The sequence below is a fragment of the Triticum urartu genome, chromosome 2, assembly GCF_003073215.2.
Source record: "Triticum urartu cultivar G1812 chromosome 2, Tu2.1, whole genome shotgun sequence".
NCBI lineage: Eukaryota > Viridiplantae > Streptophyta > Magnoliopsida > Poales > Poaceae > Triticum > Triticum urartu.
In genome coordinates, this window is record NC_053023.1 from 28,650,979 (window position 1) to 28,722,630 (window position 71,652).

Consider the following 71,652-nt stretch of genomic DNA (forward strand, 5'->3'; position numbering starts at 1 on the left):
CGGTGTTTCTGAATTGCCAATCGTGCGAGGACGGGGACATGAAAGTGTCGGGTGTAAAGTAGTTTCGTTTCATCAACTCAACAATATTTGCATTTATCATGGATTTATTTCAGGATTTTTGACTATGTGTATTTAATGGAAGGAGACGTTCCCGTCGACTGCGAGGCGTCTACAGTGACTTTGTAAAATCTCAAGATGATATGCTGGCTCTGTCTATCGGAAGTGCTCATAGTGATAGAATACGTGCGTGTGCGTTCATAAAGATGAATGTATGCACGTATATACAAACACTTACGTTTGTACTATGTTAAAAAAACAGTATACTCTGAGCACTGTACTGCATTACAAAGGTTGTCGGGACTTGGGTGGTGTGTCACTGATTGGATTTCCAGCACCACCTATGGTTGTGTCAAAATGTCAAGATTTGCTACTACATGAAATGGAATATATAGTAATTTACTCATTAAAAATTCACCACGTGGTAGGCGTGCATCGAGCTACTAGCAGTAGTTTATTCTTTCAATCAATCGCCACTTAGCAATATAATATAATAGGGCAAGTCCAACATCTACTCCTACTTATACCCTTCACACGCAGGTCGATCGTGAACCTTCCGCTAGCAGTAATAAATTCGCAAAGAAAATGGCCTCTACGGAAACCACTAGCAGCAGCAAGAAGCTGCGCGTGCTCCTCATCCCCTTCTTCGCCTCCAGCCACATCGGACCCTTCACCGAGCTCGCCGTTAGCCTTGCGACGGCCAGACCACATGCCGTAGAGGCCACCGTCGCGGTCACGCCGGCGAACGCGTCGATCGTCCGGTCGTTGCTCCAGCGGCATGAGAACGGCGGCACACCTGCGCAGGTGGCGACTTACCCGTTCCCGGCCGTGGACGGCCTCCCGAGGGGCGTCGAGAACCTGGGTGCGGCAGCCCAGGCGGACGCATGGCGCATCGACGTGGCTGCGGTCAGCGACACGCTGATGCGCCCCGTGCAGGAAACCCTCATCAGGGCGCAGTCACCGGACGCGCTCGTCACCGACGTGCACTTCATGTGGAACGCCGACGTCTGCGACGAGCTCGGCGTGCCATGCGTCACGTACAACGTCGTCGGCGCCTTCTCGACGCTGGCCATGCGGCATCTCACGCTGGCGCTCGTTTCCAATTCCAACACCAACATCGAGCCGGAGCCCGAGGCGGTGAGCGTCCCTCGGTTTCCGGCCCCTGAGATACGAGTGCCCACGGTGGAGCTGCCGGAATACTTGAGGAGCCAAGAGCGGGTGGATTACTCCACCTACAACCGGCTCTACGAGGTGCAAGGTGACTGCTTCGGGGTGGCCGTCAACACGTCACTAGACCTGGAGGAGCACTACTGTGAGATGTACGCGGGCAACGGCTACGCGAAGCGTGCCTACATGCTAGGCCCCCTGTCACTGCGGCTGCCGTCATCACCGGAGGCCGGCGACTCACGGTACACCGACTGGCTTGACTCGAAGCCAAGCCGGTCGGTGGTGTACGTGTGCTTCGGCAGCCTCGCCCACGTCTCCGACGCTCAGCTGGACGAGCTTGCTCTCGGGCTTGAGGCCTCAGGGATGGCGTTCCTGTGGGTGGTGAGGGCGGACAAGTGGTCTCCCCCGGAGCGGTGGCACGAGCGTGTTGGAGGCAGGGGCATGGTGGCCACCGCCTGGGCTCCGCAAAGGGCCATCCTGGCGCACCGGGCGGTGGGGGCCTTCGTGACGCACTGCGGTTGGAACTCCGTCCTGGAGACGGTGGCGGCGGGCGTGCCGGTGCTCACATGGCCCATAGTGTTCGAGCAGTTCATCACCGAGAGGCTGCTGACGGAGGTCCTAGGGATCGGGGAGCGGCTGTGGCCGGACGGCGCCGGCGTTCGGAGCACGAGGTATGAAGAAAACGAGGTCATCCCCGCCCATGATGTGGCACGGGCATTGAAGACCTTCATGCAGCCTGGAGGGCCGGGGGATGCGGCGAGGAGCAGAGTCATGGGCCTGGCCGCCAAGGTTCACGCCGCAGTGGCGGAAGGAGGATCCTCCGACCGTGATCTGCACCGCTTGATAGATGACCTCATGGAAGCTGCCGGGGCCGGAAAGACGACGATGTGAAGTTTAAAATCCTTTCTTTTGCTGCTTTATTGTTGAAATGGTCGGTCAGTCTCACCAACTATATTATCTCACCTGTATGCCCGAGTTCGTCTATTTTTGCAAGCTGTTTGCTTCTCTTCTTTTCTTTTCTTTTCTTTTCTTTTCTTTTCTTTACAATCACCTTTTCCTTTAAAAAATCTAGACGAAGCCTTAATAAATGATTTGTCTGGCACCTGTGTTTGAATGGGTAAAAAGATAGTGGTATTCCCGGACCACCAGGGTTCAAATCCTACACTTGACCCTGGTGCTCGCATTTTTTTGGATTTATAGGTAAGCTGCCATCCAACGCATTCCCTTCCAAGGACAACTTTGCCAGTTGGAAGCAATTTGCTAAAGATGTGAGGAATAACCAGTTGTGTGCTTGTAGCAAGTTCCTCCCTAATACTAACTGGCGCAAGTTTAACAAGGATCCAATAGATGGAATGGAGCCATGAAGCTAGTTGTTTGAAAGATCAAGCGCTTGAACATTTGACATATTGGCCAGTGAAGCAGGGATCAGACCCTCCAGTCTGTTGCTTCCCATTATCAGGGACTGGAGGTTTGGTAGAGTAACCAATGTGAGATGGTATCTGTCCAAAAAGGCTATTGCTACCAACACTAAAGTTTTTGAATGATGACATGTTGTAAAGAGGAAACGGAACATTACCTGATAAACTGTTGAGACTTAGTCAAGGTCAAGCAGGTTTGTAATGCGACTCAAACTTTCTAGAATTAATCCTGATATCCTATTTGGCCGAGCAATATAGAAGTGAGGGAAGAAATACTTCCTATTGATGGAGGTATGCTTCCAGACAGGAAGTTCTAAAACGGCCGAGCAAAAAAGAGAGGAAGTTCTGCAAAGAAATTTGAGAATCTGTTTTCTTATTGAGATAGCGCTTCCATGAGAAGTTCAGAGAAACATCAGGTTGAAGCAAATAATGATTTTGTTACGGAAAAACTAACGCCCACACGTGTGGGCATTTGCACATCGCCCACACGCCTCCATCACCACTCATTTTGCCACGTATGAATAGATGACATCAGCGGAAATCTTTTTGGTTTTCGGCTTAAAAATGTTTTATCTCTTAGTTTAAAAAGTGAATTAAAAATCCGTTTTCATCATTAAATCCGTCACGACGAGATCTTCAAAACTAGACCCCATGTTGATATGTTTCGATGAAATTTTTTTTGCCCAGAAGTTGCCATGATGTTTACACTGTAGTTGCCATAGTGTTTAAACTAAAGTTGCCAGGTGGCAATTTTAGTTTGTAGATCATGGCAATTTTAGTTTTTTGATGATGGCAATTCCAGTACTTTGATCATGAAAATATTTTTTTGTATGAATCATGACAATTTTAAGTGCATATATCATGGCAATTTTAGTGTATGATGCATGGCAAGTCTAGTTTCTTAATTCCTCATTTATAATATGTCAAAAATTACTTTTAAATGTAAAAGAAAATAACTGAAACATATCATGGCAACTTCAGTCTAAACACCATGGCAATTCATTTGCAATAGATATGGCAACTTTTAACCCAAAAAAAATTCATCATAATATATTGATATGCGATCTAGTTTCCAAGATCTCGTCGCGAGGGATTTAATGATGAAAACGGATCTTCAATCGGATTTTTCGTTTAAGAGATAAATGAAGGAAATATGCTCTAGAGGCAATAATAAAGTTATTATTTATTTCCTTATATCATGATAAATGTTTATTATTCATGCTAGAATTGTATTAACAGGAAACATAATACATGTGTGAATACATAGACAAACAGAGTGTCACTAGTATGCCTCTACTTGACTAGCTCGTTAATCGAAGATGGTTATGTTTCCTAGCCACAGACATGAGTTGTCATTTGATTAACGGGATCACATCATTAGGAGAATGATGTGATTGACTTGACCCATTCCATTAGCTTAGCACTTGATCGTTTAGTTTGTTGCTATTGCTTTCTTCATCACTTATACATGTTCCTATGACTATGAGATTATGCAACTCCCGTTTACCGGAGGAACACTTTGTGTGCTACCAAGCGTCACAACGTAACTGGGTGATTATAAATGTGCTCTACGGGTGTCTCCGAAGGTACTTGTTGGGTTGGCGTATTTCGAGATTATGATTTGTCACTCCGATTGTCGGACAGGTATCTCTGGGCCCACTCGGTAATGCACATCACTATAAGCCTTGCAAGCATTGCAACTAATGAGTTAGTTGCGGGATGATGTATTACGGAATGAGTAAAGAGACTTGCCGGTAACGAGATTGAACTAGGTATTGAGATACCGACGATCGAATCTCGGGCAAGTAACATACCGATGACAAAGGGAACAACGTATGTTGTTATGCGGTCTGACCGATAAAGATCTTCGTAGAATATGTAGGAGCCAATATGAGCATCCAGGTTCCGCTATTGGTTATTGACCGGAGACGTGTCTCGGTTATGTCTACATAGTTCTCGAACCCGTAGGGTCCACACGCTTAAAGTTCGATGACGGTTATATTATGAGTTTATGTGTTTTGATGTACCGAAGGAGTTCGGAGTCCCGGATGAGATCGGGGACATGACGAGGAGTCTCGAAATGGTCGAGACGTAAAGATCGATATATTGGACGACTATATTCGGACATCGGAAAGGTTCCGAGTGATTCGGGTATTTTCGGGAGTACCAGGGAGTTACAGGAATTCGTATTGGGCATTAATGGGCCATACGGGAAAGGAGAGAAAGGCCTCAAAGGGTGGCCGCACCCCTTCCCATGGGCTGGTCCGAATTGGACTAGGGAGGGGGGCGCACCCTGTTGGGGAACGTAGTAATTTCAAAAATTTCCTACGCACACGCAAGATCATGGTGATGCATAGCAACGAGAAGGGAGAGTGTTGTCTACGTACCCTCGTAGATCGGAAGCGGAAGCATTAGCACAACGCGGTTGATGTAGTCGTACGTCTTCACGGCCCGACCGATCAAGCACCGAAACTACGGCACCTCCGAGTTCTAGCACACGTTCAGCTCGATGACGATCCCCGGACTCCGATCCAGCAAAGTGTCGGGGAAGAGTTCCGTCAGCACGACAGCGTGGTGACGATCCGATCTTGATGTTCTACCGTCGCAGGGCTTCGCCTAAGCACCGCTACAATATTATCGAGGATTATGGTGGAGGGGGGCACCGCACACGGCTAAGAGAACGATCACGAAGATCAACTTGTGTGTCTATGGGGTGCCCCTTGGCCACGTATATAAAGGAGTGGAGGAGGGGGGAGAGGGCCAGCCCCTATGGCACGCCCTGGAGGAGTCCTACTCCCACCAGGAGTAGTATTCCCCCCTTCCAAGTAGTAGGAGTAGGAGTCAAGGCAGGGGAAGGGAGAAGAGAAGGAAGGAGGGGGCGCAGCCCCTCCCCCTAGTCCAATTCGGACTAGGCCTTGGGGGGCGCCCAACCTCTCCTCTCTCTTTCCCCTAAAGCCCAATAAGGCCCATATACTCCCCGACGAATTCCCGTAACTCTCCGGTACTCCGAAAAATACCCGAATCACTCGGAACCTTTCCGATGTCCGAATATAGTCGTCCAATATATCGATCTTTACGTCTCGACCATTTCAAGACTCCTCGTCATGTCCCCGATCTCATCCGGGACTCCGAACTCCTTCGGTACATCAAAACTCATAAACTCATAATATAACTGTCATCGAAACCTTAAGCGTGCGGACCCTACGGGTTCGAGAACAATGTAGAAATGACCGAGACACGTCTCCGGTCAATAACCAATAGCGGAACCTGTTGGTTTCGTAGTAATTTCAAAAAATTTCCTACGCTCACGCAAGATCATGGTGATGCATAGCAACGAGAGGGGAGAGTATGATCTACATACCCTTGTAGATCGACAACGGAAGCGTTTGGTTGATGTAGTCGTACGTCTCCACGGCCCGACCGATCAAGCACCGAAACTACGGCACCTCCTAGTTCTAGCACACGTTCAGCTCGATGACGATCCCCGGACTCCGATCCAGCAAAGTGTCGGGGAAGAGTTCCGTCAGCACAACGTCGTGGTAACGATATTGATGTACTACTGTCGCAGGGCTTCGCCTAAGCACCGCTATAATATTATCGAGGACTATGGTGGAAGGGGGCACCGCACACGGCTAAGAGTATGATCACGTGGATCAACTTGTGTGTCTCTTGGGTTCCCCTGCCTCCGTATATAAAGGATCAAGGGGGGGGGTGTGGCCGGCCTAGGAGAGGCGCGCCAGGAGGAGTCCTACTCCCTCTGGGAGTAGGATTCCCCCCCCCCCAATCCTAGTTGGAATAGGATTCGCGGAGGGGGGAAAAGAGAGAGGGGGGCCAGCCCCCTCTCCTTGTCCTATTCGGACCAAGGGAGGGGAGGGGCGCGCGGCCCATCTTGGGCTGCCCCTTCTCTTTTTCCACTAAGGCCCACTAAGGCCCATATCTCGGGGGTTCCGGTAACCTCCCGGTACTCCGGTAAAATCCCGATTTCACCGGAACACTTCCGATATCCAAACATAGGCTTCCAATATATCAATCTTATGTCTCGACCATTTTGAGACTCCTCGTCATGTCCGTGATCCACATCCGGGACTCCGAACAACTTCGGTACATCAAAAACGCATAAACTCATAATATAACTCCGTCATTCGGAAAACCTTAAGCGTGCGGACCCTGCGGGCTAGAACAATGTAGACATGACGAGACACGATCTACGGTCAATAACCAATAGCGGGACCTGGATGCCCATCATATTGCTCCTACATATTCTACGAAGATCTTTATCGGTCAGACCGCATAACAACATACGTTGTTCCCTTTGTCATCGGTATGTTACTTGCCTGAGATTCGATCGTCGGTATCCTATACCTAGTTCAATCTCGTTACCGGCAAGTCTCCTTACTCGTTCTGTAATACATCATCCCCCAACTAACTCATTAGTTGCAATGCTTGCAAGGCTTAAGTGATGTGCATTACCGAGAGGGCCCAGAGATACCTCTCCGACAATTGGAGTGACAAATCCTAATCTCGAAATACGCCAACCCAACATGTACCTTTGGAGACACCTGTAGAGCTCCTTTATAATCACCCAGTTACGTTGTGACGTTTGGTAGCACACAAAGTGTTCCTCTGGCAAACGGGAGTTGCATAATCTCATAGTCATAGGAACATGTATAAGTCATGAAGAAAGCAATAGCAACATACTAAACGATCGGGTGCTAAGCTAATGGAATGGGTCATGTCAATCAGATCATTCAACTAATGATGTGATCCCGTTAATCAAATAACAACTCTTTGTCCATGGTTAGGAAACATAACCATCTTTGATTAACGAGCTAGTCAAGTAGAGGCATACTAGTGACACTCTGTTTGTCTATGTATTCACACATGTATTATGTTTCCGGTTAATACAATTTTAGCATGAATAATAAACTTTTATCATGATATAAGGAAATAAATAATAACTTTATTATTGCCTCTAGGGCATATTTCCTTCAGTCTCCCACTTGCATTAGAGTCAATAATCTAGATTACACAGTAATGATTCTAACACCCATGGAGCCTTGGTGCTGATCATGTTTTGCTCGTGGAAGAGGTTTAGTCAACGGGTCTGCAACATTCAGATCTGTATGTATCTTGAAAATCTCTATGTCTCCTACCTGGACTAGATCCCGGATGGAATTGAAGCGTCTCTTGATGTGCTTGGTTCTCTTGTGAAATCTGGATTCCTTCGCCAAGGCAATTGCACCAGTATTGTCACAAAAGATTTTCATTGGACCCGATGCACTAGGTATGACACCTAGATCGGATATGAACTCCTTCATCCAGACTCCTTCGTTTGCTGCTTCCGAAGCAGCTATGTATTCCGCTTCACACGTAGATCCCGCCACGACGCTTTGTTTAGAACTGCACCAACTGACAGCTCCATCGTTTAATGTAAACACGTATCCGGTTTGCGATTTAGAATCGTCCGGATCAGTGTCAAAGCTTGCATCAACATAACCATTTACGATGAGCTCTTTGTCACCTCCATAAACGAGAAACATATCCTTAGTCCTTTTCAGGTACTTCAGGATGTTCTTGACCGCTGTCCAGTGATCCACTCCTGGATTACTTTGGTACCTCCCTGCTAGACTTATAGCAAGGCACACATCAGGTCTGGTACACAGCATTGCATACATGATAGAGCCTATGGCTGAAGCATAGGGAACATCTTTCATCTTCTCTCTATCTTCTGCAGTGGTCGGGCATTGAGTCTTACTCAACTTCACACCTTGTAACACAGGCAAGAACCCTTTCTTTGCTTGATCCATTTTGAACTTCTTCAAAATCTTGTCAAGGTATGTGCTTTGTGAAAGTCCAATTAAACGTCTCGATCTATCTCTATAGATCTTTATGCCTAATATGTAAGCAGCTTCATCGAGGTCTTTCATTGAAAAACTCTTATTCAAGTATCCTTTTATGCTATCCAGAAATTCTATATCATTTCCAATCAGTAATATGTCATCCACATATAATATCAGAAATGCTACAGAGCTCCCACTCACTTTCTTGTAAATACAGGCTTCTCCAAAAGTCTGTATAAAACCAAATGCTTTGATCACACTATCAAAGCGTTTATTCCAACTCCGAGAGGCTTGCACCAGTCCATAAATGGATCGCTGGAGCTTGCACACTTTGTTAGCTCCTTTTGGATCGACAAAACCTTCCGGTTGCATCATATACAACTCTTCTTCCAGAAATCCATTTAGGAATGCAGTTTTGACATCCATCTGCCAAATTTCATAATCATAAAATGCGGCAATTGCTAACATGATTCGGACAGACTTAAGCATCGCTACGGGTGAGAAGGTCTCATCGTAGTCAACCCCTTGAACTTGCCGAAACCCTTTTGCGACAAGTCGAGCTTTGTAGACAGTAATATTACCGTTGGCGTCAGTCTTTTTCTTGAAGATCCATTTATTCTCAATTGCTTACCGATCATTGGGCTAGTCAACCAAAGTCCACACTTTGTTCTCATACATGGATCCCATCTCAGATTTCATGGCTTCAAGCCATTTTGCGGAATCTGGGCTCACCATCGCTTCTTCATAGTTCGTAGGTTCATCATGATCTAGTAGCATGACTTCCAGAACTGGATTACCGTACCACTCTGGCGCGGATCTCACTCTGGTTGATCTACGAGGTTCAGTAGTATCTTGTTCCGAAGTTTCATGATCATTATCATTAGCTTCCTCACTAATTGGTGTAGGTGTCACAGAAACAGTTTTCTGTGATGCACTACTTTCCAATAAGGGAGCAGGTACAGTTACCTCGTCAAGTTCTACTTTCCTCCCACCCACTTCTTTCGAGAGAAACTCCTTCTCTAGAAAGTTTCCGAACTTAGCAACAAAAGTCTTGCCTTCGGATCTGTGATAGAAGGTGTATCCAATAGTCTCCTTTGGATATCCTATGAAGACACATTTCTCCGATTTGGTTTCGAGCTTATCAGGTTGAAGGTTTTTCACATAAGCATCGCAGCCCCAAACTTTCAGAAACGACAACTTTGGTTTCTTGCCAAACCATAGTTCATAAGGCGTCGTCTCAACGGATTTTGATGGTGCCCTATTTAACGTGAATGCGGCCGTCTCCAAAGCATAACCCCAAAACGACAGCGGTAAATCAGTAAGAGACATCATAGATCGCACCATATCTAGTAAAGTACGATTACGACGTTCGGACACACCATTACGCTGTGGTGTTCCGGATGGCGTGAGTTGCAAAACTATTCTGCATTGTATCAAATGTACACCAAACTCGTAACTCAAATATTCTCCTCCACGATCAGATCGTAGAAACTTTATTTTCTTGTTACGATGATTTTCAACTTTATTCTGAAATTCTTTGAACTTTTCAAACGTTTCAGACTTATGTTTCATTAAGTAGATATACCCATATCTGCTTAAATCATCTGTGAAGGTGAGAAAATAACGATATCCGCCACGAGCCTCAATATTCATCGGACCACATACATCTGTATGTATGATTTCGAACAAATCTGTTGCTCTCTCCATAGTACCGGAGAACGGCGTTTTAGTCATCTTGCCCATGAGGCACGGTTCTCAAGTACCAATTGATTCATAATCAAGTGGTTCCAAAAGTCCATCAGTATGGAGTTTCTTCATGCGCTTTACACCGATATGACCTAAACGGCAGTGCCATAAATAAGTTGCACTATCATTATCAACTCTGCATCTTTTGGCTTCAACATTATGAATATGTGTGTTACTACTATCGAGATTCAATAAGAATAGACCACTCTTCAAGGGTGCATGACCATAAAAGATATTACTCATATAAATAGAACAACCATTATTCTCTGATTTAAATGAATAACCATCTTGCATCAAACAAGATCCAGATATAATGTTCATGCTCAACGCTGGCACCAAATAACAATTATTTAGGTCTAATATTAATCCCGAAGGTAGATGTAGAGGTAGTGTGCCAACCGCGATCACATCGACTTTGGAACCGTTTCTCACGCGCATCGTCACCTCGTCCTTAGCCAATCTTCGCTGAATCCGTAGTCCCTGTTTCGAGTTGCAAATATTAGCAACAGAACCAGTATCAAATACCCAGGTGCTACTGCGAGCATTAGTAAGGTACACATCAATAACATGTATATCACATATACCTTTGTTCACCTTGCCATCCTTCTTATCCGCCAAATACTTGGGGCAGTTCCGCTTCCAGTGACCAGTCTGCTTGCAGTAGAAGCACTCAGTTTCAGGCTTAGGTCCAGACTTGGGTTTCTTCTCTTGAGCAGCAACTTGTTTGCTGTTCTTCTTGAAGTTCCCCTTCTTCTTCCCTTTGCCCTTTTTCTTGAAACTAGTGGTCTTGTTGACCATCAACACTTGATGCTCCTTTTTGATTTCTACCTCCGCAGCTTTCAGCATTGCGAAGAGCTCGGGAATAGTCTTATTCATCCCTTGCATATTATAGTTCATCATGAAGCTCTTGTAGCTTGGTGGCAATGATTGGAGAATTCTGTCAATGACATAATCATCTGGAAGATTAACTCCCATCTGAATCAAGTGATTATTATACCCAGACATTTTGAGTATATGCTCACTGACAGAACTGTTCTCCTCCATCTTGCAGCTATAGAACTTATTGGAGACTTCATATCTCTCAATCCGGGCATTTGCTTGAAATATTAACTTCAACTCCTGGAACATCTCATATGCTCCATGACGTTCAAAACGTCGTTGAAGTCCCGGTTCTAAGCCGTAAAGCATGGCACACTGAACTATCGAGTAGTCATCAGCTTTGCTCTGCCAGACGTTCACAACATCTGGTGTTGCTCCAGCAGCAGGCCTGGCACCCAGCGGTGCTTCCAGGACGTAATTCTTCTGTGCAGCAATGAGGATAATCCTCAAGTTACGGACCCAGCCCGTGTAATTGCTACCATCATCTTTCAACTTTGCTTTATCAAGGAACGCATTAAAATTCAACGGAACAACAGCACGGGCCATTTATCTACAATCATACATAAACAAGCAAGATACTATCAGGTACTAAGTTCATGATAAATTTAGGTTCAATTAATCATATTACTTAAAGAACTCCCACTTAGATAGACATCCCTCTAATCCTCTAAGTGTTTACGTGATCCAAATCAACTAAACATGTCCGATCATCACGTGAGATGGAGTAGTTTCATTGGTGAACATCACTATGTTGATCATATCTACTATATGATTCACGCTCGACCTTTCGGTCTCCGTGTTCCGAGGCCATATCTGTATATGCTTGGCTCCTCAAGTATAACCTGAGTATTCCACGTGTGCAACTGTTTTGCACCCGTTGTATTTGAACGTAGAGCTTATCACACCCGATCATCACGTGGTGTCTCAGCACGAAGAACTTTCGCAACGGTGCATACTCAGGGAGAACACTTCTTGATAATTTAGTGAGAGATCATCTTATAATGCTACCGTCAATCAAAGCAAGATAAGATGCATAAAAGATAAACATCACATGCAATCAATATAAGTGATATGATATGGCCATCATCATCTTGTGCTTGTGATCTCCATCTTCGAAGCACCGTCATGATCACCATCGTCACCGGCGCGACACCTTGATCTCCATCGTAGCATCGTTGTCGTCTCGCCAATCTTATGCTTCCACGACTATCGCTACCGCTTAGTGATAAAGTAAAGCATTACAACGTGATTGCATTGCATACAATAAAGCGACAACCATATGGCTCCTGCCAGTTGCCGATAACTCGGTTATAAAACATGATCATCTCATACAATAAAATTTAGCATCATGTCTTGACCATATCACATCACAACATGCCCTGCAAAAACAAGTTAGACGTCCTCTACTTTGTTGTTGCATGTTTTACGTGGCTGCTACGGGCTTAAGCAAGAACCAATCTTACCTACGCATCAAAATCACAATGATAGTTTGTCAAGTTGGTGCTGTTTTAACCTTCGCAAGGACTGGGCGTAGCCACACTCAGTTCAACTAAAGTTGGAGAAACTGTCACCCGCAAGCCACCTATTTGCAAAGCACGTCGGGAGAACCGGTCTCGCGTAAGCGTACGCGTAATGTCGGTCCGGGCCGGTTCGTCCAACAATACCGCCGAACCAAAGTATGACATGCTGGTAAGCAGTATGACTTATATCGCCCACAACTCACTTGTGTTCTACTCGTGCATATAACATCAACATATAAAACCTAGGCTCGGATGCCACTGTTGGTTTCGTAGTAATTTCAAAAAATTTCCTACGCTCACGCAAGATCATGGTGATGCATAGCAACGAGAGGGGAGAGTATGATCTACGTACCCTTGTAGATCGAAAACGGAAGCGTTTGGTTGATGTAGTCGTACGTCTCCACGGCCCGACCGATCAAGCACCGAAACTACGGCACCTCCGAGTTCTAGCACACGTTCAGCTCGATGACGATCCCCGGACTCCGATCCAGCAAAGTGTCGGGGAAGAGTTCCGTCAGCACAATGGCGTGGTGATGATATTGATGTACTACTGTCGCAGGGCTTCGCCTAAGCACCGCTATAATATTATCGAGGACTATGGTGGAAGGGGGCACCGCACACGGCTAAGAGTATGATCACGTGGATCAACTTGTGTGTCTCTTGGGTTCCCCTGCCTCCGTATATAAAGGATCAGGGGGGGGGGGTGCGGCCGGCCTAGGAGAGGCGCGCCAGGAGGAGTCCTACTCCCTCTGGGAGTAGGATTCCCCCCCCCCCCAATCCTAGTTGGAAATAGGATTCGCGGAGGGGGAAAAGAGAGAGAGGTGGCCGGCCCCCTCTCCTTGTCCTATTCGGACCAAGGGAGGGGAGGGGCGCGCGCCCATCTTGGGCTGCCCCTTCTCTTTTCCACTATGGCCCACTATGGCCCATATAGCTCCCGGGGTTCCGGTAACCTCCCGGTACTCCGGTAAAATCCCGATTTCACCCGGAACACTTCCGATATCCAAACATAGGCTTCAATATATCAATCTTTATGTCTCGACCATTTCGAGACTCCTCGTCATGTCCATGATCACATCCGGGACTCCGAACAACCTTCGGTACATCAAAATGCATAAACTCATAATATAACTGTCATCGTAACCTTAAGCGTGCGGACCCTACGGGTTCGAGAACAATGTAGACATGACCGAGACACGTCTCCGGTCAATAACCAATAGCGGGACCTGGATGCCCATATTGGCTCCTACATATTCTACGAAGATCTTTATCGGTCAGACCGCATAACAACATACGTTGTTCCCTTTGTCATCGGTATGTTACTTGCCCGAGATTCGATCGTCGGTATCCATACCTAGTTCAATCTCGTTGCCGGCAAGTCTCTTTACTCGTTCCGTAATACATCATCCCGCAACTAACTCATTAGTTGCAATGCTTGCAAGGCTTAAGTGATGTGCATTACCGAGAGGGCCCAGAGATACCTCTCCGACAATCGGAGTGACAAATCCTAATCTCGAAATACGCCAACCCAACAAGTAACCTTCAGAGACACCTGTAGAGCACCTTTATAATCACCCAGTTACGTTGTGACGTTTGGTAGCACACAAAGTGTTCCTCGGTAAACGGGAGTTGCATAATCTCATAGTTACAGGAACATGTATAAGTCATGAAGAAAGCAATAGCAACATACTAAACGATCGGGTGCTAAGCTAATGGAATGGGTCATGTCAATCAGATCATTCAACTAATGATGTGATCCCGTTAATCAAATAACAACTCTTTGTCCATGGTTAGGAAACATAACCATCTTTGATTAACGAGCTAGTCAAGTAGAGGCATACTAGTGACACTCTGTTTGTCTATGTATTCACACATGTATTATGTTTCCGGTTAATACAATTCTAGCATGAATAATAAACTTTTATCATGATATAAGGAAATAAATAATAACTTTATTATTGCCTCTAGGGCATATTTCCTTCAGAACCTGGATGCTCATATTGGCTCCCACATATTCTACGAAGATCTTTATCGGTCAGACCGCATAACAACATACGTTGTTCCCTTTGTCATCGGTATGTTACTTGCCCGAGATTCGATCGTCGGTATCTCAATACCTAGTTCAATCTCGTTGCCGGCAAGTCTCTTTACTCGTTCCGTAATACAGCATCCCGCAACTAACTCATTAGATGCAATGCTTGCAAGGCTTAAGTGATGTGCATTATCGAGAGGGCCCATAGATACCTCTTCGACAATCGGAGTGACAAATCCTAATCTCGAAATACGCCAACCCAACAAGTACATTCAGAGACACCTGTAGAGCACCTTTATAATCACACATTTACGTTGTGACGTTTGGTAGCACACAAAGTGTTCCTCCGGTAAACGGGAGTTGCATAATCTCATAGTCATAGGAACATGTATAAGTCATGAAGAAAGCAATAGCAACAAACTAAACGATCAAGTGCTATGCTAACGGAATGGGTCAAGTCAATCACATCATTCTCCTAATGATGTGATCCCGTTAATCAAATGACAACTCATGTCTATCGTTAGGAAACATAACCATCTTTGATCAACGAGCTAGTCAAGTAGAGGCATACTAGTGACACTCTGTTTGTCTATGTATTCACACATGTATTATGTTTCCGGTTAATATAATTCTAGCATGAATAATAAACATTTATCATGATATAAGGAAATAAATAATAACTTTATTATTGCCTCTAGGGCATATATCCTTCACACCCTTCCTTCCTTTTCCTTTTCCCTTCCCTTTCCTTCCCTCCTACTCCTACTACTTGGAAGGGCTCCTAGTTCTACTAGGAAAGGGGGAATCCTACTCCCGGTGGGAGTAGGACTCCCCTAGGGCGCGCCATAGAGAGGGCCGGCCCTCCCCTCCTCCACTCCTTTATATACGTGGCCAGGGGGCACCCCATAGACACACAAGTTGATCAGTTGATCTCTCCCAGCCGTGTGCGGTGCCCCCTCCACCATATTCCACCTCGGTCATATCATAGAGGTGCTTAGGCGAAGCCCTGCGTCGGTAGCAACATCATCATCGTCACCACGCCGTCGTGCTGACGGAACTCTCCCGTGAAGCTCTGCTGGATCGGAGTTCGCGGGACGTCATCGAGCTGAACGTGTGCTGAACTTGAAGGTGCCGTGCGTTCGGTACTTGGATCGGTCGGATCGTGAAGACGTACGACTACATCAACCGCATTGTGCTAACGCTTCCGCTTCCGGTCTACAAGGGTACGTAGACAACACTCTCCCCTCTCATTGCTATGCATCACCATGATCTTGCGTGTGCTAAGGATTTTTTTTGAAATTACTACGTTCCCCAACAATAAAACATTTTAAAAAACTGAAATTCAAAAAGATTCTCGCATGCATGCATGCGATGACGTGACAATCTATTTGCATTAGGAACGTGTGGTGCGTCTCCCTTCCTGCCACACGTGTGGCAGTTATCGACCTCCTTTTGTTAAATCAATGACGATGACAACATTCTACATAGTTTTTTTCTTTTTGATAAAGGGAATATGTTAATATCGTGAAGATATCAATTACACCTGACCTCTACAATAACGCAACACCCTAATGGCATTACGGATGCACATAGCCAAAAAAGAAGAAGAAAAGGCTAAAAAAGAAAAGCCCCGCAAGAGAATTACAGTCCATGCAGCAATAGTACAAGCACCATCAAAATAACACCTGAAGTCCAAGTTCTCCAAAAGTGACGCCTCAAAGAAGGAAACAGTGCACAAGCGCCGTCGTCACCCGATTGTAGATCTTGAGTTTTCACCCCGAAGATAGTCCCGGCTCTCAAAACAATGCCTTCAACAAGACCATTGTCAGGTACAACCAATTAAGGCCAGACCTTGGATTTTCACCCTGAGAGGTAAGACTTTGAACTGCACCTGTGTTGCCGCCCCCACTTAAATACCGCTGCTACAAAATCCGAAACTCCAAGCAAGTTCCTCATCGACACAAAGGCTCCAATCACCATTACTAGTCCTTCGATCCCGGCTTCCATGACATTCTTCGCCTCTGACTTCACAATGGAACTAAACATATCCCATGATGGCAACAAATAGTAGAGCTTCGCACCGCTCGCTCCTTAACGAAGAACCAATGGGCACGACTGAATCCCATCCGATCCAGCAATCTCCAGGCATAACGCGCCCATGGGAGTTCGCAGGAGGAGCCTTCCGGAACCCGCCACTCTGACCAGATCAAGAAGGACAAGTGTCAGGCAGATCTTCGTCTTGTCACTTGAGGAACCCTAGGACTGCCCCCTTAAACCAGGCCGAGCCTGCAACCCCCACGCCGCCGTGGCACCCCAAATCAGATCAGGGCGGTGTGCGGATCAGGCGCCGCATCGGGAGCAGCAGGGGCGCCTCGTCGGTAGCCAACAACACACCGCCGCGCATGGAGGCCACGCAAACGCCATGGCCGGCCGCCGCCTCGGCCTTGAATCTAAGGGGAAAACGCCGCGCCGCGAGAGAGAGCTCGCCCCTCCGCCGCCGTCCGCGGCACGGGCTTAGCCCGGTCGCCTCCTCCGGCGACGGCAAGGGGGGGATGGAGGGGAGGGGCTTGAGATAACCGGCGGCTGGGTCTCCCCCCCGTGTCGCCCGTGAGAGCGACGCGGGGGTCGGGCTGACATTCTACACATGTTTGCACGTTGTTTTACTAGACGTAACTGCACCATGTACCATCATAATAACAAATTCAAATAATGTTGCATCTATGTTCACGTAGAATCATATGTTGAAACAAATGAAGAATGTCGGCACAACACTAGCAAAGATCAATACTAAGGATCGCCTACCACATCTAACTGGCGGAAAGATGGTCATGAAACAAATCTATAAAGTTAATCTATAAAGTTATTCAAGAGTGGAAATTATTTCATCCTGTTATTCTTAAGATTCTTAAGAATATATATATATATATATATATATATATATATATATATATATAGTTAAGTATTTAGATGGATAGGTTGGTGTTCCTACACTCACATTTTCACTGACATTGCTATTCGTACTTACAAAGAAAAGCAAACTATGCCCATTATTGCCCAACAAAACCACTATTGACTGCATCCACATACTTTTGCAAGATAACTAAAGAGAAAATTTTCATCTATAGTCACTGGATTCGAGTCAGTGTCTCACTTTGGTCACTGTACTTCAGAGTACCCTAAATACAATTACTAAAGTAGCTTAAGCGCCTCAATATGGTCGCTAGTATGACTTGACATACACATTTCACTTAGTTGGCATACTCCCTTCATTCTGAATTATAAGATATTCTATTTCCTTTTCTAAATCAAATGTATATAGACATATTTTAGTGTGTTTATTAGCTCGTTTTAGTCCATATATAATTTATATTAAAATATTCAGATGTCTTATAATTCGGAACAGGTTGTACTAGTCACTTGGCTGCTGAACGATCGAGCTAGTTAGCTACTTGCAGGTTTGAAGAAGACCTGACGGTCAAGCAGCCACTCTTTTCCGATGATGAAGCGCTCAACGGTGTACTTGGCGGCGTCGCGGGCATGGATGACACGGTGATAGCCACTCCACTTGACGCGACGCTTCACCTTGGAGGTAGCCAGGGGCCATAGCTCCTGTATTCCATGTATTACAGGTGAACGTCACGGCGGCCGACTTCACCTGATTGTCCTTGTTCAAGGGCGCCCAGCCCTTCCAGTCTACCCAATCCCTACCCTCCACGAGCTTGCCAAGGTAACTCTGCATAAACATGACGTGGGAGTGGTTCACCCACGGGCGATCAAGCTACGTCTCAATATTGTTGAGGTCCTCGCTGTCGCCATGCCCTCACGCTGCAATTTTGGACGAGAAACCAATGTCACGGTTTGGTCAATTGCAACCCTAGGTCGTCACCACATTATGGTTCACAAGCATCAGCTTGAGAACTAAAATGTGACAACCCTGGAGAACAGCTTGTTGTTGCCCCAAATGATGTTCGTGGTGTCGTGTACCTCATAGTCTTGTCAAATTGCATCTTGCTCTTCGCCAGCAGCGTGTCCGAAAGCCAACAAACTTGCACCAGTAGAAAAAATAAATTTGTAGGCCGCGCTTTAGAATTTAGGGGGAGGGGGGGGGGCATAGGTCCCCTAGTAGCCAAATAATCTGGTTAATCTATACTCCCTCTGTAAATAAATACAAGACATTTTAAATTACTAGTAAAACATCTAAAAGCGCGGCCTACTTTCACCCGCTGTAATCAACTGGGACAGCTCACTTTTTGTGAATAGTTACTTCTTTTATTCTTCTTGTTGGCAGTCTGGTTTTATTTTATTTTTGTTTTGTTTTGCCTTTTTTTCTTCGTTTTTTTCTATTTTCATTTCTCTTTTCTTTTTCATTTTCTTAAATTCATGAAGTTTTTTCAAATCAGTCAAGTACTTTTCAAATGAATACATGTTTTGAATTTCACAAACTTCTATCAATAAATGTTGATAAACTGTTTTGAAATGTTTGCACAATTTTAGAAAAAAATGTTGACAGGATTTTGAAAAAAGTTCAACCTGTGTTTAATAATGTTCATTGGGTATTAAAAAAAGTTCAGCTTTTCACAAATGGTCAACATGTATTCAGATAAATATTCATCGTGTCTTTGAAAAAATATTTAACATGTGTCTAGAAAATGTCCAGCCCGTATAGAGAAAATGATTAACTTGAATTTTAGAAAAGTTGACATGTATTTGAAAATTTGAAAAAAAGAGAAAACTGAAAAAAAAGTAATTCATTATAAACTGATAAAAACATAAATAAAAATAAAACTTGCAAAACCTTCCCAAAACTGGGCGGAAGGTTCCTACACCGGTCTGTGCCGGTCTAGGGAAGCTTTGAAAAATACCCACGTGCACAGCTCCTAATGGACTAGCCCACTCGGGCGAACTCTATAGGCGAGCGCTAGTACCATCTCACAGTAACTAGACATAGCATTTGCTTAATTTTTTTAAAAAAATTCACGGTGTATTTAAAAAATGTGCAGTGCAAATTTGTTAACTTAATTTTAAAAATAGTTCATATCATCTAACCAAAAAAGTCGTATATTTTCAAAAATGATCTCATGTTTAAATATTTCGTGAAATTTTATAAAATGTTCATGAAAATATAAAAACAATGTTCGAATTATTTGTAGAAAAGTTCATAGCATTTCAAAAATTGATTGTGACATTTTAAAAATACTCACATGTTTAAAAGTTGTTCACGTTTTTTTAGAAAAATGTTTATAAAATGTAAGAGGCGACTGCATCACTCCCGTCTGGCGCCTGTGGGGCCAGCCGAAACATTCGTGGATTTGAAAAAAGTTCATCAATTTTCAGAAAAATGTTCTTGAATTTGAAAAAAGATCCTGAGATTTAAAGGAAAGTTCATAAAAGTTGAAAAGAGATCATGAATTTTAAAAATGTTGACGGATTTGGAAAAAAGTTCACGGATTTGAAAACAATGTTCACGAATTTGAAGTTCACAGATTTAAGGGAAAATTCGTGAATTTTTTTTAAAAAAAGAAAGAGAAAAATAAAAAATAGAAGAAAATTGGCCAAACAAAAACCGAAAAAAAATCAAGTAGACTCGTGTTGGTTAGTGTTGCAATTAAAAAAGAAAAAAGAAGGTGACTAGACACAAAAAGAAAATAGTCTGGTTGGTTACTGCGGTTGTACTAAGGGTATAGGTGTTGGGTTTGAATCTCGTTGGGCACTTATTTTTTGAACGTTAATGGGTCGGCCCAGGGGCGGTACATGCACAGGCCGCGTATCGCGCTCGGCACGGACTACATGCTATTAAAAAAGACCAACCTACCCATTATTATGACGGGGTATGAAGAGATCTCCACCGTTGATGTGTTTAGCGCGCGCGCGGGGGGGGGGGGGGGGGGGGTACATCGAAGCATAAGTGATCACTTTATGGATTCAGTTGTTACCAATCTTTTTGGCAAAGTTGCATTTCTTGTGTAACGAAATCACCGTGTCCCTTGTTTTTTTTCTTTGCCATTCAACAAGCTTCTATTCACTATATGGATCTTTTTCGCCAACTCATGCTTATTGGAACTGCCGACAGTAAGTAATCAACCAATACACATTTTTTTCCAACTATAATTACATCATATCATTATAAATGTTTTATCCTAATCAAGTTTGCATATATGTTTGTGTAGCTTTGTGAATAAACGTACAGTATCAAACACCCCCCCCCCCCCCCCCCCGCCCCCCCCGGCGCGGCTTGCGTTAATGAAAACTTTGCTAGAAAAAAGGTCATTTCATATTAAAACCTAAATGGTTACGAGAATGGTTTTGGAAAAACAGTGAGTATAAGGGCACACACTCACACTGCACCTACCGAAGAACAGTGTCATGGAGATTCAAGATTGGCTTAAATGAATGCCTTCGCACTGGCAGTGCAATGATGGATCGTACAACATTAGTTTTATGTTACTAATTTTTTTGTCAACAGTCTTTGGTGTCATCTCCAGCGAAAAAAAGAAGTTTTATCTGTCTTGCCCATACTTGTCTACCTATTCAGTAATTTCATCCCTTTCAAGTAACACCATCATGGGTCTCTTTAGTGTTCCTCTCCTGACGTAAAAAACTTATTCAGGAATTTCATTCCTTTCAATATTTAACAATAATGGCTAGAGGCCATGTATAACTCAAGCATATGCAACCTCATTCATACAAGGAGATAAAAGTTTGAGTCTTTGAGAGCAAAAGAGGATTGTTCGTTATGTCATATGAATATCTTTGTTTACTTTATAATTGGCTACTGATGCAGGATGCAACCTTAAGACATATCCTTCGAATATTACCCGTCAAGCTGTAAATTAAACATATTATTTCATCGGAAAACACCTTTACATACACCCTTTGCAAATAAATTAGTGCAAGAATTTGACAATACATACACGTCAATATCAAAATAAAAAATAATCAACAACTCTGGAACAAAGAATGGTTGATATTTCCAATATCCTACTATGACTAACTGCAAATCGCATACACAGTTCGTTTCAGTTTGTCAAATAGATTGGGTACAATATGCACTGTACCAGTAAAAAAACACATTCTTAATATAATGAATCAGTATGCTCTAACATAATTGATATATTCATTAATCATCATGACAGCTAAAGAAAAGAGGCTCTAATATCAGAAAGTTTTGCACAAACATCTTTCATTCCGGGCCTATCCTTCGGAGATTCCACCGTACATGACAGCCCAAGGGCAACCAAGGAGACAATATATCTCTGAATCCATCCTTCTGCGCACCCTTGATGCTCCTCATGCGCCATATGAGGATCAAGAATCTCTGCAACTCTGTCTGGGAACTTAGATTCACAGAACTTACAAAGGCTAAGTCCATCCACAAACATATCATCAGTAGGTCGTTTTCCAGTAAGCAATTCCAGTAGAAGCACTCCGAAACTATACACATCACCGCCTACGGAGATCTCGCAGCCCATTCTGTACTCTGTGAAGAAGTAATACGTTAAGATAATACACATATACAAGACAAACTATAATTAAGTGGAAACGGAAAAGGTAAAGCTCACCAGGTGCCACGTATCCAATTGTCCCTCCAACATCATGCAGGCTTTTAGGAATTACTAGACCTGGTGATAGAAACTTTGCTGAGCCAAAGTCACTGAGCCGCGCAGTCATGTCATCATCCAAAAGGACATTGTTTGGCTTCAAATCACAATGGATCAAAGGAGGCGTCAGTTCATTGTGGGCATAATCAAGAGCGGAAGCCACATCTGCTGCTATGCATATCCTCTGGCCAAAGCTTAGCACTTTGTCTAGAATTCCATTGTGCTGCTCAGAATGCAACCATGCCTCCAGGCTTCCATTAACCATGAACTCGAAGATTAGTGCTTTGAACTCATGGTTTTGTGAATCCAATGTTGAGCATAGGGTCACAGGTCGCATTATATTTCTATGGCGGGTGCTTCGGAGCACTTCACACTCAATAAGGTAACTCTCATATCCACCAGGTTCGTTCAAGTTGAATACTTTGATGGCAACTAGGCTCTTGTCGGACTTGAACCTACCAACATAAACTGAACCAGTACAAGTTGAGCTGATAGTATGGACCAAAGAAAACCAGTTGGTAGCTTTAAGAATGTCCTCGTATGACACTCTCTTCAGCTTCTTCTCGTCATGGCACGGGGCTGTATGCACTTCTCTTCTATTAGGAAACATCTTGGACACAAGATCCCATCGTGAAAATGGAAACGACCCTTTCTTCCAAATAGTGAGCATAAACCATATCAAGACTAGGGAACCAATAGTAAGTGGTGGTAGTACAATTAGCAGCGAGGTCACCAGCAATGACAGATGATGCTTCACTTTAGTTGCTAAACCTGAGATGCCAGGACAAATTGGTAACGCTAGCCTGGGGGAATTTGAGCAGAGTCCCTTGTTGCCATCCAACACTACTGCAGCAGAATGCGTGAAGATACCACTTGCAGGAACAGCCCCTTCCAAGTTGTTGTAAGAGAGATCAAGTTGCTCCAGCTTATCAAGTTGCTCAAAGAATTTGGGCACGACACCAGATAAGCCATTGTGAGAAAGATTAATCTGCCGGGTTGATACTAATAGATGCCATCTTTCTGGAATTTGTCCATGAAACCTGTTTCCTTCCATGTGAAGGGACACTAGACCACTACCAATGCCATATGTACCAAGTACCGGTGGTAGTTCCCCTGTGAGATTGTTGTGTGAGAAGTCCAGACTCCAGGCGAATAGAAGGTCAGCAAAAAGTCTGACTGGTATCAAGCCATCAAGATTGTTTTGAGACAAGTTTAGTTCAAAAAGCCCCATGCACTGGGCTAAACTACCAGGTATATTTCCACTCAAGTTGTTACCATCAAGTGATCAAGGTAAAGTTCAGCAAGTTGAGTAACATCACCAATTGAGGGAGGAATCTGACCTGATAATTTGTTCTTTGACAGATTTAGGATATAGAGGTTTCGTAGCTTGCCGATGGAAGAAGGTATGCTTCCAGAAAGAAAATTGCTGTCCATCCCAAGCGAAAAGAGATTAACAAGATTGCCAATCTCTACAGGTATGGAGCCTGAAATTTGGTTTGACCCAAGCGATAAATATTCTAACCTCCTGGAAAGATTAACAATTGATATAGGTAGGCTGCCATTTAGAACATTCCCTTTCAAGGACAGCTTTGTGAGCTGGGTGCAATTTGCTAGAGATGTAAGAAATGACCAGTCATGTGCTTCTAGCAAGTTACTCCCTAAATCCAACTCATGCAAGTTTGCCAACGAACCAAGAGATGGAACAGAGCCATGTAACGAGTTGTTTGAAAGATCAAGTATTTGAAGATTTAACATGTTGGCTAGTGAAGCAGGGATCAGGCCCTTCAGTCTGTTGCTTCCCAGGATAAGCAACTGGAGGTTTGAGATGGTATCTGTCCAACAAGTGTATTGCTGCCTACGCTAAAGTACCTTAGTGATGTCATGTTGTAAATAGACGACGGGACACTCCCTGATAAACTGTTGAAACTTAGATCAAGCTCAAGCAGTTTTGTAATGTGACTCAAAGTCTCTGGAATTAATCCAGATAACCTATTTTGGCCGAGGAATATAGAACTGAGGGAAGAAACATTTCCTAATGATGGAGGTATGCTTCCGGAGAGGAAGTTCTCTGTCAGGCAAAGAAATTTGAGAGTTGCGACCGTATGGAAATGTGGGATGGGACCAGTGAAAGAATTTTTCTGGAGATCAACCACGGTAAGCTTAGATGAATTATCAAACAAAACAGAAGGGATCTCTCCAGAGAGGTTATTACGTGACAGTATAAGTGTACTGAGTGAGACGCTATTGGCCAGTGAGACAGGGATGCCACCGGTAAGGCTGTTGTTTGCAAGATTGACATAGCTAAGTGAATTGCTAGTGCCTAGTGATTCAGGGATGTTACCTTCCAGGTTGCTGCCAGCAAGATTCACTGTATGGAGGTTTGGAAGCTTACCCAATTCTCCGGGGATGGTTCCCGGCAGATAATTATCGGCAAGGTTCATCAAGGATAGAAAAGTCAAGTTACCCACACATCCAGATAACCGCCCACCGAGACGAGCAGATGTGAGGTCCAAAGAGACCACCCGTGGTGGAATTTTTTTGCCGCAGGTGACCCCTTTCCAGCTACAAAAGTTGAGCGAACCATTGCTCCATGAGTGTACGATGCCAAAGGGATCGAAGCTGATGCCAGACTTGAAGCACAGTAGGGCTTGGCGATCGATCTCGGACATGTTTGCTTGTGATGCAGCTAATGCCGATGTGTCGAAGGAGAAAAGGCTAAGCAAAATACAGAGTAGAGACAAGAGAGAGGGCATGATGCCGATGTGCAAGAACGACAGGGAGTGCTAAGGTTTGAGCTTGTATGATCTTGGGTGAAGGATGACTTTTGAAGGATTTGGGTACCAGACATGGACCAGAAGGCAGGCTTTTGACTGCACCGCAGGTCAATGTGAACGTGTGTGCAAAGCAAGGGAAAGGACAAGCAGAGGAGTTGAACAAAGACCTCTGAACGAAAACGCGTGTGGACTGCTGCAGACTGCGACTGGCAGAACTGGCTGTGGTGGGTGCAGAGGACTGCCAACAGCAGCATCGAACTCTGGCTGGAGTGGTGAGATCCCTTCGGACGACACGTTTGTCCACCCAGATCGCACAAACAAATCCAAACGGCTCGCTCGTGCATCCCTTCTTCCTCTGCAGCAACAACGACGCTGCATTGCAATTCAGTCAACGTTGCGCTATCATGCTTGATGATTGAAAAATGCTTGGTTAACTGAACGGGGTTTCAGACGGACAGCCGAATCTCATCCATTTCAGCATGGCGGATTGGGAATCTGCCGGAGGACTTACCGGATGCTACGAGATGCTGCTCACTCGTCTCCCGTGCGCCCGGGAGCCGCCGCGGCGAGGGCTAGCCCCGCTAACTGAACAGCGGATCGAATCCGACGAGCTGCGGCTGCGGGCCCGGGAAGAAGGAACCCCGGGGGAGGCGCGGCGATCCGCGCGGAATCGACGCGGCGAGGGGAGGGGGACTGGTAACTGGTTGAGGTGCATTGAAATCGGCCTCAGTGTCTCTAGCCGCAACTGAAACTAAGAGCATCTTCAGCTGGATGAGTGTGACAAACAGTGAATAAATCAAATAAAATAGCGTAAGAAAACTGTTTTTTTTTTGGCATCGAAAGATGCCCTAGCGTGTGATGTGGTTGGCAACATTCGTGGTGTTCGGACATTCCATGATGTCGTGACAAAAGCATATTTAACCGTGAAAAAAACTTTGAATAGGAGCATTGTTTGGAGCTGGGTTTTTTTTTCTTTTCAGGTCCTTAAATGTCCAAACATCACAAAATTTTGTGCAGCAAGCATCTTTGATGTTAGAAAAGTTCATATCTTTTAATATTTTTCAATTTACTGTTCATCAGGCATACATGAGCATGAGCTCATACATGAATCACCGCGACTCCTGTTTCCTCCTCATATGTTCGGATGGACGATATTTTCTTGGATAAGAGAGAAAGAAAAACACCATCCAACTAGAGCTATCAAATCGTACATCCGGACACACCGCCACATCGGATGCAGCTCACCCCGGATCACTTTCGCTCTCCCTCCCCATCAATGATATGCATGTGCCCGCATAATTTAGGGGGATACAACTGCATACACACGAACAAATAAGGGTTCAAAAGTGTCCGCGGACAAGTAGGTTCAGTTGGAGATACTCTGCAACCATATGAAAGCTAATAGGTGTATCAGTTCAAAAGACAGGTTAACAGGTGTACTGTTTAAACTTCATTTTTATCAAGAACCAAAAATCAGTTCTCAGAAATCCAGGGCAATGAATTATTAATAATACAATCTCACAAAGACGTGCAAATGCGCATATGTACTGCAATATACTTCTCTGAGTACGCAGATTAATAATTGGGATCACATGAACTCAGTTTCTAAAATATCATGTCTAATAGAATACAGATACTAGTTTTTCCAACATAGGGAGCTCCAATACTGAACATGTACTTTCTAGGAATTCAATATTTTGATAACTAGATTTCTGATGATCTTCCCACACTAAAATGTGGTCTGTAGAACCAATTTTTACAGCAAAGATATTCACACCGTATACTCTTATTCAAGAACATGTAGATCTGCAGGTTAATCAGCAGAACTCAAAGAACGCCTCTTTGAGCGACAAAATTCTGGCACAAACTTCTCCCATTCCCGGTCGATCTTTAGGCGATTCCATGGAACACAGGAGGGCAACTTCAACCAAGGGTACCATACATCTCCTCATAAACACTTTGTCACATGGATGCGTGTGACCGTGGGACAAATGGGGATCTAAAACCTCTCCAAGTGTGCCTGGAAATGCTGAGCTCACAAGCTTGTGCAGGCTCAGGCCATCTGTGAATATTGCATCCGTTGGTCGCCTTCCGGTGAGCATTTCTAGAATGAGGATTTCAAAAGCATATACATCACATCCTGGCGAGACTTGGTATCCCATACAATACTCTGTAGAATCAGTTATGGCATTATTGTTACTACAGGAGAAAAAAAAATAAGAAAATACTCAAAACAAAGTTGAACTCACCAGGTGCGATGTATCCAATTGTTCCTTCCACACCAACCAAGTCTTCTGGACCACCAGGAACTGAAGAGAGAAACCTCGCTGACCCAAAATCACCAACTCTCACGGTCATGTCATAGTCCAAAAGAACATTGTCTGGCTTCAAATCACAGTGGACTAGAGGGGGCGTCAACTGGTTGTGCATATAATCCAGAGCCAACGCTACGTCCATAGCTATTCTTAACCTCTGGCCCAAGCTCAATACTCTCTTGGGGCTATTGTGGTGTAGCTTCGTGTGCAACCACATGTCCAGGCTTCCGTTGGCCATGAAGTCGAAAACTATAGCCTTGAATTCATTGTTCTCTAGGTCCACTGTCGAGCATACAGTTACAGCTTTGACAAGATTGCGATGGCGGGTGTTTCGCAGCACCTCGCACTCGGCAACAAAGCTGTCATGTGCACCATTCTCCTCGAGATGGAATAACTTGATGGCGACCAGGTCCGTGTCAAACTCAAACCTTCCAATGTAGATCGAACCTGTGCGACTTGAGCTGATCTTGTTAACTGGAGAGAGCCAGCTGGTAGCTTTAATGATGTCACTATATGAAACCTTCTTCATTGTCTCCTTGTAGCATGGAGCTGCTTGTGCTTGCCTTCTCTTCAGAAGAGTGAAGACAAAGCATATAAAGGAGAGCAAGGCAATAGCAATGGGAGGAATTATTTTCACCAATAGGAGTGCATTCTTCCTCTCAACAGCTGACGACATGGGGCAAAGTGGAAACTGGAATAAGGTGGTGGCTGCACTTGCACAAAGCTCATCATTGCCTTCCAAGTTTACCACACTATGATTCTGAAAGATGCCACCAGTTGGAATCGGCCCTTCAAAGTAGTTCATAGACAGATCAAGTTGCTGCAAATAATCCATGTTTGCAAAGAACTCTGGAATTTTTCCAACAAGGGAGTTCTGGGAAAGATCAATCTGCTCGATGGACTTCAGGTTACTGAATGATCGAGGTATGCTTCCATTAAGCATGTTACTTCTCAATCTGAGAGAAGATAGTTCAACGCATTCGCCAAATGAAAGTGGAACTTGACCAGACAATTTGTTGAAGGAAATATCGAGTCGGAGAAGTTGAATCAATCCACCAATTTGTAGTGGTATTGATCCTGTAAGGTAGTTGTTTGACAAATCCAAACCGATTAGGGTTGTGCCATTGAAGAGTTCACTTGGTATTGGTCCTTCAAGGCTGTTAAAAGATAATTCTAGCATATACAGTTGATTGCAATTTCCTAAAGTTGCTGGGATGTTCCCACTCAACTCATTGTTGTGTAGATAAAGCTTGTTCAGCCGAGAAAGATTACCTATTGTAGATGGGATCTGGCCAGAAAATTTGTTTCCTGATAGGTTTAGGACAATCAGATGGCCTAGATTCCCAATAAGAGAGGGAATAACACCTGAAAGCAAGTTTTGGCCCATAGCAAGCATTTGGAGGCTTCGAAGGTTAAAAATCTCAACTGGTATTGTGCCGGCAATTTGATTTTTTCAAGAATTAAACGCACTAAACTTCTAGAAAGATTTCCAACTGATATAGGGATATTTCCATTCAGGGCATTTCCATTTAGATCCAATATTTTAAGTTGCGCACAGTTTGTCAAAGAGACAAGGAATTCCCAATCTTCAGCTTGTAGGAAGTTATTTCCTAAATTTAGAAAGGTTAAGTTACATAGAGATCCTAGAGATGGGATTCGTCCCTTTAGTAAGTTGTGTCCAAGATCAATATATTGGAGGTTCGATGCATTTGCTAGTGATGATGGAATTAATCCCGATAACATGTTTGTGTCAAGCCGTATATCTGTGAGAGAAGAAACATTTCCCAATGATGAAGGTATGCTTCCAGAAATGTTGTTACTTGAAAGATCAAGAAATTGAAGGGCTGACATCTTATGGAAATCTAGGATAGGGCCGACAAGCTGGTTTAATGAGAGATCAACACTTTTAAGAGATCTACTAGTGCCTAATGATCTAGGAATGGTACCTACAAGGTTGTTCCTTGAAAGGATCATAAACTGTAGCTGTCGAAGTGTGCCTAACTCCTCTGGAATGCCTCCAGAGAAGAGATTTTCTGAAAGGTCTAACTGTTCTAGTGACGTAAGATTAGCTATCCAAGGAGATAACTGCCCAGTAAGTTCTCTAGAGTTCAAGTTCAGCGAGACCACACGAGTTGGAAGAGTAATACCGCAGGTGACACCTCTCCAGCTGCAGAAGCTGGTCGAGGTGCTCCATGATGACAGGACACCACGCGGATCACTGGAGATGCTGGACTTGAAGGAGAGGAGGGCCTGCCGGTCGACCTCGGACCCGTTGCTGACGGATTGTGCGACGGTGTTGGACAAGAACAATATGAGAAGATGGGTGAAGAGAACGAGGATGCCATGTGGGGAAAGAGAGAAGAGAGTTGTTGCGGGTGCCATGTCGAATGCAGCGCATCTTGTCCGAATTCCCTGTGCTATATGTGTCTCCCAAAGAAGACTAGGACACTTGACCAGACTAGTGGGTTTGGTGCGGTCTTTCTGGTACCTTTACTTGACTTGGTGTTGACTTGCCTGTAATCTCCATCACATGTCACAGACCAACACTCAGTGATAGAACAAAAAGTGGATGAGAAATGAGACGGTGACTCGACGAAAAAGCAGAGAGAAAAAGTCATGCAGAGACTGGTCCATGAAGTTGGGTACATCAGCACTTGCTATTTTGCTATGTCTTGCTGCTAGTGCTAATCCGAGACCAGTTTTTGGTTCAGATGAGGGCCTAATACACGTTTACTGCAGATCGGTCAAGAGTGACCTGGCCACACAACTCTACTGAACGCTTTCAGTTATATAGATAAAGGTCGACAGAAGTGGGATTCAGACATCCAGTCTATCTTCCATCTCTTGACCAAACTAATGTAAACACATAGCAAGAAGTACTAGACTTTGTTAAGCAAGTAGCTATCCTTGCTTTTTACCAAGAACGATGGCAGGACATTAAAACAAACATGTGATGTGCAGCAACAACACCGGAGGAGTGAATCTCCCATCCCTTGGGTCTTCACCGATGGAAACAAAATGCTCGTGGGAATGACAGAAAGAGCTAATGTTAACAGGAAGTGCTGGACGTCGTTAAGGAACCATCCTTGGTTTTGACCAAGAACAAGGGCATGGAATTAGAACAAACATGTGATGTGCAACAGCAGCTCCCTCCATGTTAGTTTGATGCAAAACGAGAGTAGCAAACAAACGGTGAATGTTTGGTCGAGACCATGGTGGACTGGACTCTGTATAGCTGCAAAACAAGCTACAGGAGGCCAGGGGGTAAAGGTAGACCTTCGGGCAGCCGCGTTTAGGCGTCAGCTCCGCTCCTCCGCCGATCCACGCGTGCACCTCCTCCTTCCTGGACCAATGAGAGGAAGGAAAAGAGAAAAGGTGGCGAAGGTTTAAGCAGGTCCTTCGTTGAATTCTACCAAGAACATGGGCAGGGCATTACAACAAACATGTGATGTGCAGCACCAGCTTCCTCCTCAGCAATGGGCGAAGGAGACGGTTGTCAGGTGGTACAGTACATGGTTTGCTTGAGAAGTGGTGGGCTGAACTCTTCTGTCGGGCGGCGGCGACTGTTTTGTAGCTGGACTGACAGAAGAAGAGGAGGGGGCCGCCGGCGCCGGCGCGAAAAAACAGAGACGGCGAGGGGAGGGAGAGAGAGATCCCTGCCGCTACTTCACGGAGTTTCTCTGGGAGATGCACGGCAGCTCCGCCTCAACTGTTTCCTTTTTTATCACTGAAGAAATCCTAGCGGCCCGACAGGCCTACTGAGCACCCTTCAGCCGAAAAGAAAAAAAAACACAAAAAATCAGTTGGACACTATGAAAATTTAGAAAATTGTTTTTTACATGTCAAAAATTACAAAACAAAAATTTAAACTTTCCATGGATAAATAAAAATGTCCATGTTTGAAAAATTCATAAAATTGTCATGTGGAAATTATGAAAATCTATATAATTTCCATGTTTGGAAATGTTATAAATTTGTCGTGTGACCAGTACTTTTTTTTTACAAAATTACAATGTATATAAAACGAATTGCTTTTTACGAAAACAAATTGTGACGGCATGATAACAAGTGTTATCCATGGCAAATTTGAAATGTTTTTTAGGAAAACAAATTGGTAATTTTGCCGTGTCTCATCTACACTTCGTTTCCAACATTTCACATGGTGATCAAGATTCCTTTTATTGCCTTCGGAAATCAATTTCAATTTCCCCCTGCCAATCCCTAACTTGTGTTCCCGTGGCAATTTATGAAATGTTTGTAGGAAAACAAATTGCTAATTTTTTCATGTCTCATCTACAAAAAATTCCAACATTTTCCATGTCAAAACAATGTTATTTTTATTGCCTTGGAAATAAACAAATCATTTTTGGCATGCCTAATCATGTTTGCATACCACCCACCTTGCGGTCGGCAGCCACTCGGGCCACCTCGCTGCCCGTGGCACCATCCCTCAGCCTTGCCACAACCTCAACATGCTTTCTCTGACCTTCTCCTCCGGTGGCCAAATTCATCGTCATTGATGTCGCCATCCCAAAGGCTCTATCCGTCGTCGCCGATCCCTACCGTGGTTGAAAATGGAGCCGCATAAGATTGGGGAAGCAGATGGAGCCCCGTGAGCGAGCCCATGCCCGTCGATGGTGCCAGAATGGTCCTTCCTCATCGCCACCATGGCCGAGCTACGATGTCGAGCGGCGAAGTCGCTCCATTTCCGCCTCGCCATCCACCTCGGCCCCCCCCCCCCCCCCACCCCCCCCCCCCCCCCCCCCCCGCCGATAAAGCGTATAATGCTGGTGGCGATGTCGGATGAAAAATAAATTCAAAACAAATAGTAAATAGATTTTAAAAATCTGTTTTTTAGATGTTCTTATTAGTGTAACAAGCATGCCTGACAACTTTCATGTGAAACGAATAGCAATGCTTTGTTGATGAAAAAATTAATGTTAAATGTAATATTTGGCGTTCGATTTATATTTTTGCACGGGTTAAAATGCGTAAGCTCCCCCCCCCCAATGCTTTGTTGATGAAAAAATTAATGTTAAATGTAATATTTGGCGTTCGACTTATTATTTTTGCACGGGTTAAAATGCGTAAGCTCCCCCCCCCCCCCCCCACAAAAAACTCCGCACAACCCCCCCCCCCCCCCCCCCTAAAAAATTACAGTGCCATTTGGGTGTAGCAATGAACACACAGTTTATTTTTACTTATACAAAAGCATTTTTGCTGCGCATGAACATATGCTTCCAAGAGTCGAATTGGATTTTCGTGATGTGAATGTGTTACCATAAACAAGTTTAAACATGTGTTTTCAATGAGTTTGTGTATAAAAAGATGTGTTACAATTTTTTAAGAGATTAACTTTTAGGAGATCTACTAGGTGAAGAAACATTTAATTACTTACAAATTGTAGGAAATGAAAAGGAGAGAGTCATCTTAATGGTTAGGCCATCTCCCGGACTGACCCTCAAAATGGACATTGCATCCATCCACGGACACTGATACGAGAGACGGCCATCCAATTATCCTCGTAAAATACCCGCTTACATTTTGGAAGAAATTTAACGAATGTGAACACATTTGATGCATATTTAAACAAACCGGACCATATTCATTCATACTTGGATAATTTTTGTATAAAACTGGATGCTTTTCATCTACACCGAAGCAAATGCATTACATTTCGATATATTTCAACTAAACAATACTCTAAACCTAGTCTAAATGACTGCTGACGCCTGTTCCCCATGTCCAGGCGGCCATGAGCCCCGGAAAATGTAGCTCCGCCTCTGTAGCCTGCAAAGCGGCTAATCGGCTGACGATGATGAGCCCGTCAAACTTAACTTCAACGGGAAGGGTGGAGTGGTGGCCTTCCTGGGACTCGAGCACCGACGACCTCCCATACTCTACTTTTCCTCGCTGCTGGCGGCGCCCACGGACATGCCGGCTTCGTCGCCGTGGCGGCGGTGTGCGGCTGTAGCGGAGCTGGCGACGTTGTCCACATCATACACTTCACCCGCCGCCTCATCGATCTCCTTGAATGCAGCTTCTAACACCGCTTCATGGATGCGGTACTGCTAGCGGACATGACGTATGTCGCAGGCGGTGTGGTAGGATTGGAGCAGTGCCTCCTGCTCACCCACATCCACGTCCGACGTGATGCCCGTGTCGGCGGCTAGTTGCTCCTCTGTACCCCGGTGCTTGTCGAGGAGGCGAAGGTTGTAGGACTGGTCAGCCCGCGACTGCCGAAACATGGCTTGACATTCTTGCAACACCATCTCAGTGTAGTGAGAACATGCCTCGCCCATGGTGATGCCGGCTTGGACCGGCAAGGAAAATGGCGCTGGCTCGTCATCGCCCGCCTCTTCGATTGGGGTGTCCACAAGTAGCCTCCGGTGAGCTCGAATATCCACCGACCTGCTAGTCGGCTGCAATGGCGATGATCTTCTTCTTCTTCTGCTCGGACGAGAGGCTATCCCAGAGGGCTTTGGAGCACGAGGAGCCATGGCGGTCGTGGTGCCAAGAGGAGAAAGTGAGTGGAGGAGGTTGGATGCAATAATGGTCGGGCCTAGAGTTTCAATAGCGGGCGGATGGTAGGGCAAGCGATGAGTTGGTTAATGGTAGGTGGTAGGCGGATGGACGGGTGGCTCTAGAGCAGGTTCCTCGGCAAGAACTGCACATGTTTAATATAGGGAAGCGAACGAACGGGTTGTCATTTGAACACGGAGCAGTAGCATGCATCAGGAAGTGGCGCAGTTGGCGCTCTCAGCCAGCGTGCCATTTTAGTGCCGGAGCAACGTGAGAGGTTGCGTTTGCTCTGGGCCGACATGAATGCGGCACTGACGCTCTGGTGGCGGGCGAGGGTGTTTTTTTTTGGTGCTCCAGGTTTGTCAGACGCTTGCATGGCAGGGGTCTAGACGTCTGCAAAGCCTATTCCCTAATTTACGGGAAAATGGACGTTCAGACCATCGAGCGAACCAATATAGAACCAACAAAATACGTCCGGACCGCTTGGTCTGGACACTTGCGGACATGGGCATCTCCAACACGAACCCTCAAACCACCCGCAACCGTCTAGACCGTGTGGTACGGATGTGTTGTGCCATCCAACGCAGGCATGTATCTGTCCACTTGGCGGTCCAGGCCCATCTTTTTGGGCAAAACGGAGAAAAACTAGGAGACCTCTCACTGCCGGCATTAAAGCGGCACACTGGCCGAGAGAGCGTCACCCGCTGCACGCCTGGCTGAAATACGCCTCCTCGCTGCATTCAAACAGTCACAGACTACCCTCCTTCCTCCATTAAACCGGCGCGAGCCGCCCGTCATTAAACACACAACGTCTACCGGCTCTGGCCATCCGCCCGCTATTTAAACGATACCAGACGCCGTGCAAAAATCGCACCACACTCCGCTCCCATCTCCTCCTTGCACCATTTTCTCCATAATCTTCATGGCGTCCGGCAAGCCGGAAGAGGAGTTCTCCGGCATAAAATCCAGTTGGGTGCCCCGTGGAGCCTGCCTTATACGAGCCATGCAACTCTCTGCTCCACCTCCGTGATGCTCCAGTTCGCTGCAGGCCAGCTCAAGAAGGCAAAAGCTCCAAGCTGGTGTGTCGTTCAGCAATTCGGCGCTCCAAGCCAACTCGCCGAGGAGTGGCGAGTTGCTCCAGGCTGGCACGCGGGGGACTACGGGGGTACGGGCATCATGGCTGTCGTGAACAACGCCGTGTCGTATCGCTCCTCTCGTGCATGCGAATGCGCCATCCGCCGTCAACGTTTGCGTAACCGCGCCCTGCCGGCGGAGCAACAAGCCAGCTTTGCGGAGATCGATGAAGTGGTGGCTATCATGCCCGCACCCGCCGTCATCATCGAGAAGAAGTAGATCATGGGAGGCAGTCGAGGTGATGCCAGCGTATACAGTCGGTGTCTTGGCCGGCCGCAGGCCACCGCCGTCCCCTTCCCCTCCGGCTGAAGCACATCCCGGCGGTGCCACTTCAATGAGCGGCGCTGCTGAACATGGGGAAGAGACGCCCTTTGCGCTGAAGCATATACTGCCGGGGCTCACAGCAGTCCGATGAGCGGGCTGCTGGACATGGGGAAGACAATGAAGATCCGCCGCGATCGATCGTAGACTAGTGTTTAGTTAAAAAATGTAATGAATTTTGCTTGGTTTATATGAAATCCGTCGTGTCTGCATGAATTTCGTTCAGTCCCGTAACCGTTTCCGTGGACTTGCCTCTTGTCCGCGGACAGATGACGAAACAAATTTGCAGGTCAACATTAAAGATGACCTTGATCATTTTTAATGTTGACACCAGATCTCAATGCCACCACCGGCCGTAGCTGCCCCTCCCCTATGGTTCCTCCTTTTCGGGCCTGTAGCCGCTGCTCGTCGGCAGTTTAGTTAGCGGGGCTAGCCAACGCTGCGGCCTGCGGCGGCTTCCCTACAGCGAGCTCCGTCGTCGTCCCCACCAGCGCGTGGAAGACGACTGAGTAGCACTCCGGTAAGTCTTGCAGTAGATTTCCAATCTGCCATGCTGAAATGGATGAGATTCGTCTGTCCGTCCGAAATCCCTGTTTTGCCATGTTGTCCCATTCAATTAACCCAAATCGCATAAACAAATCCAAACACAGGGATTTAGTGTTTGGATTTGTTTATGCGATTTGGGTGGACAATCCCAGATCTCACCACTTGAGCTTCGTTTGTTTATATCCTACCACTAGTTCGATGCTGCTGTCAACCATGCCGCTTTTGCTGTTGGCAGTCCTCTGCACCCACCACCACAGCTCTGCTAGTCAGTCCACACGCGTTTTCATTCACAAGTCTCGTTGCCTTTTCCCTCCTTGCACACACGTTTACATCGACCTGCCGTGTCCAGTTAAGCATACCTTCACGTCCATGTCTGGTAGTGGTAGACAAGTACGTACTACTTCAAAAGCCATATTCACCCAAGATCAATCCAACCTCAAACCTTAGCACCCCCTGTTCTTTCACATCGACATCATGCCCTCTGTCTTGTCTCTGCTCTGTATTTTGTTCAGCCTTTTCTCCTTCAACACATCGTCATTAGCTGCCACACAAGCAAATGTGTCTCAGATTGATCGCCATGCCCTCCTTTGCTTTAAATCTGGCATCACCTTCGATCCCCTCGGCATCCTACACTCATGGAACAATGGCTCGCTTGATTTTTGCAGCTGGAAAGGGGTCGCTTGCGGCACCAAGTTCCCGCCCCGGGTGGTCTCTCTTAACCTCACCTCCGCTCGTCTTCGTGGGCAGCTATCTGGATGCGTCAGCAACCTGGCATTTCTTTCCCGGATGAACCTTGCTGATAATCATCTGTCAGGAACCATCCCCGAAGAGTTGTGTAAGCTTCCAAGCCTCCATACGCTGAATCTTGCCGGCAACAATCTTCAAGGTAACATCCCGAGTAAATTGCAAAAAACCACCACATTTGGGGACGCTAAAACAGAAAGCCACCAGGTTTCGTAATTTTTTCAAAAAACCACCACGTTTGCGCTGACAGTTTTCAAAAAACGCTGATCGCACGGTTTGGCGCGTCTGAGTGGAAAACTGACCGGTTGGGCCCGCTGTCAGGCGCCACGTGGCCAGGGGGAGACGGCGCCCGTGACGCGCGCCGTTAGACGGCGCCACACCTGTCTTAACGAGCCGGGCCAACCCAGCCCGACCCGTTCGTCCATTCCCCTCTGTCTCGCCTTCTTCTCCGCCTGCCTCCGCCGCCGCCTCCGCCGTCCATTTGTCGCCGCCGGCCGCCGCAGCAATGGTGTCCTGGAAGGACGGCGAAACTAGTAGCGAAGATTCTGTGTCCCCCCTCTTCAACTCGCACGAGGAGGAGACCTATGTGAGTATCATTTCTCTTTGACTTAGGGTTAGGTTTTTCTTCGATTTGAGCTTAGTTTTCACGAATTTGAGTTGGGATATTGAGCATTGTTCCACTAATGTAGATCCCACAGACCATTGTTGACCCGGAGTGGTGCGGTATTGTTGCCGGAGGACCGATGTGCTGTCACAACCTTCATGTTCATAGGGCTGTTGTGTTTCAAGGAATCAACACTGGCCGTAGGTTTTATGGATGCGCTAATCAGGTTAGTTGCAGGTCCTCTTTGGTAGTCATAGATTATACAGATCCTTGTTTGGTGCTCAGTGAACTGAATATATGTATTTTTGCCTGTTAACTGAATATAGTTCTGTATATAGTTTTGTGAAGATGTTGTTTTATCAGGTGTTTTGAGGAAAGAATGTGTCAATGCTTATCTGAATGTGTATGCTGTTAAATGAGCTAAGTTAACTGAATATATGTAGCTGTTAACTGAATATGGGTGTTAACTGACTTATCTGAATCTGTGGTGCTGCTGTTAACTTTTGTTTTGTCTGAATTATTATAGGAAGGAGACAATTGTGGTCTGGTTCAATGGATTGACCCAGAATGGCCAGAACCCATGAAAAATGCACTACGCAAACTTTGGGACATGTATGAGCAGAGTAACAAAGAGAATGATGCTAAAGAAAAGCTCATAGTCAAGCTTGGAGAAGAGAAGAAGCTAATCCAAGAGAAGCACCACAACCACATCAAAGAAACAAGCAATTTTTTTTCAACAATTCACAAGAATGTGATGAGGGAGAACTATCAGAAGATTATGCAGGATGGTGATGTAGAGAATGTTGTACTTCAAGCCCAGGAAGAGAAGGCTAAGCTTGAGAAAGACAATATTGAGCTGAGGACATCACTACAAGTCATTAAGCAGAGCAATGATGAACTTGTTAGCAATTGGAAGAAACATGTAGCAGATGAAGGTCTTCAACAGATTGAACAGATGAAGAAGGAGAAGAAAAAGTTAGAGTATATCATAGCTGATTTGCTGAAGGATGGGGAGGCAAACAAGGTTAAGTTGAGGAAAATCAAAGAACTCTGTGATGAGTGATTATTAAGTTGATTATTATGTTGTTCCTGTGAGGCAAATCTGTTGTGAACTTGTTAGCAAATTATGTTGTTTCTGTTAAACTAAGTATCCTAATCTGTTGAACTGAGTATTCTAAAATGTTTCTGTTGGCACAATGTATGAGGCTAACAAGGTTGAACTATGCTGTTTCTGAACCTTAGTCATGTGATGTTTAGTTGTAATGGATTATTATGTCATATTTGAACACTAAGATGTTTGTTGGATGTGAGCATATGGATTTATGTTGATCATATGAACTGTGTTCTAGGTTTCTCATATTGATAGAGGAGCAAAAGTTTGTAATACTATTGTTAGGCTAGAGAGGTAGGTTCCTTTCGTCGACGGTTGTCGAGAGGCTACGATTAGGCTAGATAGGTAGGTTCCTTTCGTCGACGGTTGTCGAGAGGCTACGGTTAGGCTAGAGAGGTAGGTTCCTTTCGTCGACGGTTGTCGAGAGGCTACGGTTAGGCTAGAGAGGTAGGTTCCTTTCGTCGACGGTTGTCGAGAGGCTACGGTTAGGCTAGATAGGTAGGTTACTAACCTAGCCTATCGACAACCGTCAACAAAATGAACCAACAACTTTATTGGCTAACCCAGCCTATCGACAACCATCGACAAGATGAACCAACAACTTTATGGGCTAACCTAGCCTATCGACAACCGTCGACAAGATGAACCAACAACTTCATGGGCTAACCATAGGCTAGAAGTTGACAAACAGCAAGTTATCATAACCCATGTAGACACTAAAATTAACTTGCCAACATATCAAGTTATCACAGCAAGTTCATCATATCAAGTTACCATAGCTTGCCAACATCACAACAAGTTATCTTGCTACCACAGCAAGTACAAAATACAGCAAGTTTTGCCAACATCACAACAGTTTTGCCAACATCACAGCAGTTTTGCCCAAAATACAGAATTAGTCTCTGAACTAATGGTCTGACTAATTGCCACTAGCATAGAAATAGTCTTTGAACTTGCTTGGCTTCTTCCTGACCCTTGTAGAACCAGAAGCACTAGCAGCAGCAGGCCTTGGAGGAGCAAATGAAGAAGTAGCACCTCTTCTTGGAGCAGATGAGGAAGCACCTCTTCTTGGAGCAGATGAGGAAGCACCTCTTCCTGGAGCAGATGAGGAAGCAACAGTTCTTCCAGTAGAAGCAGCAGCAGCTCTTGCACCAGAAGCTTCAGAGACTGCAGCTGTAGCTCTTGCACCAGATGATGATGCTGCTGCTTTTCTGGTACCACTAGCTGCACCAGTAGCTCTTGCACCAGATGATGATGCTGCTGCTTTTCTGGTACCACTAGCTGCAGCATTAGGTGTTGATGGAGGGGCAGTTCTTGTTTCCTACACATGTAAAGTATTTGCATTACTTTTATAGTACAAAACTAAACATTGCAAAGAAAACATGTCAAGGATTTGCATTGTAATACCTTGTGATTGTTCTTCCTAGCAGCAAGGGATGGCTTCAATTGATCACCACAGTTTGTGTATCTATGCCCTTGCTTCCCACAGTTGCTGCATGTGATGGTTCCAACTCTTGAAGTATCCTTGGGTTTTGGCACTTCAAATTGGCCCTTCCTTCTTTGAGTTTGGTTTCTACCCTTTTTCTTATGGAACACAGGGGGATCTATGTCTCTAGTGTCTGTTCTTGTCCATAGGTCAGGTCCAGGAACTGGGTATATCATTGGCTTGTAAGCTTCTAGGTACATAGGCTTCTTAAAGAACTCATGGACAAAATCTTCTGGTTGTTGTTTTGACTTATAGATTGCACATACAGCATGGATACATGGTACACCTCTCATGTCCCATTTTCTGCAACCACATGTCCACTCCTTCAAGTTCACAGCATATGATTTCTCACCACTATTCACTTGATATAGATCAGGCCCTGCCATCAACGCTCTGCAATTCCTAGCCCATTCCTTTGACTCCTCTAGCATCTCCATATATGTTGGGGTAATTGTCCATCTGGCTGATTCCCCTCCAGTTCTTTTTTCATTGAACTTCACCATTAATTTGGACCTAGCCCCTTCAACCATACTTTTAATGGGTTTGCCCCTAATATCCAAGATCATCCTATTGAACACCTCACTTATGTTGTTGACTACTAAGTCAGTTTTACAAGTGGTATCCATAGCATATCTAGCCCATGTTTCTACAGGAATTTTCTTAAGCCAGACCCAAGCATCCTCACTTTCCTTTATTATTTCTTCCATTGCCTCATCAAACCCATACTTTGTGTATGAATAAGCTGCTGCATCCATATATTGCTTAAGTTCTTCTCCTCTAAATACAGCACTTTGGAAATTTGCATATATATGCCTTAAACAATATCTTTGAGGACAATTGGGAAATACTTGGTCAATGGCATTTAGCAGACCCTGGTTACATGTATGATACACCTAATTTAGATTGGTACATCTATGTTGTGCAATACACTACATCTATGTTATGCAATACACTACTAAGGAAACTAAAGAAACAGATATCAACATTACATACCTTCTGCCTGTCTGAAATTATTGTGTACTTTCCAAATTGTCCTGATTCTCCACCAAGAACTATCTTCAGTTGTGTTAAAAACCAACACCAAGTTGGTGTATCCTCCTTCTCTACAACTCCAAAGGCCAGAGGGTATATATTATTGTTTCCATCTCTGCCAGTTGCAGCTAAGATTTGTTGCCCTGTGTTTAGTTTCACAAAACACCCATCTAGACCTGAAACAAGTACTTCATAAGAGATGCAACAATGTATATGTGAGTGTAAAATTTCTGTAGAGAAAGACATACCTATGAATGGTCTACATCCTTTAAGAAAACCCTCCCTTTGGGCTGCAAGACAAATGAAGAGTCTATGAAATCTGGGATTTTTGCTGGGATGCTCTCTAACAACTCTAGTTGTTACAATGCATCTGCTACCAGGGTTTGTGTCCAAAACAGCTTGAAGATAGTCTCTAATCCTAGTGTACTGGGCTTCCTGATCACCCTGAACAACACTGAGAGCTTGCTGCCTTGCCCTGTATGCCATCATCTTACCAACCTCCACACCATACTTCTCCTTTGTCTTGTCTATGAGTGTCTGAATTCCTGCTTTAGGATCTGTCCTGAAGCATTCTTCAACTGCTTTGGCCACAAACCTAGCAGGAACCTTGCAGTTCTCACCACTTGGAGCACATGTATGCTCTAATTGCAGCTTCCTAATACAGAATGTTTTTTCTTGCCCAACTACAGATGCACTCATGAGAAAGGGGCAACCTTTCTCCACACAATCAACAATGATCCTATCTTTGTTGTTTCTGTGGTAATGGAAGTTCCTTCTCTGTGTCACATGCAAGTTAACCAATGCTCTTCTGAACTGGTAAACATCAACAAAACACATGTGCCAGCAAATTTGTTCCTGTGGCATAAGCCTATTTTCATCATACCATATCCTGGCTTTCTTCTTTTTTGCCCTGGACTTTCTCCCAGATGAGGAACAATACAACACTACTTCTTCATCAGAATCATTTTGAAGTTCATCATCTATATCTTCATCAGATAAGGGAATGTAGTCTGCCTCAAGGTTGGCCTTGGAACTGCAGTGTGATCTACTTGTTGGACCTCTTCTAACAGGTAATTTCTCCACTAGTGGTGCATCAACAAACCCCTCTACTTCATCCTCCTCCTCAGCCTCACAAAACAGATCTTCTGGCTCTGAATCACCTTCATATACCCTCTTCCTCTTGAGATCTTTTAATTTCTGGTGCAAATCTGCATCATCACTCTGCTCCTCTTCCTCCTCTTCAGAGCTATCCACATCAATGTCCTCTGTCACCATCAACTCATCCTCTTCCATTCTTTCTTCTCCTTGTACTACTGGACTGTCATCTGCAAACTCTTTAAGAAAATCATCTAACTCTTTCACACCAGCTATGTCCCTCCCCTTTTTAACATTGCAACTCTCCTGAGTGAAGAGATATTGTCCATAGGAGTCCTCTGTGTGAACACTAACAACTGGAGCACATATATCTGCTTCATGTCCACTGGTCTGACTTTGGTAGAGCACACCTGCATCATCTATATTGTACACCTTTGGAGAACCAATCTCAGATATTGGAATCTGCTTTTCACATCCATCTTCAATGTTGATCTGCAACTTTGCCATCTCTGACTCTCTTCCTTTCATTACTGTGATAGTAACACACCTCTTCTCCTCATACAATTCCAACATTTCTTCTACATCTTCCTCAGATCTGATTAGCTGCATGCCTGCCATTCCTACACCCTCTTGCTTCACATAGTACATTGAATCCTTTTGATCATACCCCTCTATCCCAATAATAGCTAACATGTTGATATATGTGATATCTGATTCACATAAGGTCCTTTCCAGATTGTCACAGCCTTGGAAATGAAACCTCATATCCCATGGTTCATCATCATCCAAACTGCAAGTTCAGTTAGCATTACATTCAGTTAACACCATTAATTGAACAACAGATTCAGATAACAGTCAAGATTACATTCAGAGAAACAACAAAGTGAAGAGAAAATTCAGTTAATAGTAAATTCAGTTAACAGTAAATTCAGATAACAGTCAATTCAGATAACAGTAAATTCAGTTAACAGTCAATTCAGTTAACAGTCAATTCAGTTAACCACAATTAAGCTCGTATTCAGTTAACAGTCAAAATCTGCTTTAAGTTAAAACTGAGCTAAGTTAAAACTAAATTAAAACTAAGTTAACAGTGAAATTCAGTAAATTCAGTTATCCACAATTCAGTTACAATTGAGCTATGTAAACACAACTGAGCTAAGATAAAACTAAATTCAGTTATCCACAAATAAGCTCATATTCACTTAACAGCTCATATTCACTTAACAGTACATTCACTCAAAGTAAGATAAAACTTAATTCAGCTAAGATGAACCCTAATTCCTAAATTGAGATTCATACAGAGGAAAGAGTCTAGCTACACTAGCAAAATCACTCAAACTGTGCAACTACAGTAGCATAATCACTCAAATTGTTCAACTACACAGGCATAATCAAAAAGAGAATTTTGGAAACACTCACTCCACGCCGCCGAGGCCGGATGTGAAGTGGTGGCTCCGCCCTGGATTGGCCTTCCAGACCTGGGCCAGTTTGGCGGCCGCACGTGCCTCCACGTCGTCGGAGTTGAAGATGTTGCGCTCGTCTCCGATGCGCTCATCTCCGCCGACGCCGGTGGATCGAGAGGCGCCAAACGTACCAGGGAGCGCCGTCGGAGAGCCAGGAAGGATGGGGCGGCCACCAGCATCGGCGATGGCGAGGTCGCGGTCGTCCCTACCGTCACCGGATGCGCCTCCTTCGTCAACACCGCCGCCGTCGTCAACGCCGCCACCGCCACCACCGGTCGCCATGCGGGAAGTGACCTAGGACGACTAGATGGGATATGGGGGAAATGGATGGCTGGGTCGGGCCGCGCTCGACAGGTGCGGCGCCGTCTAACGGCGCGCGTCACGGGCGCCGTCTCCCCCTGGCCACGTGGCGCCTGACAGCGGGCCCAACCGGTCAGTTTTCCACTCAGACGCGCCAAACCGTGCGATCAGCGTTTTTTGAAAACTGTCAGCGCAAACGTGGTGGTTTTTTGAAAAAATTACGAAACCTGGTGGCTTTCTGTTTTAGCGTCCCCAAATGTGGTGGTTTTTTGCAATTTACTCTAACATCCCTGATTCCTTAGGCGCTAGCAGTTTTCTTAGCTATGTCGACCTTGCAAACAACACTCTTACCAGTGGCATCCCTGTCTCGCTGGCCAACAGCGTCTCACTCACCACACTTATACTGTCACGTAATAACCTCTCTGGAGTGATCCCCTCTACTCTGTTTGATAACTCGTCCAAGCTTTCTGTGGTTGACCTCCGGATGAATTCTTTAGCTGGTCCCATCCCACATTTCCGTAAGGTCACAGCACTCAAATTTCTTCTCCTGACAGACAACTTGCTCTCTGGAAGCATACCTCCATCAATAGGCAATGCTTCTTCCCTCACCTCTATATTGCTCGGCCAAAATAAGTTATCAGGATCAATTCCAGAGACTTTAGGTCACATTACAAAACTCATTGAGCTTGACCTAGGTTTCAACAGTCTATCAGGGATTGTCCCGTTGCCTCTTTACAACGTGACATCACTCAAATATTTTAGTGTGGTCAGCAATGCCCTTGTTGGACAGATGCCATCCCACATTGGTTACTCGCTACCAAACCTCCAGTTCCTTATCATGGGAAGCAACAGGCTGGAGGGCCTGATCCCTGCTTCACTAACCAACATGTTAAATCTTCAAACACTTGACCTTTCAAACAACTCGCTACATGGCTATGTTCCTTCTCTTGGTTCGTTGGCAAACTTGCGCCGGTTAGATTTAGGAAGGAACTTGCTAGAAGCACATGACAGCTGGTCATTTCTTACATCTCTAGCAAATTGCACCCAGCTGATAAAATTGTCGTTGGAAGGGAATGCTCTAAATGGCAGCCTGCCTATATCAATTGTTAACCTTTCCAAGAGGCTACAAGATTTATCGCTTGGGTCAAACCAAATTTCGGGCTCCATACCTGTTGAGATTACCAATCTTGTTAATCTCACTTCGCTTAGGATGGAAAGCAATTTTCTTTCTGGAAGCATACCTTCTACCATCGGGAAGCTACGAAACTTATATATCCTAAATCTATCAAAGAACAAATTATTAGGTCATATCCCTCCCTCAGTTGGTGACATCGCCCAACTTGGCAAGCTTTATCTTGACAATAACAACTTGAGTGGAAACATACCTGGTAGTTTAGGTCAGTGCAAGGGACTTCTTGAACTGAACTTGTCTCGGAACAATCTTGGCGGGTCAGTACCATCCGAACTGTTTGCTAATCCTCCACTCTCCTTGGTTCTGGACTTCTCACACAACAGTCTCACAGGGGAACTACCATTGGTAGTTGGTACACATGGCAGTGGTAATGGTCCAGTATCCCTTCACATGGAAGGAAACAAGTTTCATGGACAAATTCCAAAAAGATGGTATCTACTAGTATCAACCCAACAGATTAATCTGTCTGATAATGACTTATCCGGTGCCGTGCCTGAATTCTTTGAGCAACTTCATATGCTGAAGCAACTTGATCTGTCTTACAATAACTTGGAAGGGTCTGTTCCTACAAGTGGGATCTTTGAGAATTCTGCTGCAGTAGTTTTGGATGGCAACAAGGGACTCTGTTCAAATTCCTCTGGGCGAGAATTACCACTTTGTCCTCACATCTCAGCATCAGCGACTAAAACAAAGCACCAACTGTCCTTGCTGGCGATCTCACTGCTAATTGTACTACCACCATTTACTATTGGTTCCCTAGTGTTGTTATGGTTTCTGCTCACTCTTTGGAAGAAAGGGCTGTTTTCATTTTCGCGATGGGATCTTGTGTCCAAGATGTTTCCTAATAGAAGAGAAGTGCATACAGCCCCGTTCCATGATGAGAAGAAGCTGAAGAGAGTGTCATACCAGGACATTCTTAAAGCTACCAACTGGTTTTCTTCGGTCCATACTATCAGCTCAACCTGCACTGGTTCAGTTTATGTTGGTAGGTTCAAGTCTGACAGGAGCCTAGTTGCCATCAAAGTATTCAACTTGAGTGAACCTGGTGGATATGATAGTTACCTTATTGAGTGTGAAGTGCTGCGAAGCATCCGCCATAGGAATATAATGCGACCTGTGACTGTATGCTCAACATTGGATTCGCAAAACAATGAGTTCAAAGCACTAATCTTTGAGTTCATGGTTAATGGCAGCCTGGAGAGATGGTTGCATTCTGAGCAAAACAATGGAATCCTAGACAAAGTGCTAAGCTTTGGCCAGAGGATAAGCATAGCAACAGATGTGGCTTCTGCTCTTGATTATGTCCACAACCAACTGACGCCTCCTTTGATCCATTGTGATTTGAAGCCAAACAATGTCCTTGTGGATGATGACATGACTGCACGGCTCAGTGACTTTGGCTCAGCACAGTTCCTATCACGAGGTCTGGCTATTCCTAAAAGCATGGATGATGTTGGAGGAACCATTGGGTACATGGCACCCGGTGAGTTTTACCTTTTCCATTTCCGCTTAATTATAGTTTGTCTTGTACGTGTGTTTATTATTTTGATGCATTGCTTCTTCGCAGAGTATGGGATGGGTTGCGGGGTCTCCGTAGGAGGCGACGTGTATAGTTTCGGAGTGCTTCTGCTGGAGTTGCTTACCGGAAAACGACCTACCGATGATATGTTCGTGGATGGACTCAGCCTTTGTAAGTTCTGTGAATCCATGCTCCCAGACAGAGTTGCAGAGATTCTAGATCCTCGTATGGCGCACGAGGAACATCAAGGAAGCATAGAAGCATGGATGCAGAGATATGTCGTCCCGTCGGTTGCTCTTGGGCTGTCGTGCACCATGGAATCTCCCAAGGACAGGCCTGGAATGAAAGATGTTTATGCGGAACTTTCTGCTATTAGAGCCTCTTTTCTGGAACGCCACGATGATTGACGAATAGTATATCAGTTCTGTTTTAGAGCATACTGATCCATTTTCGTTAAGAATGTATGCTTATATCTCAGGGTGGAGCTTTTGCCCTATCTATTTGACAAACTGCAATAGGCTTTGGGGACAGAGATGTGAATTGCAGTTAGCCATGATTGGATACTGGAAGCATCAACCATGCTTTGTTGTATATTTGCTGATTTTGTTTTATTTTGACATTGACGCGCATGTATTGTGAAATTCTTGTGCCGATTAATTTGTAACGGACGCGGTATGTAAAGGTGTTTCTCGCTGTATGTAAAGCCTCACCTTCACGTGCCATCTACCTTTGAACCAATTGAATTCCAGTCAACAAGTCATGGGGATTCAGAGTTGATGACAATCAAGAGTTAGATAAGCAGAATTCGATCTATTATTATTAGGTATACCCATAAAGTGGATTCTAATGAATTGCCACTGCTCAATTTATAATCAATTATGATACACCTCATAGAAGATACATTATACGGTGAACGCAGAAATTTCACCAAGAATCGAAGTATGTTTTCACTAAGAATTAAACATTGTTGCTCAGAAATTTCAGTCAATACAGATGATCAGATGCACATATTTCTTTGAATTGACAGATCCAAAAATCAGGTTTATATATATGCACCCAGGTTCTAGAAATATAGGCCGTGTTCGGCAGCCCTCTGCTCCGCGGCTCTGCTCTGGAGCGGCTGGAGCGGAGCGGCCCGCAGTGCATTTTTCTGGAGTTGTAAAACTGGCCCTCCGTCCGCTCCCGTATTATACGGAGCTGGAGAGCTGCCGAACAGGGCTATACTCTAGATACAAATAACACAATTAGGAAATACAGTACGCACTAGTTTTCCAACATAGGGAGCTCCAGTACTGAACATGTACTATTTCTAGGAACTCAAATATTAATAACTAGAGGTCCGTTGAACCAAGATTTACAGAAAAGTATCCACGTCACAGATTTTTATTCAAGAACGTGTAGATCTGCAGGTTAATCAGCAGAGCTCAAAGAATGCCTCTTTGATAGACAAAATTCTGGCACAAACTTCTCCCATTCCCGGTCGATCTTTAGGCGATTCCATGGAACACAGGAGGGCAACTTCAACCAAGTGTACCATATATCTCCGCATAAACACTCTGTCACACGCAAGCTGCTGCTCGTGGGACAAATGGGGATCTAAAACCTCTCCAAGTCTACCTGGAAAGGCGGAGCTCACAAGCTTGTGCAGGCTCAGGCCATCAGTGAACATCGCATCAGTTGGTCGCCTACCGGTGAGCATTTCCAGAAGCAAGACCCCGAAACCGTAGACGTCGCATCCTGCTGAGACTTTGTATCCCATGCAATACTCTGTAAAGCATTTAGGCATTGTTAGTACAAGAGAAAAAACCAATAAGAAAATAGTGAAAACAAAGTTGAACTCACCGGGTGCGATGTATCCAATCGTTCCTTCCACACCAACCAAATCTTCTGGACTACCAGGAACTGAAGAGAGAAATCTCGCTGACCCAAAATCACCAACTCTCGCGGTCATGTCGTAGTCCAAAAGAACATTGCCTGGCTTCAAATCGCAGTGGATTAGAGGAGGTGTCAACTGGTTGTGCATATAATCCAGAGCCAACGCGACGTCCATTGCTATTCTTAACCTCTGGCCCAAGCTCAGTACTCTCTTGGGGCTAGTGTGGTGCAGCTTCGGGTGCACCCACATGTCCAGGCTTCCGTTGGCCATGAAGTCGAAAACTATAGCTTTGAATTCATTGTTCTCTAGGTCCACTGTCGAACATACGGTAACAGCTTTGACAAGATTACGATGGCGGGTGTTTCGCAACACCTCGCACTCGGTAACGAAGCTGTCGCGCGCACCATTCTCCTGGAGATGGAATAACTTGATGGCGACCAGGTCCGTGTCAAACTCAAACCTTCCAATGTAGATCGAAGCGGCGCGACTTGAGCAGATCTTACTAACCGGAGAAAGCCAGTTGGTTGCTTTAACGATGTCACCATAAGAAATCTTCTTCATTGTTTCCTTGTAGCATGGAGCTGCTTCTGCTTGCCTTCTCTTCAGAAGATTGACCAAAAAGCATGTAAGGGAGATCAAGGCAACAGCAATTGGAGGAATCACTTTTACCAATAAAAGTGCATTCTTCTTGCTCCCAACAGGTGATATTGTGGTACAAACTGGGAACTGATATAAGGTGGTGGTGGTTGCAATTGCACAAAGCTCTTCATTGCCAGCCAAGTTTACTGCACTATGGTTCTGAAAGATGCCACCAGTTGGAATCGGCCCTTTAAAGTAGTTCATAGACAGATCAAGTTGCTGCAAATAACCCATGTTTGCAAAGAACACTGGAATTTGTCCCGCGAGGGAGTTTAGGGAAAGATCGATCTGTTCGATGGACTTCAGATTGCTAAAAGATAGAGGTATGATTCCATAAAGCATGTTACTTCTGAATCTGAGAGAAGATAGTTGGACACATTGGCCAAGTGAAAGTGGAACTTGACCAGACAATCTGTTGAAGGAAATATCGAGTTGGAGAAGTTGAAGCAAAGCACCAATTTGTAGCGGTATTGATCCTGTAAGGTGGTTGTTTGACAAATCCAAACCTATGAGGGTAGTGCTATTGATGAGTTCACTTGGTATTGGTCCCTCAAGTCTGTTAAAAGATAGTTTTAGCATATCCAGTTGCTCGCAATATCCTAAAGTTGCTGGGATGTTCCCACTCAAGTCATTGCTATCTAGAGAAAGCTTGTTCAGCCGAGAAAGATTACCTATTGTAGATGGGATCTGGCCAGAAATTCTGTTTCCTGATAGGGTTAGGATGATTAGCTCTCCTAGATCCCCAATAACAGAGGGAATAATCCCGGAAAGCAAGTTTTGTCCCATGGCAAGCATTTGGAGATTTCGAAGGTTAAAAATCTCAACTGGTATTGTGCCTACAATTTGATTCCTTCCAAGGTTTAAACGTGTTAAACTTTTAGAAAGATTCCCAACAGACCTAGGGATACTTCCATTCAGGACATTCCCACTCATTTCCAACATTTCTAGTTGTGCACAGTTTGTCAGAGAGGCAAGGAATTCCCAACCTTCAGCTTGTAGGAAGTTACTTCCTAATTTTAGAACACGTAAGTCAGCTAAAGATCCTAGAGATGGGATCCGCCCATTTAGTAAGTTGTATCCAAGATCAATCACCTGGAGGTTCGATGCATTTGCTAGTGATGATGGAATTAATCCCTCGAATCTGTTACCTGACATGGACAACATTTCAAGGTTCTGTAATGTGTCTCCAATGCAAGATGGTACTCGTCCAATTAGGTTATTCTCAGCCAAAGAAAGGTAAATGAGTGATGAGATGTTACAGAGTTTGGCCGAGAGATGCCCCGACAGGTAGTTGTAATCTAAACTCAGCATACTAAGGTTCTGGATAAGGCCAAAAGTTTCTGGAATCCATCCTGACAACCTGTTTGTGTCAAGCCTTATCTCTATGAGAGAAGAAACATTTCCCAGTGATGAAGGTATGCTTCCAGAAAGGTTGTTTTTTGAAAGATCAAGAAATTCAAGGGTTGACATCTTATGGAACTCTGGAATATTGCCAGTGAGGATGTTAAATGAGAGATCGACAATTTTAAGAGATCTACTAGTTCCTAAAGATCTAGGAATGGTACCTACAAGGAAGTTTTCTGACAGTATCAAAGTTTGGAGGGCTGGCAACCTATGGAAATCTGGGATAGTACCGACAAGATGGTTTTCTGTGAGATTGACATGTATGAGAGATCTACTGGTGCCTAGGGATCTAGGAATGATACCTTCAAGGCTGTTCACTGAAAGGATCATAAACTGTAGCTGTCGAAGTGTGCCTAACTCCTCTGGAATGCTTCCAGAAAAGCGATTTTCTGAAAGGTCTATCCGTTCTAGTGAAGTAAGGTTAGCTATCCAAGGAGATAACTGACCACTGAGCTGCGCAGAGTTTAAGTTCAGGGAGATCACACGAGTTGGAAGATTAATACCGCAGGTAACACCTCTCCAGCTGCAGAAGCTGATCGAGTGGTTCCAAGACGACAGTAGTACCTGGCGCGGATCATTGGTGATGCTCTCCTTGAAGGAGAGGAGGGCCTGCAGGTCGACCTCGGACCCGTTGCTGATGGATTTTGCGACGGTGGTGGACGACATGAAGATGAGAAGGTGGGTGAAGAGAATGAGGATGGCATGTGGGGAAAGAGAGCGGAGAGTTCCTGCAGGTGCCATGTCTAATGCAGTGCATCTCGTGCTCATTCCTTCTCTATATGTGTCCCTCAGAGTAGACTTGGTGTTGACTTGCTTGTAACCTCCATCAGAGACCAACATCGCAGCGATAGAACAACATGTGGATGGGAATCGACAGGAAAAGGTGACCAAGACCCAGAAAGAGATGGTCTGCAAAGACTGGTCCATCCATGAACTTGATCCAACACCTGCGATACTTTGCTAGGTGTGCTGCTGACAGCTTGGGACCGAGAGACTGGGAGAGGGTTTCATTTTCAGGGCCCATTACACAATTACTGCAGATAGCTCAAGAATGGAGCTGACACGGCTCTGCGGTTTTGCCTGGTGGAGAGGACGAAAAACAGCCAGGAGGGGGATTCAGTTTGCCTTCCTTCCCCTGGTCGAAAGAAACGAAATGCTTGCGTCGATGATAGGAGGGGGCTCATGTTAACATACAAGTCGGTGGAAATTGTTAAGCATGCAGAGTCGGATCTCGATTTTGTCAAGAAGATGGGCTGGGCATTCCAACAAGCATTTGGTGTGCAACAACAGCTTATTCTTGACAGAGGGGACCGGTGGTGTGGCAACATGCTCTGCTTGAGAGTTGAGATTTGGTGGACTGGACTCTGTGTGGTTGGACCGACGGACGAAGAGGAAGGTTGTGCACATACTAACACGGCGGCGACCTCGATTTTTTGGCGTCTTGGCGGACGTCGGCTCCGCCGCCGCACTCCTCCGGCCTCCACCAACAAGAGAAACAGAGGCATGGCGACTGCCGCCTGTTCTAGTGATGGGAGGGGGAGAGGGGTCCCTGCCGCTGCCGAGTCTGCGGCGTTCCCTTCACAAACTTGTCCTGTGGTGCTCGCCGGAAGGGCTCTCCCTCTCCAGACCGATGAAAACAGCGGGGGGAACGGTTGGAAGCTGCAACAGATTCGTAATACTTTTCTTTTTTACTGTTTTCAATTTTGTCTTGCTTCAAAGTGTTAGGAGTATTAGATTTGTTTTCTCCCTCCCCATGGTGTACGTTCATGGTTCATTATGTTGTCGTGTTGTATCACCTAACCTGATCCAAAATAATTGTATAGTTTTTTGTTGGTACAATGTGAAACATGATACAACATTGAAACAAGTTAAAAAATACACAAAACATTTTGAAACAAGATAAACGTTCACAGCAACCATAAAAGGTAGCATGAATTTCAAAGCAATCACGGACAATGGATCCATACACGGAATATCATGTGCATGGTGGATAAACCGCTCTCAGAACAGAGCGCATTTGCGGCCATTAAACTTGTCTCGTGAGCGCGATTTGGTCAGTGTACATTAAAATTGTTAATTTACCACCAAAGACTCAAAGAGCAGCGTCCACCCAGAAGTGGATATGGGACGGATACTGTCAAAATGAAAATTCTGTTCCCAGGGTGTTCATCCAGAAAAGGTCAGTCTGTTTTCACAGGAAATTTTTCCAGTGATTATCGATGATCCTGACTCCCTGCTACTCCCATCATCTGTCTACCATCAACATCAGTTGCCAATCCCACGACTAATTTTACCAAATTGTTGTGATTTTAAGAAGTCAAACAGTGTTGCGACCCTGGCAACAAGGCAAAAAATAAAATCCAAGCTAGTAATCCCTTTGGTGGGGAGGGAACCAACAAATCAACAGCATACCGTATGGACCTAAGCTGTAACAATTTTCGGCTCCGCTTATCTAAAAATAAACAGATCACAAGAACTGAGAAGAAGACACAATCTTTGGAGCAAGAACACACAAAGAGCAACTAGAAAGAGGCGGCCTCCAGCAAATGAAACGACGGCTCAGTTGATCAACGCGACCAGAGCTTGTGATGACTCTGATGCCCTACAATCAAAGGTAAGGAGTGCAGACATCAGTTTAACTGGCTCCTAGATATATGCACTTCAAGATCCCAAGTATTCACAACAGGCAAATATGGGTCATTTATCAACTAAGATTGCTTAAGTTGCAAGATGAATTAAACTGGCTATATCATAACCGTCTCTAAACAAAGGGAAATTCCCATTTCCTTGATGTTACAGATACATAGATGGTGAAAGCATCTAATGAAGCCAAAAAGGCTCACAAAAGCACACATGGCAGAAAAGCTAAGAGGAACTCAAATAGCAAGTGAAGTCAGCCATGCACTGTGAGGCCGCATCAGAGCTTGATGTGTCTTCTACCTTTTAACCAATTGAATTCCAGTTAACACATCATGGGGATTCAGAGCTGATGACAATAGAGCAGGTGATGGAATAACTCTGTGTGTTGTATGTGCATTTCCTGCTTCATTAAATAAGCTACACCAGTGATGGACTGATGAATATACCTCATAGATCTAATTCTGCTACTTTAGCGTAGAAGCATAGCATGTATACTCCAAAGTTTATTTACTTACAGTTAGGACATCACGTATAGAATATAGCGTCATTCACTTCAGTGTATAAACACCATTCAGTAAAATGGTAGAAATGTAATATCCTGGAGTATATTTCCCAACTGATAACAAATACTCCCAGTACTTAAGATGTAACCACTATATAATTGGAAGTATATAGAAGCTTCCATTTCCTTGATGTTTACAGATACATAGATCACGAAACCATCTGAATTGGTCAAGCTAAAAGCTCACAAATTGAATACGATATCAAAGTTAAGTTATCAAGTTAAGAAGGTGGATATGATATCAAGTTAAGTTAGCCTTAGCCATGCACTACGAGGTCGTCTTCTACTATCTTTCAACCAATTGAATTCCAGTCAACATGTCATGGGGATTTAGAGTTCGATGACTATAAACAGGTGATAAAATAGCTTTGTTTGTTGGTGTGAATTTCCTGCTACAGCCGGGTTAGATAAGCTACACCAGTCATGGGACTGATGAATATATACCTAATTGATGCAATTCAGCTACTTCTGTGTAGAAGCATATGCGCTCTACGTTCCACAACACGCTTCCTAAGTTAGATTTAGAATCAGAAGCCACACCTCCACCAATTGTTCCAAGGAATTTTCTAGGCATTACATCAAACATCTCACACAAAAATTTACAAGGGAATTTTCACATATAGTGCAAAACACATTCTGGATGAACTTCTTGAAATTTGTTAAGCATGGCTGCATTTCCCAAATCAAAATATACCATAAAGCCATGAAGTATAGGCAAAAGCCATAACAGCCAGTCTGCTTAAACTTTTATCGAACTGGACATTAGAAACAGGACAGCTGCAACAGTTACAACAGATTTAGGCCCTACATTTCAGTAAAATGTCAAAACAATCAGTAGTAGTAAAACTGAACGATCACAGGAAATTATTCATTTATTCCAATTAAGTCAAGACATCACAGATTACTACTGCGGAATGAGTAACAACTTCTTGTATTGGAATGAGGGTGCCAAAATCAATCTAAAATTTATAAGAGATTTTTCACATATAGTGCAAAATGCATTCTAGACAAACTTCTTCAAGATAGCAAAGCATGTCTTGCTAGCTGCATCTCCCAAATCTAAATATAGCATAAGGATAGCCAAAATACCTATCTGACCATCATACCAACAGTACCTAAATGAAATCTGCTTAAACTTTTATCAAACTGGGCCTTCAAATCAAGATAGCTGCAAGAGTTACAACAGCTTGCAGTATCATCGGTCGTGGGAATCACATTTATAGAGTCCTTCCAACGTGTATTGCAGGCATATTTATATTCAACGTTCGAAGCATCACGCAACATCAACTGATTTGACTTAGGCCTTACATTTCAGTATAACAATATAAGTAGTAAAATTGAACGATCACAGGAAATTCTCCACTTATTCCCATCAAGTCAAGATGCCACAGACCACTACAGCATTTCTATTAAAAAGGAAGGCACCAACCCTTCCGAGGCATTGCATCGAACACCTGAGGTGCGTGCAGGCAGGCAGCCAAAAGCAAATCAAACCGAATCATCACCGGGGGTGGGAACTAACCGGAGGCGACTACTGGCCTGCGCCCTCCGGCGCGGCGGCCGGCTTGGGCGTCGGGGCGTGCGAGACGACGAGCGGGGGCCTGAGCGCGCGGCGCTGCTCGTCGGCCTGCTTCCGCGCGTTGTACATCTCCTCGGTCTCGACGACGACGAGGCGCTTGACCTGGGTGAGCATGCCGAGGAGGGAGGGCGTGGTGCGGTGCTCGACGGTGCGGTGGCAGCGGCGGAGGCGCATGGCCTCGAGGGTGCGGCGGTGGAGCTTCCGCGTCCCGGGCAGCCCGCGCACCAGCGTGATGTACAGCTTCGGGCTCCACGCCACCGGCACCCGCGACTTGAAGGCGTTGAACGCGCTCCCGCTCATCTCCCTTCTCTCTCGACTGCTGGCTCTGCTCCTCCGTGTGATTTGCTCCGGCGGCCGGAACCCTAACCCTCTGTTGCCTTCTGCCGGAGTGGGGGGAGTTGGGCTGGTCAGCTCGGAGATCTATCGAGAAATGGCTGATACTATCAGATGGGCTATAAGAAGGCCGACAAAATAAAGTGGAAATGTTCGGCTAAGTGGGCCGTCCGCAGATTGACCTTCTTATAGCCCATTTGCTAAGTGGAAATGTTCGGCAAATGAGCGGCGCCTACAACCCCAATACATTTTCTCCAAAACAAAAACCCCAATACATTTGGCCCTCAAAATAAGTTTCTGCAAAAACACCCCTGGGGGCTCCCGCGATCGCAGAGGCGATCTGGCGGCGACGGAGGAAGCGGGCGGGTGAGATGGCGGACCTGACGCCGGCGACCAAGCCGAAGAAAGGGGGATCCCCTCCTAGAGAGGGCCTAGAGGGAAGCCTCTTCAGTGTGCGCGACTGGGAAGTTTTGCGAGAGAAATCAAGGCGAATCATCAATCGGGCGAAGAATCAGGAGCGGTGCGTGGCGCTGTCGAGGAGAAGAGCTATGGAGATCTTCTCAGTTTTGGCAGGTGAGATTCGTTCCAAGTCATATGGGGAAGGCTCGATCTGGTCTGGCGAGATTAAGGCTGCCGCGGATTTGACAGGGATTGAAAAATTGGAATTAGTTGAACCTTCTATAGCGGAGCTGTATGCTCCTCCTGTAAGTTGGGTACGCCCATCATGTGTTTTAGAAGACAGTGAGAGGGATCAGGGGATAGTGATTCAGGGAGCGGATTTGCCCAGTTGTGGTATTAATTTTGTTACTGTTGTTAGCATGAGAGGAATTCCAGTCGGTGTTTTTAGGAAACAATCTCATCAAAAACTTTTATTTTTCGTTAATGGTATTAGTTATGTACTGGAGGATTTCAATTGGGTGTATGAGTTCCATATGTTGAAAAGGAACTCAAGTGGGATTATGAGTTCTTTGGAAAGTTTTTCAATTGACCCGGGGATTTGGGGTAGGATATCTTTGATCATTACCAAGGGGAGAGTAGGAAATCAGGGGAGTGATGATTCGTGCTCAGTTAAGGGAAAGGGCGAAACTAGAGGGCCTTTATTTTGGAAACTGCTCATTCAAGATCAATTAGTGTTAGTTAAGTGCATCATTTTTGTCCGGTTTGTTGCGTTTTTGGGAGAAAGGGAGAGCTATTTCAGCGAAGGGAGGGATTGCCCTTGCTGTTCAGTTCGTACCAGAGAGATAGAGAGTTTTCCTGTCCACTTGTGCCTGCCCTCTGGTATGATGCAGGTTGATCGAGAGAGGGGTGGGGAGAGGGAGGGGGGTTGGGACAAGGCTCGGGAGGAGGGATGGCTACGGCTGGGGGGCTTAGCACACCAAAGATCCCTTCTGAGGGTGCTAATCGTGCTCTGCCTCGGACCCCTGTTTCCAAGGGGAAGGCGGAGGCGAGACGCCCTAGGGGTGATGGCTCCCCTCTGATCATTGATTTGGAGGCAGCGAGGAAGGCGGTCAATGGGTCACTGGTGGTGGGGCGATTGTTGTCGCCCTTCCAAGTGCACCCTCAGATCATCGTCGATGAACTCCGTGCTATGGCATGGAAGTGGCAAGGAGGGATCACCATTCAAGAGGTGGACATCGATGATGGGAGGTTCATCCTCAACTTCACCACCGAATCGGATCGCCGCTTCGTTTTGAAGGCCCAGCCATGGCACTATAAGCGGGATGGAATCATCCTTGCTGAGTTCAATGGCAAGGGTAACCCGGCGGATGTTGACCTGGGTGTGATGGCCATCTGGGCCCAGGTTCGTGATCTTCCTTTCAAGCTAAAAATTGAAGATATGGGCTGGAAACTAGGGGATCAAATTGGTGAGGTGATCGAGGTCTCCCACCAGAACCACATGATCGTAGAAAAGTACTTGAGGGCTCGTGTGAAAATTCCACTTCATGAACCTCTCAAGAAATCAGTAGAGTTCACTCCGTTGGGTAGTAAAGAGATAGAGACATATGATGTTAGATATGAGAAATTACCTTTGTATTGTGAATGTTGTGGGCTTGTAGGTCATACATCTGAGCGTTACTGTGGTATTCCAAAAGAGAAAAGAGTAGCTAGGTTTCCAAAAAACCTTAGTGTAGAAGCATACTGGAAATATCAAGTGTCAAGTAAAAAAGCTCTCATGTTCGCTGGCTCCAGAAGCAGCAACACCTCCAAGTCTTCAGAGGGCATGGTGGTAAAGGTGACTAAAGTTGTGAGGGACCTCACGGTGGTGGACAAGGATGCTGCGGCGTCCACGACGACGACAACCATGCTGATCGGGGGACCAACCCAGGGGGGCCCATGCTCGGTCAGAAGGACCGTGCTCCGGGGGCTCCTCTGATGGTTCCTCATGGCGCTGCTTCCGATCAGGAGGATCGGATGGCGGCCTCGACTACCCCTACTAGCTTAGGCCAGGAGGGTCTTGGGCTGGTGGCAAAGGAGTACACCCGTCCGGGTGTGCAGAAAGGCCAGGAGGGCCAGACCCTGCTGCAGATGGGGGGCGCTAGCACACCTCAGGCGCTGGAGGCTGCTGTTTACCCCGCTGGCCAGGAGGGCCAGGGGTTTGCGGCAAGGTGTTCTACCCTGTCGGGTGCGCTGTCTGGCCAGGAGGGCCAGGATATGCGGCTGTTGGAGGATTCATCTCCCTCCAGGACGCTGGCTGCTGGTCACGAGCAGCACCCGGCTGGGCATGAGAGCCAGGGGTTATAAAGGCTAGGAGAGACGAGCCAGATCAACATATCTCCAACTGCTATGGAGGCAAATCCCATGCTTTTCAAGCCGGGTGTACTGGAGGCCCTATCCGGGGCAGTGGCAGCCAGGCTTGCTGCAGCAAAGGCCAAAGATGCTAGTGCTTTTGTGTTTAGCGCAGAAAAGAATCCCATGCAGCCCAGGGTAAACAGAAAGGGTAGGCAAGGTAAGAAGAAGGAAGGTAACGTGTGCTCAGAAGATGCGCGTAAGAAAAGTATAGGTAAAAAAAGAACAAACCCTTTTGGCGCTCCACCTACAGGAAGTGAAGTTGAGTTTTCATTTGAGAGAGACATGGATAGCTATGAGAGAATGTTGTATGGTGATGTTTCTTCCAAGCGAGTATGTATGGGTAGACTGGAAACAGTGCTAGATGGGTATGGGGTCATTACACATGTGACTAAGGAAACAGAGGGAAAAGACGAAGCTTCTGCAGAGCAGAGGAGGGAGTCAGTTGGAGATGATGGCACTGTTGGAAATATGCCCTAGAGGCAATAATAAAAGCATTATTATTATATTTCCTTGTTCATGATAATTGTCTTTATTCATGCTATAATTGTGTTATCCGGAAATCGTAATACATGTGTGAATAATAGACACCAACATGTCCCTAGTAAGCCTCTAGTTGACTAGCTCGTTAATCAACAGATAGTCATGGTTTCCTGACTATGGACATTGGATGTCATTGATAACGAGATCACATCATTAGGAGAATGATGTGATGGACAAGACCCAATCCTAAACATAACACAAGATCGTATAGTTCGTTTGCTAGAGTTTTCCAATGTCAAGTATCTTTTCCTTAGACCATGAGATCGTGTAACTACCGGATACCGTAGGAGTGCTTTGGGTGTACCAAACGTCACAACGTAACTGGGTGACTATAAAGGTATACTACGGGTATCTCCGAAAGTGTCTGTTGGGTTGACACGGATCAAGACTGGGATTTGTCACTCCGTATGACGGAGAGGTATCACTGGGCCCACTCGGTAATGCATCATCATAATGAGCTCAAAGTGACCAAGTGTTTGGTCACGGGATCATGCATTACGGTACGAGTAAAGTGACTTGCCGGTAATGAGATTGAACGAGGTATTGGGATACCGACGATTAGATCTCGGGCAAGTAACATACCGATTGACGAAGGGAATTGTATGCGGGATTGATTGAATCCTCGACATCGTGGTTCATCCGATGAGATCATCGAGGAGCATGTGGGAGCCAACATGGGTATCCAGATCCCGCTGTTGGTTATTGACCGGAGAGCGATCTCGGTCATGTCTACATGTCTCCCGAACCCGTAGGGTCTACACACTTAAGGTTCGGTGACGCTAGGGTTGTAGGGATATGTATATGCAGTAACCTGAATGTTGTTCGGAGTCCCGGATGAGATCCCGAACGTCACGAGGAGTTCCGGAATGGTCCGGAGGTAAACATTTATATATGGGAAGTCCTATTTTGGCCATCGGGACAAGTTTCGGGGTCACCAGTATTGTACCGGGACCACCGGAAGGATCCCGAGGGTCCACCGGGTGGGGCCACCTGTCCCGGGGGGCCACATGGGCTGTAGGGGGTGCGCCTTGGCCTACATGGGCCAAGGGCACCAGCCCCAAGAGGCCCATGCGCCTAGGGTTTCAAGGAGGGAAGAGTCCCAAAGGGGGAAGGCACCCCTAGGTGCCTTGGGGGGGAGGGACTCCTCCCTTGGCCGCCGCCCCCTAGGAGATTGCATCTCCTAGGGCCGGCGCCCCCCCTAGGCCCCCTATATATAGTGGGGGGAAGGGAGGACCTCATACCCCTTGCCTTTGGTGCCTCCCTCTCCCTCTCCAACACCTCCTCCTCATCCATAGTGCTTGGCGAAGCCCTGCCGGAGTACTGCAGCTCCACCACCACCACGCCGTCGTGCTGCTGTTGGACCCATCTTCCTCAACCTCTCCTTCCCCCTTGCTGGATCAAGAAGAGGGAGACGTTACACTGACCGTACGTGTGTTGAACGCGGAGGTGCCGTCCGTTCGGTGCTAGGATCTCCGGTGATTTGGATCACGTCGAGTATGCCTTCCTCATCCCCGTTCTTTGAACGCTTCCGCGCGTGATCTACAAAGGTATGTAGATGCAATCCGATTACTCGTTGCTAGATGAACTCCTAGATGGATCTTGGTGAAACCGTAGGAAAATTTTTGTTTTCTGCAACGTTCCCCAACAGTGGCATCATGAGCTAGGTCTATGCGTAGTTCTCTTGCACGAGTAGAACACAATTTGTTGTGGGCGTTGATGTTGTCAACTTTCTTGCCGCTACTAGTCTTATCTTTCTTCAACGGTATTGTGGGATGAAGCGGCCCGGACCAACTTTACACGTACGCTTACGTGAGACCGGTTCCACCGACTAACATGCACTAGTTGCATAAGGTGGCTGGCGGGTGTCTGTCTCTCCCACTTTAGTTGGAGCGGATTCGATGAAAAGGGTCCTTATGAAGGGTAAATATAAGTTGACAAATCACGTTGTGGCTTTCACGTAGGTAAGAAAATGTTCTTGCTAGAACTCTACTTCAGCCACGTAAAACATGCAACAACAATTAGAGGACGTCTAACTTGTTTTTGCAGCAAGTGCTTTGTGATATGATATGGCCAAAGTTGTGATGAATGATGAATGATATATATGTGATGTATGAGATGTTCATGCTATTTTTAATAGGAATCACGACTTGCATGTCGATGAGTATGACAACCGGCAGGAGCCATAGGAGTTGTCTTTATTTTTTTGTATGACCTGCGTGTCATTGAGAAACGCCATGTAAATTACTTTACTTTATTGCTAAACGTGTTAGCCATAGTAGTAGAAGTAATAGTTGGCGAGCAACTTCATGGAGACACGATGATGGAGATCATGGTGTCATGCCGGTGACAAGATGATCATGGAGCCCCAAGATGGAGATCAAAGGAGCTATGTGATAATGGCCATATCATGTCACTATTATTATTTGATTGCATGTGATGTTTATCATGTTTTTGCATCTTGTTTGCTTAGAACAACGATAGTAAATAAGATGATCCCTCATAATAATTTCAAGAAAGTGTTCCCCCTAACTGTGCACCGTTGCGACAGTTCGTTGTTTCGAAGCACCACATGATGATCGGGTGTTAGATTCCAACGTTCACATACAACGGGTGTAAGACAGATTTACACATGCAAACACTTAGGTTGACTTGACGAGCCTAGCATGTACAGACATGGCCTCGGAACACAGAAGCCCGAAAGGTCGAGCATGAGTCGTATAGAAGATACGATCAACATGAAGATGTTCACCGATGTTGACTAGTCCGTCTCACGTGATGATCGGACACGGCCTAGTTAACTCGGATCATGTTATACTTAGATTACAGGAGGGATGTTTATCTAAGTGGGATTTCATTGAATAATTTGATTAGATGAACTTAATTATCATGAACTTAGTCTAAAATTTTTACAATATGTCTTGTAGATCAAATGGCCAACGTAGTCCTCAATTTCAACGCGTTCCTAGAGAAAACCAAGCTGAAAGACGATGGCAGCAACTACACGGACTGGGTCCGGAACCTGAGGATCATCCTCACAGCTGCCAAGAAAGATTATGTCCTACAAGCACCGCTGGGTGACGCACCTGTTCTCCCTGCAGAACAAGACGTTATGAACGCTTGGCAGGCACGTACCGATGACTACTCCCTCGTTCAGTGCGACATGCTTTACAGCTTAGAGCCGGGGCTCCAAAAGCGTTTTGAGAGACACGGAGCATATGAGATGTTCGAAGAGCTGAAAATGGTTTTCCAAGCTCATGCCCGGGTTGAGAGATATCAAGTCTCTGACAAGTTCTTCAGCTGTAAGATGGAGGAAAACAGTTCTTTCAGTGAGCACATACTCACTATGTCTGGGTTGCATAACCGCTTGACTCAGCTAGGAGTTAATCTCCCGGATGATGCGGTCATTGACAGAATCCTTCAGTCGCTTCCACCGAGCTACAAGAGCTTTGTGATGAACTTCAATATGCAGGGGATGGAAAAGACCATTCCTGAAGTATTTGCAATGCTGAAATCAGCAGAGGTAGAAGTCAAAAAGGAACATCAAGTGTTGATGGTGAATAAAACCACTAAGTTCAAGAAGGGCAAGGGTAAGAAAGCTTTCAAGAAGGACGGCAAGGGAGTTGCCGCGCCCGGCAAGCAAGCTGCCGGGAAGAAGCCAAAGAATGGACCCAAGCCCGAGACTGAGTGCTTTTATTGCAAGGAAAGTGGTCACTAGAAGCGGAACTGCCCCAAATACTTAGCGGACAAGAAGGCCAGCAAAACGAAAGGTATATGTGATATACATGTAATTGATGTGTACCTTACCAGTACTCGTAGTAGCTCCTGGGTATTTGATACCGGTGCGGTTGCTCACATTTGTAACTCAAAACAGGAGCTGCGGAATAAACGGAGACTGGCAAAGGACGAGGTGACGATGCGCGTCGGGAATGGTTCCAAGGTCAATGTGATCGCCGTTGGCACGCTACCTCTACGTTTACCTTCGGGATTAGTTTTAAACCTTAATAATTGTTATTTAGTGCCAGCTTTGAGCATGAACATTGTATCAGGATCTCGTTTATTTCGAGATGGCTACTCATTTAAATCCGAGAATAATGGTTGTTCTATTTATATGAGAGATATGTTTTATGGTCATGCTCCGATGGTGAATGGTTTATTTCTAATGAATCTCGAGCGTAATGCTACACATGTTCATAGTGTGAGTAACAAAAGATGTAAGATTGATAATGATAGTCCCACATACTTGTGGCACTGCCGCCTTGGTCACATAGGTGTCAAACGCATGAAGAAGCTCCATGCTGATGGACTTTTAGAGTCTCTTGATTACAAATCATTTGACACGTGCGAACCATGCCTCATGGGTAAAATGACCAAGACTCTGTTCTCAGGAACAATGGAGCGAGCAACCAACTTATTGGAAATCATACATACTGATGTGTGCGGTCCAATGAGTGTTGAGGCTCGCGGTGACTATCGTTATGTTCTCACCCTCACTGATGACTTGAGTAGATATGGGTATATCTATTTAATGAAACACAAGTCTGAGACCTTTGAAAAGTTCAAGGAATTTCAGAGTGAGGTTGAGAATCAACGTGACAGGAAAATCAAGTTCCTGCGATCAGATCGTGGAGGAGAATACTTGAGTCACGAGTTTGGCACACACTTAAGAAAATGTGGAATAGTTTCACAACTCACGCCGCCTGGAACACCTCAGCGTAATGGTGTGTCCGAACGTCGTAATCGCACTCTATTAGATATGGTGCGATCTATGATGTCTCTTGCCGATTTACCGCTATCTTTTTGGGGCTATGCTTTAGAGACTGCCGCATTCACTTTAAATAGGGCTCCGTCGAAATCCATTGAGACGACACCGTATAAATTATGGTTTGGGAAGAAACCTAAGCTGTCGTTTCTAAAAGTTTGGGGATGCGATGCTTATGTCAAGAAACTTCAACCTGAAAAGCTTGAACCCAAATCGGAAAAATGCGTCTTCATAGGATACCCTAAAGAAACTATTGGGTATACCTTCTACCTCAGATCCGAAGGCAAGATCTTTGTTGCCAAGAATGGGTCCTTTCTAGAGAAAGAGTTTCTCTCGAAAGAAGTAAGTGGGAGGAAAGTAGAACTTGATGAAGTATTACCTCTTGAACCGGAAAATGGCGCAACTCAAGAAAATGTTCCTGAGGTGCCCGCACCGACTAGAGAGGAAGTTAATGATGATGATCAAGATACTTCTGATCAAGCTCCTACTGAAATTCGAAGGTCCACAAGGACACGTTCCGCACCAGAATGGTACGGCAACCCTGTCTTGGAAATCATGTTGTTAGACAACGGTGAACCTTCAAACTATGAGGAAGCGATGGCGGGCCCGGATTCCGACAAATGGCTGGAAGCCATGAAATGCGAGATAGGATCCATGTATGAAAACGAAGTATGGACTTTGACTGACTTGCCCGTTGAGCGGCGAGCCATAGAAAATAAATGGATCTTTAAGAAGAAGACAGACGCGGATGGTAATGTGACCATCTATAAAGCTCGGCTTGTCGCTAAGGGTTATCGACAAGTTCAAGGGGTTTACTACGATGAGACTTTCTCACCGGTAGCAGAGCTAAAGTCCGTCCGAATCATGTTAGCAATTGCCGCATTCTATGATTATGAGATATGGCAAATGGACGTCAAAACGGCATTCCTTAATGGTTTCCTTAAGGAAGAATTGTATATGATGCAGCCGGAAGGTTTTGTCGATCCTAAGAATGCTAACAAGGTGTGCAAGCTCCAACGCTCGATTTATGGGCTGGTGCAAGCATCTCGGAGTTGGAACATTCGCTTTGATGAGATGATCAAAGCGTTTGGGTTTACACAGACTTATGGAGAAGCCTGCGTTTACAAGAAAGTGAGTGGGAGCTCTGTAGCATTTCTCATATTATATGTAGATGACATACTTTTGATGGGAAATGATATAGAACTCTTGGACAGCATTAAGGCCTACTTGAATAAGAATTTTTCAATGAAGAACCTTGGAGAAGCTGCATATATATTAGGCATCAAGATCTATAGAGATAGATCAAGACGCCTCATAGGTCTTTCACAAAGCACATACCTTGATAAGATATTGAAGAAATTCAATATGGATCAGTCTAAGAAGGGGTTCTTGCCTGTGTTACAAGGTGTGAAATTGAGCTCAGCTCAATGTCCGACCACGGCAGAAGATATAGAAGAGATGAGTGTCATCCCCTATGCCTCAGCCATAGGTTCTATTATGTATGCCATGTTGTGTACCAGACCTGATGTAAACCTTGCCATAAGTTTGGTAGGAAGGTACCAAAGTAATCTCGGCAAGGAACACTAGACAGCGGTCAAGAATATCCCGAAGTACCTGAAAAGGACTAAGGAAATGTTTCTTGTTTATGGAGGTGACGAAGAGCTCGTCGTAAAGGGTTACGTCGACGCTAGCTTCGACACAGATCTGGATGACTCAAAGTCACAAACCGGATACGTGTATATTTTGAATGGTGAGGCAGTAAGCTGGTGCAGTTGCAAGCAGAGCGTCGTGGCGGGATCTACATGTGAAGCGGAGTACATGGCAGCCTCGGAGGCAGCGCATGAAGCAATTTGGGCGAAGGAGTTCATCACCGACCTAGGAGTCATACCCAATGCGTCGGGGCCGATTAAGCTCTTCTGTGACAACACTGGAGCTATTGCACTTGCCAAGGAGCCCAGGTATCACAAGAAGACAAGGCACATCAAGCGTCGTTTCAACTCCATTCGTGAAAATGTTCAAGATGGAGACATAGATATTTGTAAAGTACATAAGGACCTGAATGTAGAAGATCCGTTGACTAAACCTCTCCCTATAGCAAAACATGATCAACACCAGAATTCCATGGGTGTTCGATTCATCACAATGTAACTGGATTATTGACTCTAGTGCAAGTGGGAGACTGTTGGAAATATGCCCTGGAGGCAATAATAAAAGCATTATTATTATATTTCCTTGTTCATGATAATTGTCTTTATTCATGCTATAATTGTGTTATCCGGAAATCATAATACATGTGTGAATAATAGACACCAACATGTCCCTAGTAAGTCTCTAGTTGACTAGCTTGTTAATCAACAGATAGTCATGGTTTCCTGACTATGGACACTGGATGTCATTGATAACGAGATCACATCATTAGGAGAATGATGTGATGGACAAGACCCAATCCTAAACATAGCACAAGATCGTATAGTTCGTTTGCTAGAGTTTTCCAATGTCAAGTATCTTTTCCTTAGACCATGAGATCGTGTAATTCCCGGATCCCGTAGGAGTGCTTTGGGTGTACCAAACGTCACAACGTAACTGGGTGACTATAATGGTATACTACGGGTATCTCCGAAAGTGTCTGTTGGGTTGACACGGATCAAGACTGGGATTTGTCACTCCGTATGACGGAGAGGTATCACTGGGCCCACTCGATAATGCATCATCATAATGAGCTCAAAGTGACCAAGTGTTTGGTCACGGGATCATGCATTACGGTACGAGTAAAGTGACTTGCCCGGGCAGTTTATAATGTGGACTGGGCAAATAAATTTCCTCGTGCTGCAGTCATAAATGAAGAGCACGTGCACTCTGACCATCGCCCTCTAGTTTTGGACACGAAATATTATGATGGGAATATATTCAATCAATCACGGGGGCGAACGAAACAATTCGAAGCCAGATGGCTAAAAGAAGAGACAGTGGGAGAAATTGTACATACAGCTTGGGAAAAAGCGAATAGTTTGGGTATTGGACCAAATCTTGCGCAACGTACAAGGGCGGTGAAGGCGGACTTGCATATTTGGGATCGTGACACTCTTAAAGGACCAAGAAGAAGAATTAATAAACTTAAAAAAGAGTCGGAAAAATTGCGAAGGGGTCCTATTAATGTGGATACCCAAGCGCAACAAAAGGAAATCCTTGTCCTTATTGAAAACATTTTGGAACAAGAGGAGATTTATTGGCTACAACGTGGACGTGCAAATTGGTTGCTGCATGGTGATTGTAACACCGCATTTTTCCACAATGCGGCAACGGCCAGAAAGAGAAGAAATCAGATTAAAAAATTACTTGATGAAAATGGTGTGTGGGTGCAAGGGACGGAGATGAAAGATCATATTAAGAGGTACTTTTCGAATCTGTTTACCTCGGAAGTAACCCAACTGAACTAGGACGTTATTTCGCTTATCCCAAGGAAAATAACTGAAGAAATGAATATTGCTCTTCTGGCCCCTTATACGGCCGAGGAAGTTCGAAAAGCCCTATTTGATATTGGGGATTTAAAAGCGCCAGGTCCTGATGGCCTTCATGCTATTTTTTATAAAAGATTCTGGCCTATGTTGGGAGATGATTTGATTGAAGAGGTTCTCAAGGCGGTGAATACTTGCTCCATTCCAGAGGGATGGAATGACACTGCGATTGTAATGATCCCAAAGGTTAATGCCCCAGAAAAGGTAACTCAATTTAGACCAATTAACTTGTGCAACGTGGTATATAAGGTAATTTCAAAGATGATTGCTTCCCGTTTGAAGATAATCCTAATAGATATTATCAGCCCAACTCAAAGCGCCTTTGTGCCTGGAAGAATGATTACGGATAATATATTAGTGGCTTACGAGTGTTTTCATACAATAAAGAAAAAGAGGGCTGGTAAAGAGGGTCTATGTGCCATCAAATTGGACATGCACAAGGCATACGATAGAGTGGAATGGATCTTTTTAAAGGAAATTATGTTAAAATTGGGATTTGATAAGAAATGGATGAATTTAATTATGCAATGTGTTTCTTCTGTGGAGTATCGAGTTCGTTTTAATGCCGAGGAAACTGAGAGTTTTAAACCCACTAGAGGATTGAGGCAGGGAGACCCCCTCTCTCCCTACTTATTCTTATTATGCACAGAGGGTCTTACTGCCCTTTTAGCGAAAGCAGAGGAGAATGGAAGTATTTTAGGCATAAAGGTATGCAGAGATGCTCCACCCATTTCCAATCTTCTCTTTGCGGATGACTCTTTGATACTTATGCGAGCAAATGCTATGAATGCGGAGGCATTGAAATCAGTTTTGGATTCTTACTGTTCCGCCTCAGGACAAATGGTTAGTGTTGAAAAATCTAGCATATTTTTTAGTCCAAACACAAAAGTAGAAGATAAGGCACAAATTTGTACAATTTTGAACATTATGACTGAAGCCTTAAATGATAAATATTTGGGTTTGCCTGCCAATGTGGGCATGGATAAAAGTGATTGTTTTCAATTCCTGATTAACCGAGTTATTATGAGAATTAATGGATGGAAGGAAAAACTGTTATCATCTGGAGGGAAAGAAGTTTTGCTCAAATCTGTTGTTCAAGCTATACCTACCTATGCTATGTCCGTCTTTAAAATTCCTAAAAAAATCTGTAAAGGAATCATTGACGCGATGTCGCATTTTTGGTGGGGTGACGAGGACAATCAGAAGAGAATGCACTGAATGGCATGGTGGAAGATGTGTGTACCAAAAACCAAAGAGGCATGGGCTTTGGAGATATACATTGTTTCAATTTGGCTTTGTTAGCCAAACAAGCATGGCGTCTTATTGATAAACCGGAGTCTTTATGTGCCACTATTTTGAGAACTAAGTATTTCCCTGATGGCGACTTGATGAGTGCAGGTTTAAAGAAGGGTTCTTCCTTTACTTGGCAAAGCATTATGGCGGGAGTTAACTCACTGAAAAATGGTTATATTTGGCGAGTTGGAAATGGTCAAAAAAATTGATATTTGGAGAGATGCATGGATTCCTCACAGTACGGATAGGAAAATTATCACCCCTAGAAGAGGGCAACTTTTGTCAAAGGTAGCTGATCTCACTGATCCAGTTATGAATTGTTGGGACGAAGACTTGGTGAGACAAACTTTGTGGCCGATTGATGCTCAAAGAGTCCTCGCCATTCCCGTTCCTATGCATACCATGGAAGACTTCATTGCGTGGAGTTTTATGAGAAATGGTTTGTTCACTGTTCGATCTGCCTATTTAGAGGAATGGAACCAACAACATGGAAAGAAATTGCAGTATATAAACGGCATGGGTAGAATCAATGTCAACCCTATTTGGGAGAAGATTTGGAAATTGTCTTGTCCGGAAAAGGTAAAAATCTTTATTTGGCGTACATTGCATGGTACCCTCCCATGTCGTGTTACACTGGCCAATAGACACATGAAGGTCTCGCCTATATGCCCCTCATGCACGAATGAACCGGAAGACACGAAACACGTATTGTTCCTCTGTCAGAAGGCAAAAGAGGTTTGGAACAAACTGAGGATGTGCAGGGTGATTAAAGAAGCATGTGTTATTGATAGGGCAGGAGAAGCAATCCTAGAATTTTTACTTTTGAAGCCAGATAATGAAATAGCTACTCTAGGAATCCAGAATGTACGTGAACTAATAGCTATAACCGCTTGGTATTTATGATGGGATAGACGTAGGCTGGTTCATGAAGGTAAGGCTCAAAACGCACAACAATCCTCCATGGGGATTAGGGCAATAACAACAAACTATTTAAATGCACATTCCCCTAATGCATCTATTAAAAAAGGAGGATGGAGCAAACCTCATGTGGGACTTGTTAAGCTGAATGTTGATGCTTCGTTTGATCATGATCGGCTTAGTGGTACAGCTGGGGCTGTTCTCAGAGATGATAAAGGAAGATTTATTGCTGGCGGAAACTGGAAGTTTGACTGGTGTGCGGATGTTCTGACAGCGGAAATTTTGGCCCTAAGGTTTGGTTTATTACTTGCACAGAGGGCGGGATGTAATCGCCTTCATGTCAACTCAGACAATATTGAAGTCATCAACACAATGAAGAATGGAGGACAATCAGCGGGAGCGGCGGCGGCGGTTTTCGATGATTGCTATTTTTTTGGCATGTGATTTTCCTCTTACTAGGTTTGAACATTGTAATAGGGAAGCAAATAAGGTGGCTCATGAACTAGCCAGATTAGCAAAAATTTCCGTGACAAATGACTATTTTGAGGAGCCCATGGATGAAATTGTACCTCTTCTTATGGACAATGTAACTGTTATTTGCAATTAATAAAGCTAATGGTTTATTTAAAAAAAACCCAATACATTTTTCCTGTTGAGTACTCTTGCAAAATACTGCTGGCGAAAATATCGACCTCCTCCGGTGCCCAAGGAGCAAAAAGTGGACCAAACCGGCATTTAAGGTTTGTAAAATTCAAGTTAATGCTTCATTCCATGTCGACAAAGGGTTAGGCTCCACCATTGTCGGCTACTAATGGCTAGTTCATGGTGGCAAGCGTGCCTTAATGAATTTCAACCCTGCCAATCATGTCAAAAGCAGCATTAGACACGATAGTTCCGGTCTTCAATGAGATTTTTATGGTGCTTAAAAAGAGATAGTTTATCTTCATACATGAATATCTACAATATATCTAGGGCCTACTAAAAAGAAAGTTGTAGCGAGGGCACACTTGTATGCTAAGTTCATAGGATTTAAGTATGTCCTTGGTAATTTTGCATACCACTTTTCTCACTGGGTTTTCTTGGAGCCGTTTTAAATGGCGTGTTGGCCTTACACTGTGTGATGGGGTTGCTACAGAACAATCAAACTAGCAAGGTTAATAAGATCCAATATAAAAGGTTACTATTAGTAATAGTTACAAATGCCATATAAAGATATGTTTGAATTTTAGGATACAAAACATTAGGGCACAAAACCATATAGGGTTTTCCTAGGTGGACACGGGACCCTCACTCTCAATGGGGCAAATCTCTTCTTTTCTTAATCAATGTGGGGTTTTCGGAACAATCCTTCTTACACACACGAATTTCAAAAAAGTACATTAAAATAATAAATTCAAGAAGATCATAAATAATTCATATTAAATAGAAACTTACAATTCTTTTGGGGGAAATAAGAATATTACAAATGTTTAGTAGATTTTAGAAAAAAAAAATAAGAGTAATAGGAAATCTACAAAAAATTAATAAATACACAATGACATGCTAAGACATACACCACATAAATGAAAAATCTTACGAAGATTGGACATTATCACATAATAAAGAGAACAAAAGAAACTTAATATGACATGATTAATCACATCGTTTTGAAATACCATCAATATGACTCCCGCTCATCTCCCTTCTGGATCTGGCTCTTCTCCGTGTGGTGGGATTTTCTCCGATGGTCGGAACCTAAGCCTCTATTTCTGTCGGAATGGGAGGGGTTGGCTGGTTAGCTCGGATTTAGCGACGAAATGGGTGTTACTATTAAGATGGGCTATACGAAGGTCGAGCAAAATAAAGTAGAAATTTTTGGGGCCGACTTCACAGATTGACCATTGCACGAGCGAAAAATACAAGCCCAAATATTTTTCCCGTCTAATACCATCGCAGAAATTCTGCTAGTGAAAATATCGTCGACTACTACCCAACACGGCTTAACAAATGTTCGAGCTTTGCAAATCATGTCAAATACACATTCAATTCCGCAAAAAAAATCACATGCATAAGACACGATATTTCTAATTTATAAGGACATATTTCATATTGCTTAAAAAGGAGATATTTAGTCTTCATATGTGAACATATACTGTTGGGGAACACAGTATTTCAAAAAAATTCCTACGATCACACAAGATCTATCTAGAAGATGCATACACTAGTATAAAAAGGGTCAAATGTGAAGCACATTAGTGCCGGTTTGAATTTGAGCCGGCACTAATGTGACCATTAGTGCCACGAAGACCTTTACGGTTCATGGCATGAACCGGTACTAGAGTTTCTTAGTAAGCTGATTTTTATTCCCACCTCGCCAAGAGAGAGGCAGTATGAGCGGTTTATAAGCCGTGAG

The 71,652-nt window shown here is 44.8% G+C and overlaps 5 protein-coding genes and 2 pseudogenes across 5 annotated transcripts; 3 read left to right on the top strand and 4 right to left on the bottom strand.

Annotated features, from left to right (window-relative positions):
• The first annotated feature begins 602 nt into the window (after positions 1-602).
• LOC125535380 (scopoletin glucosyltransferase-like) lies at positions 603-2,326 on the top strand. Its single transcript, XM_048698434.1, has one exon. The coding sequence runs from the start codon at positions 643-645 to the stop codon at positions 2,113-2,115; it is 1,473 nt and encodes a 490-aa protein (XP_048554391.1). The 5' UTR covers positions 603-642; the 3' UTR covers positions 2,116-2,326.
• A 19,276-nt stretch (positions 2,327-21,602) lies between these two features.
• LOC125535381 lies at positions 21,603-25,752 on the bottom strand (annotated as a pseudogene).
• A 661-nt stretch (positions 25,753-26,413) lies between these two features.
• LOC125535382 lies at positions 26,414-31,031 on the bottom strand (annotated as a pseudogene).
• Positions 31,032-36,307: 5,276 nt separating this feature from the next.
• On the top strand, positions 36,308-38,277 carry LOC125534854. The gene is made up of 3 exons (XM_048697925.1): positions 36,308-37,196; positions 37,300-37,440; positions 37,741-38,277. The coding sequence occupies exons 1-3, from the start codon at positions 37,116-37,118 to the stop codon at positions 38,275-38,277; spliced, it is 759 nt and encodes a 252-aa protein (XP_048553882.1). The 5' UTR covers positions 36,308-37,115.
• Positions 38,278-43,989: 5,712 nt separating this feature from the next.
• LOC125535384 (probable LRR receptor-like serine/threonine-protein kinase At3g47570) lies at positions 43,990-47,510 on the top strand. Its single transcript, XM_048698436.1, has 2 exons — positions 43,990-46,376; positions 46,461-47,510. Exons 1-2 carry the CDS (start codon positions 44,186-44,188, stop codon positions 46,817-46,819), a joined length of 2,550 nt encoding a protein of 849 aa, XP_048554393.1. The 5' UTR covers positions 43,990-44,185; the 3' UTR covers positions 46,820-47,510.
• Positions 47,511-47,726: 216 nt separating this feature from the next.
• Positions 47,727-52,235, bottom strand: LOC125535383 (probable LRR receptor-like serine/threonine-protein kinase At3g47570). Its single transcript, XM_048698435.1, has 2 exons — positions 48,255-52,235; positions 47,727-48,179 (listed from the first exon to the last, which is right to left on the bottom strand). The coding sequence occupies exons 1-2, from the start codon at positions 51,256-51,258 to the stop codon at positions 47,827-47,829; spliced, it is 3,357 nt and encodes a 1,118-aa protein (XP_048554392.1). The 5' UTR covers positions 51,259-52,235; the 3' UTR covers positions 47,727-47,826.
• A 365-nt stretch (positions 52,236-52,600) lies between these two features.
• On the bottom strand, positions 52,601-55,535 carry LOC125535386. Its single transcript, XM_048698437.1, has 2 exons — positions 55,056-55,535; positions 52,601-52,933 (listed from the first exon to the last, which is right to left on the bottom strand). Exon 1 carries the CDS (start codon positions 55,410-55,412, stop codon positions 55,065-55,067), a length of 348 nt encoding a protein of 115 aa, XP_048554394.1. The 5' UTR covers positions 55,413-55,535; the 3' UTR covers positions 52,601-52,933; positions 55,056-55,064.
• Positions 55,536-71,652: the final 16,117 nt, after the last annotated feature.

What these genes read in the sequence shown, in the direction of transcription:
- LOC125534854 (XM_048697925.1), top strand. Translation starts at nt 37,116, where the DNA reads ATGGTGTCCTGGAAGGACGGCGAAACTAGTAGCGAAGATTCTGTGTCC. An exon ending in CGCACGAGGAGGAGACCTAT is followed by an intron (nt 37,197 to 37,299) that starts GTGAGTATCATT and finishes CCACTAATGTAG; the next exon opens with ATCCCACAGACCATTGTTGA. An exon ending in TTTATGGATGCGCTAATCAG is followed by an intron (nt 37,441 to 37,740) that starts GTTAGTTGCAGG and finishes GAATTATTATAG; the next exon opens with GAAGGAGACAATTGTGGTCT.
- LOC125535386 (XM_048698437.1), bottom strand. Translation starts at nt 55,412, where the DNA reads ATGAGCGGGAGCGCGTTCAACGCCTTCAAGTCGCGGGTGCCGGTGGCG.
- LOC125535380 (XM_048698434.1), top strand. Translation starts at nt 643, where the DNA reads ATGGCCTCTACGGAAACCACTAGCAGCAGCAAGAAGCTGCGCGTGCTC.
- LOC125535384 (XM_048698436.1), top strand. Translation starts at nt 44,186, where the DNA reads ATGAATTCTTTAGCTGGTCCCATCCCACATTTCCGTAAGGTCACAGCA. An exon ending in CATTGGGTACATGGCACCCG is followed by an intron (nt 46,377 to 46,460) that starts GTGAGTTTTACC and finishes GCTTCTTCGCAG; the next exon opens with AGTATGGGATGGGTTGCGGG.
- LOC125535383 (XM_048698435.1), bottom strand. Translation starts at nt 51,258, where the DNA reads ATGGACCAGTCTTTGCAGACCATCTCTTTCTGGGTCTTGGTCACCTTT. An exon ending in GATTGGATACATCGCACCCG is followed by an intron (nt 48,180 to 48,254) that starts GTGAGTTCAACT and finishes AATGCTTTACAG; the next exon opens with AGTATTGCATGGGATACAAA.